Raw genomic sequence first — 72089 nt, forward strand, 5'->3', positions numbered from 1 at the left:
TGATTTCTCATGGTTCATTGATGGTTCTCATTTAAAAGGTGAGAATGGCAAATAGTGTGCTGGGTATGCTATTACAGGTCCTTTGGATAATGCTAAGGTAGAATCTTTACTACAGCTACTTCAACCCGATAGGCTGAATTATACGCTCTTACACAGGCTTGTAATTTTAGCCAAGGGCAAAACTGCCAATATTTATACTGATAAGTAGATATGTATGCTTTCGGATTAGCTCATGATTTTGGAATGTTGTAGAAGCAACATGGTTTCCTTACTTCCAGGGGAAATAAAATTTAAAATGACCCCTATGTTTAGGAATTATCAAGTGCAATAATTTTATCTACCACTTTAGCTATAATTAATATTCCACGTCATTCAAAACTTGACTCTCTGGAAGCTAAGGGAAATCACTTTGCTGAGATTTCTGTCCTTAAAGGGACCAACAGCAGCCAAACCTCTGACATGGTCCAAAGGGAGATTTCCCCAAATGATAGTTTAGAAAAACTGGCTAGAGAGGCCCAAAAATTGGTCTCAGAAAAGGAAAACAGGTTGGCAATTCAATAATTGTTGATTTGATAAAAAGAGAAGGCTCTGGTTTGGACCAAATCATTACCCAGTCCTACCAGAGATTCTAAAATTCCCTCTCCTGGGCTTCCCTGGTGGCGCAGTGGTTGAGAGTCCGCCTGCCAATGCAGGGGACACGGGTTCGTGCCCTGGTCCGGGAGGGTACCACGCGCCGCGGAGCGGCTGGGCCCGTGAGCCATGGCCGCTGAGCCTGCGCGTCCGGAGCCTGTGCTCCGCAACGGGAGAGGCCACAACAGCGAGAGGCCAGCGTACCGAAAAAAAAAAAAAAAAAAAAAAAAAGAAGAAATATTCCAATATTGCAAAAGCCTAATTGCTTCTATTAAAAATAACCATGTGTTGGTAAAGCAATCTTTTCGCAGTGTGCCCCTGGGGGGCAAAGACCTCAAGCATCACACCTTGCAACATGGAGATTTTGTCTATTGGAAAAGACGTCTCCAGGAGAACTCTCTTCAATCTCATGGAAAGGCCCCTATCAAGTACTGCTAACCAGCTCTTGTGCCACCATCTCCAAGGAATAAACTCTTGGATTCATGTGACACAACTAAAGAAAGAGCCAAACCCTGACTGAACCTGCCCATCATCTGGTCACCTGAAAGTAAAGATTTCCCAGAACTGAAGCAGATGACAGCGGATGAGACAGCTCTTCCAAGATATCCAGACAAGGCCTGTTGGAAGTTTGTCACCAAATCTTTGATGATAACATAACACTTCAGATGATCTCCAATGTCTAGGATCTTGATAAAATATGGACTTTAGATAAAAAGGGCCTGAGAGCCTCCCTCCTCCCTCTCCTTGTTACTCAGATGTGACCTTAATAGGTTTCTAGTCTGTGCACTTTCCTTCCACAAGACACTACACCCAGGAAATGTTCTTCCTGACATTGAGGGACAAAAAAGCCATTGAAACTAGAAAATCTGATTCTTGCTCAGCAATGCTTTCAGAGAAAGATCTTGATCAAAAGGGGAAAACGTAAAAAAATAATAAACAGAAACCTCAATTAAAGAGTTGGGAGATGAGAATGGGGAGCTCGCACATCCTGAGATGATAGCAGAGTCCAACAGAAAGAGGAAAGACTCCTCTTCTTTCCTGGCAAGGACTCAGCCAATGAAAAGCCATGGACTGTTTGTTTACTCCAGCCCTCCCAGCTTCCTTTTACTCTCTATAAAAGTATCCTCCTTCCCTTGCTAGGTGAGGACTTGTATGTGGCTCACCTTAATTGCAGACTTCAAATTGCAATTCTCTGCTGACCCCAAATAAACCCATCTTTGCTGGAGAAATATCTGGCAGTCATTGGTTTCAGGTGAACAGTACTAAACATTAAAAGGGGGGAAGGCAAACCAAACTCAGAGCCTTCTATGAAATAAACACAGGTGTCTCCAGAGCTGGCCTGCGATGTACCATCTGGCAGGGTGTAAATACAGCAGAAAGCCTCAGATTTCTTGGTCTTGTGCTGCTGGAGCTCTGAAAGTCAAGACTCACGGTACTTGGTGTGACCCGCACCAGCACTAGGGTGACCAACTCATCCCTGTTAGTTTCTGGTTTTAGCACTGGAAGTTTCATATTCCAGAAACCACTTAGTCTCAGTCAGGCCAGGATGCTTGGTCACCCTAAGGTCCAGCATTGAAGGGGCAGTTTGCATGGAAGTTGCATGTCATTCGTAACTGCCAGGGGCAAATGCAGAGCTATGGCTCAAGGGACTGGAGGGGCAGAGCCAAGCTGAGTCCTGAAATGTTCCATGAAGGAAGAATCTATGAGAATGTGCACGGAAACCTAGAGGAGCAGGGCCAAGTTACTGGCCGAGTGTGTGCAGTGACAGACCAGACCCTGGTGGGTCCTCCCTGGACTGGTTCACGGACTGGCATACATTGAAAACAACGTTCCACTTTGGACATTTATATAGGGGGACAGGGAGGAAATGATTTTCTTTGGTGAAAGTTGTATATGCACCTCGTCCTGTATATTGAAGCTATAGAAATTATTACATGTACTGACAATATGGTTAAAATGTAAACAATTAAAATTGTCTTTCCTTTCACAGTTTTCCATTTATTTTAATGAATAACTTTATCCAGTCATGCTTCCTAAGAATATATTCTACTTATATTGTTATGGGCTTAAAGTCCCCTAAAAATATCTTTCAAATTATTTTTCTGACTGTATATTGGCAAAATTCTTTCACTTTGTTTGTTTTATTGTCTTTTTATTTGTTTGCCTTTTTTCGTGTTTTGTGTGGTTATTTGTTTTGTGAGTCTTGAGCCAAGCATTTTTGTAAGACACATATTAAGGGTTTTCATTTTATACAGTAAAATGCATTAGTTGTTTCTGTGACTGGTGGTATTATTCCATTTCAGAATTCCAGCCTGCCCTGGCTACTGATAGCAGGCGATGGCCAGCTGGCTTATCTCAGAGTCGCTGTCACAGCCTGAGCTTGCAGGCACGGAAGGCAAAAACCCTCCGGAGGGAAAGCCCAGACCCACAAGGAACATTTTTAGAAGGTTTCTTTATTTCCACGAGAGGGCGCTGTCTACCGTGGAGGGGATGGGCTGATGTACATCCTGCAGACTAAGGAGTCAGGTGTGGAAACTTTAACTGACAGTTGCCAGGTTTCCAGTTTGTTCTAGAGTCATTTTAGCTCCCCCTACTGATTGGCCATGAATGCCGGCCCCTTCCCCTCTAACTCAGGTAGGGACTCCGTGTCCTCTCTTAAGCCAGGGAAAAACCCAGGGTCTCTGGTGCAGAGAGGGAGTGGGCAGAGTTACATCAAGCGGCGGGAGAGAGCTCAACTGTGGAAGACTTTACAGGCTTAATCTGGTATAAAAACAATTAGGAATAATTGCAAACTTTTTCAAAGGGAAACGTAAGAGGAAAACAATACACTCTATTGATTTATTACACACTTATTAAGCAGCCTCAATGTACGTGAACTTTGGAGGCCCTGGGGAACCAATGATGCCCAGAGGCCAGCTCCTGCACGGGGGAGCCAGCCAGCGCAGGTCGGGGTGCAGGCTTGCTCCTCCCCACCCCACCCTGCCCCGCAACTGGCCCTGCGCTCAGACTCCTTATCAGCGCAGAACTCTGGGGGTGCTTTCTGATCTACTGGGATGGGTAGGGAGGTGCACACCAGGAGACAGCTTGGGCCATCCCTGGTCCAGCGTTTGCTGAAGATGGTTCTGGTTCATGGAAAGACCATTCCTAATGACACGCTGGGTCCAGTTGTTGAGCCCTCCCCTCCCCTCGTGGAGCATGGCCCCCATCATCTTCTCCCTCCTCGTTCACACACCTTCCTCTTTGAAAATCTTATCACGTGCCTCTCCTGTGTACGCCACAGAACAACAGCGCTAGACCCTGCCACTGCCTTTCGCGCACAAAAAGCAGGGGGAGCAGAAAAGCTGCAGCAAAGCAGCCCCCGTGTTGTCAGGGACACCAGGTGAAGTCGCAGCTGCTGCAAAGTCACCACACGTGCTCTAAAAAAATGACTTTTCCCTTGTGTGTAAATTTATCTCAATGGAAAGTGTTAGAACAGTTTGAAATTTAAATCAGACTTATTTAAATAGGTATCAAATTTCTAAATTCCTTTACTGAGGAAACCATTAAGCAATTGAGATAGCTGCAAAGAATCAAGGTTGTACGAGAGAGAGAGAGAGAGACAGAGAGAGAGAGAGAGAGAGAGAGAGAGAGAGCGCGAGAGAGCGCGAGGGAGCGCAATGATCTCCCTGAGGGTTATGGTTGTTCTCCCGACCGTGGTGGGAAAACTGGGCTCAGCGTGTTCGTGACACCATCAGAGTGGCAGAGCGAAGGCAGAACTGAGGCTTGTAGGCACTGGTGGGTTAGATTTCTACTTAGCGGCAGGGCTCAGGGTATCCTGTCTGGGGTTGGGTCAGAGCAGCTGACATGTCATAAATTGGCACTCCTATGGCATTTTATGTTAACTTGAGGAAACATCAATCATTCATAAAAAAGGAAAGGCAGTGCTGATGGAAATTAGGGCATAAGCCCCACCTCCACCCACTCCATTGTATGCCCTCCCGTCCCCCTGCCTCAGGTTCTCTGGTCAATAACTTTTCCTTGGACTTATCTTTGCGCTCATGGACAGAGGACATATGAATAACAAACTGAATTTGGACTTATATTACATCAGAAAGTAAATCAACCTTGAACTGTTAGTTTTGGATTTTTCACAAAGAGATAATGCTGCCACCCCCCTCCCTCTATAATATGGTCTCTGTTGGTTTAAACTTTCCTGGGTAACCATTTCCTATTCCTTCTTAAACACAATGCTTCCAAGTTTCTTTTGGAAGAATTTAATTTAAATGTTCACTTCTCAAGATATACTGTGTATTAGCTACGTACAGTGAGTGGACATTGTTTTCTAACAGCAATCGAATGTCGTGAGAGCACCCTTCTCTGCTGCAGGGCACACTGCCTGCCCCCCGCACCGCTCATCCTTGTCCTGGCACCACTCCAAGTGCTAGACACTGCCCTCTCCTGCCCCAGCTGAGGCCGTGGAGCGCCCAGGGCCATGCCGATGTCTGTGCAGACTGTGGGAGAAGGTCCCTTTGTTCTTCTGTGTTATAGGCGGTCAACAGGCATCAAAACATAAATGCTGGAACTTCCTGAGGTCCTCTGGGGACAGCCCCTCTTCAGTTCTTTCTCAGAATTCAGATAATGAGTTCAAAGCAGGGCCAGGCCAGGAGACAAATCTGAGTGACAGACACTATTTTGTTATTTGCTTTGACCATGGAGGAGGCCTCAGTACCAGGCAGGCCTGTCAGTGCTGGCTCTGTTCCATGGAGGTGGGTTCTGCCCCAGAAGGTTCCCCAGCCCTCCTGCAAATGGTGCCCTGGTGATCTGTCCTACCAGTCCCCAGACACACAGCAACACAGCCCAGGAGGAGGCTGAGGCTCTGGGACTACATAAAACCTACTAGCTATCTACGTAACTCTGTCTCACTTACTTTAGGAATGGGAGCTCCAACTTTTAGGTGCCATGGCACATTTAACTCGGAAAAGAAAACTCAAGCCATGTTGATTGAGTGGCAAAGTTTAACATTTATGCAAATCAAATGGAAAGACCACAAAATGTATTTTGGCATGCCATTCATGATGCATGCTGTTCACAGAAATAAAACTGTAACTGCAAATTTTAGGGTAGTGAGGTTGGGGACAGAGATTGTGAGATGTTTAAAAGAAAAACGCCTTTTTCCTTTTATGTTGTCTCTCCTCTGTATGGCCAGGGTATGACTATAGCTGAAGGTTGGCACTTATAAAAGTGCCAACACTGGCACTGTTTTCTGGACCACTCCACGCTTCTGTCTGGGGAAACCCACCATGATGGGGTGAAATGAGGGCCATGGCAGTGTGGGGTAGTGGGCAGAGGACAGGATGTGGGCCCTGGTCAGAATTCCACCTTTACCATGTGCGTGCTGTGCAAATCCCCACACAGAACTTGTGTTCTAAAGACCGAGAGAGAGCGAATTAGACGATGGGGATTCCGGATTGAATCTTTTCTTGGTCTGCATTTGATCTATTATTTGACCTATTGAAGTATTTTTCATTTTTATTTCAATAACCATACTTCTCAATGAAAACTTTCTATTTGAGTCTTTGTTACATCTGCCTCTCCTGCCCCCTGCCTTGCTTTGTGTTTTCTATGAATAACATGGCTACATTTAATGTATCAGTTGAACAGGCATCTAGCAGAATGGCACCTGGAGGAAAGGTCTAAGAAAGGCCTTGGGAAAAAGGCTGCCCCAAAAGCCAGCTGAGCACAGCGCTGTCCTGAGAGAGTCTGTGTGAGCAGCTCAGGAGCAGGGACTCCACATTCACAAGGGTTTCTACCATTCCCTAAACACAGCCCACCCTTCTCCACCTCTTGACTTCTCAAACATATTTCTTCCAACCAGACAGCCATACTCTGATTTCTACCTGTCCAAATCCTGCCCACCCTTCAGGGTCAAATTCAAAATGCATCCTCGGGCTTCCCTGGTGGTGCAGTGGTTGAGAGTCCGCCTGCCGATGCCAGGGACACGGGTTCGTGCCCCGGTCTGGGAAGATCCCACATGCCGCGGAGCGGCTGGGCCCGTGAGCCATGGCCGCTGAGCCTGCGCATCCGGAGCCTGTGCTCTGCAACGGGAGAGGCCACAACAGGGAGAGGCCAGCGTACCGCAAAAAAAAAAAAAAAAGCATCCTCATCCATGACACCTTCTTTCCTCTCTCCTGCCCACCCTCAGCGGGGAACGATTCTCCCCTTCTCCCATGAATGCCCGTAGGCTTGGTTCCTCTCGATGAACAAGACCAGCTACATGATTTCGTGGCTCAAGACAAAATGAAAACACAAGGCCCCTTGTTCAAAATTAAAATTTCGAGATGGCAACAGCAGAGCGTTACACCAAGTGCAGGGCCCTTCTAAGTGCAGGGCCTGTACCACTGCCCGGAACACACGCCCAGTCAGCAGCCAGGTGATCACACTGGGACACTCCAGGGGACACTGAGAGGCCCACTGGGCAGATGCAATTGTTTAAATGCCCATTCAAATCCCCTCCCAGGGAAACTTCTGAGTTGCCCACCTTCCTGAGCCGTTTTAGCACTCCAGCAATTCCCTGCCTGACTCCCCACCTCGCCAGCACTTAGCTGAGGGCTCTGCTCCCCCAGCCCTGCCAGCCACTCTGACCTATGCCTACTGCCCCTTAACCCTGAGTCCTGCCTTGTTGATTTCCTCAGGTTGGCCCCTAGCACAAGGATCTGGGAAGAATCTGTAGGTGGTTTTCCACAATGCCACTATCTCCCTTTCTCCTTCTGTTCCTTCCTGTTGCTAGAAGTTGCCAGCACATGACCCTCTCTTTGCCAGCAGGTTGGTGCCAAAAATGCAGTCACAATCTTGCACACGTTCTTCTCTCTAAGTGGTAATAGAGATACTTACTTGATGCTCGGAATATTACGTGAACTATCTCATGTAATGCTCTCCACAATCCTTTGACGTATGCACTGCTATTGTTAGACCTTTCACAGATGAGTAAACCAGCTCCGAGGGCTTAGGGAACTTGCCAAAGGTGATAAAGCTAAGGATCCCTTACTCTTAGCCACTGGACTACATTGCGTCTGTGTAGGCTAACTGAAGGCAAAGACCATATCTCAGTCACATTGTATTCCCCATGATACCTTATTTTTGCTTTCGATACCTGTGTGCTATTGGGGTTATTAAGAGGGCCCCTTTATCGATAGCTCACCATGTGCTATGCTGAGCATTTGCAAATGTTATCTCATTAAATCCTCGGCGCCTCTTTACTAGCCAGGTAAAGGCTAGTAAAGTTAAAGTTTATTGCCCTATTTAACAGATGAAGAAACTAAGGCTTAGCATGATTAAATCTCTAGTTAGGTCACATAGCTAGCAAAAGAGCGGCACCAGGGTCTGTCCTGACTCTAAATGCAGGGCTCCTAATCAAGCTAATCTGCTCCCATGCCCTTGCCCCACCCCGCTGTCCCTCTTGGGACATCTTGTCCCTCTCCATCTTACTCACCCTGCCTTCCTGCTAGTATTCATCCTCCCACTGACTCAGTCTCCATTAGAATCTGAGTCCTGGAGGCTCAACTGTTACTTAACCCACCAAATGATTTGGCCGCCTATTGCACAATCCCATCACAGAAAGGGAAAATTGCCCACGTTCCCTGCCCTGGGCTGTAATCAGCTCCTTCAATTTCAAGTTGTCACCTTCTAAAGTTCTAACAAGAACTCCAGAGGACTTCCCTGGTGGCGCAGTGGTTAAGAATCCTCCTGCCGGGCTTCCCTGGTGGCACAGTGGTTGAGAGTCCGCCTGCCAATGCAGGGGACACGGGTTCGTGCCCCGGTCTGGGAAGATCCCACGTGCCGCGGAGTGGTTGGGCCCATGAGCCATGGTCGCTGAGCCTGCGCGTCCGGAGCCTGTGCTCTGCAACTGGAGAGGCCACAACAGTTAGAGGCCCGCATACCGCAAAAAAAAAAAAAAAAAGAATTCTCCTGCCAATGCAGGGGACACGGGTTCGAGCCCTGTTCTGGGAAGATCCCACATGCTACGGAGCAACTAAGCCCGCATGCCACAACTACTGAGCCTGCGCTCTAGGGCCCGCGAGCCACAACTACTGAAGCCCGAGCGCCTAGAGCCCGTGCTCCGCAGCAAGAGAAGCCACCGCAGTGAGAAGCCCGCGCACCGCAACGAAGAGTAGTCCCTGCTCGCAGCAACTAGAGAAAGCCCACACACAGCAACGAAGACCCAACACAGCCAAAAATAAATAAATAAAATAAATAAATTTATTAAAAAAAAAAAAAGAACTCCAGAAGCAAAGACTTTTCACATCCCTGAGTGTTTTCTAGAGACCAGACAACAAGCAGTGAAGAGACGCCACCAACTGAGAACCTTGCCGGATTCAAGACAACTGGAGGCTTGGTCCTGTCTTACAGGTCTTCCACTAGTCTCATGCATTTTCCCTCTCAACAGTCAAGAAGTCTAATCAAGGCAATGCATGGAGAAGAATGGCCTCCCTGTTTGTTAGCTTTATTGTTAATCCTTCTGAGAATCCAGGTAAGTCTCTGGAAACTAGGAGAAACTCTCCTGTCTGGCGAGTGGCAAGCGGTCTGCCGCCTCCTCTCCTAGTAATTGCTGACCCGTCCTTCACTCATGCCCACGTGTGCAGGCACAAGTCCTCACCCTTCGGCTATACTGTTTGACTCCCAATCACAAGATGATTCATCTTATTTTTTAACCATTGGTGCCAGTTTTGTCTAGTCAGTTAATGATGAGGTGACCTCAAAACTAAGTCACCTGAGAAGAAATGATGGAGGCCAGAGAAGGGTAGCAGGATAGAACATGGATGTCTCTAAATGCCTAAAGCTCAACATATAGATCAAGGAATTGATTTAGTTTATGTAGTTCCTGAAGGGAGAAATCTGCATCCATTAGTGAGGTTACAAGGTAGGCAGGTGTTGGCGCAATATGAAGGAAACTAGTAACTTCCTAGTTACTAGAATGATTCAATAATAAATGGGCTGCCGTAGTGGTGGAGAGATGCCTGTATCTGAATGTCCTCAGGCAGACTCTAGACACCGGAAGGAGGCTCTGAGTTGAGTAGGAGGCTGGCCAAGACCCCCTCAGCAATCATGTACAGGGCTTACTCTGAGCTGGGCAGGAGGCAGGTGCTGGGCATATAAGATTGGAAATGACATAGATACTTCTATCCTTCAAGAACCCTCCCAACTCAGGATTGTGTTTCCCCAGACCTGATGCAGGCTGAGGGCAGGAACCACAGCCTACACTTCTCTAGTAGGTCCACGATAGCTAGCAGCGTGCTGTGGAGCCAGACTCAACAGTGAGCATCTGAAGACAGGAATGCCACCTTCAATCTGTGCATCGTCAGCACCTAGCACAATGTAAGTGTCCGAGAAACAGTTTTGAGTTAATGAATGTGTGTCCAGAGAATACTGAACACAAGTCAATAAATAGATCCACAGAACCTCCAATATTGACTCACTGTCAAAAGGACCCATTCCAACCCCAGTAATTTACATAATGGATAAAGAAGTGCCCAAATTTATTAAGGTGCAATGAATTGCTTGATTCCAGTGGCCTCAGTATAACCATATGACCCGTGGATGCAAGGTCACGGCTCTTCTGAACATCTCCATGTCCAAGGGCCTCAGATGGCACACCAAGGGGATCATTAGAAGATGATGGTTTCACCTCTCATCTTCCTTCTGGTCTGAAGAGAGCCATTCACTCATTTTGAAGACAGCAAAAGTTGATGACAGGGATTCCCTGGTGGCGCAGTGATTAAGAATCCGCCTGCCAATGCAGGGGACATGAGTTCCAGCCCTGGCCCGGGAAGATCCCACATGCTGCAGAGCAACTAAGCCTGTGCGCCACAACTACTGAGCCTGCACTCTAGAGCCCTCGAGCCACAGCTACTGAGCCCACATGCCACAACTACTGAAGCCCACTCGCCTAGAGCCTGTGCCCCACAACAAGAGAAGCCACCGCAATGAGAAGTCTGCTCACAGCAACTAGAGAAATCCCGCGCACAGCAACAAAGACCCAACTCAGCCAAAAATAAATTAATTAATTTAAAAAAAAAGTTGATGACAAACCAGCAGGAGAGACGAATGTGATTCTCTGCATTGACTAGCATTCCCCTGGAAAATATTTAACCAGAAATAATGTAATCATTTACCTTTTATTTACCTCCAAAACCTGAGGTAGAGATAGTTTCAACATCAATTGAAGTCAACAGGTGAAAGTCTCTTCTGCAGAATTGATTTTTAGGTATTTTCCACTGACTGAAATTAGGTGGGTAAATGAATTTTTTTATTCTTTTAATTGGTAACCAAACAATACATTTTTCTATTTCTTTTGCTTTTCTTCAAATACAGCATACAGCCATGTTTCCTACTGTTAAGAATAATGATTTGCTCACTTTTAGGCAGTGCCTGGGAGCCAAACTCCTCAGCTTTTTTGGGGGCCCTATATTCTTTTGGTTTGAGGTTAATAGAGATAAAGTGATGGGGCTAAAGCCAGGCTCCACTACTGTGTGATAAGGGCAAGTTCCAGAACCTCTCTGAGCCTCTGTTACTCTATAAAGGAGGGAAGATGAGAATAGTACAACTCTCATGGAGTTATGAGGATTACGCACAATGCCTTTTACAGAATAAGGAATCAATATCATTTGCTCTGATGATGATGTTTTTCAGAGAGTCCAAATTTCCCCATCTTTTCTTTAACCCTAAGATTCTCTCTTTTGTGAGACAGAATGTTTGACTGGGTGTCAAGGCCACACTAAGCAGTATATAATAGGAAGTCTTCTTCCAAACAAGAAAATGGAAGGTTCCCCCTAGTTTCTTATATGATAATGAAAGCCTAGAGCAAGTGTCACTGTGTTCTTGAGGCTGATTTGACACAGAGGATCAACAGCTAAATGATTTAAAAAAATTCTTTTTTCCTTTAAAGAGTGGAAAGATTTGATGAAATACAAACTTTTTTTTCTGTTCTGGGTTTCGATTATGCCTCTTTCCCAGGGCCAGGACTAGGATCCAGCACGGGATGGGTCTAAGGCACATAATTTAATGAGGTGCGACCCTGAAAACAAGCATTTCTTTTCAGGGTTTGGATCTTCCGAGCCAGGACATGGTTATTAGGGCAGGATTGGGGGAAAGCTTGCCGAGCCCTTTCTCCACCCAAAGAAGGAAGTAATCCCTTGTGCTCACTGTGGTTTAATAATTTTTGCCATGCTACGCTCAGGCTAATGTCTCCCAACTTTGGTGCATCTGCACTGAGCAAAACAGGCTCTTCCAAATGACCTCCACGCAACTGGGGCTCCGTAACCTTCACCTGATGGGTCCTTCACCCGAGAAGGGTAATTTGCATTCCATTGACCGAGGTTCTCACATTGGAGGTACAGATCCCAGCCTGTCCCCACAGGACACACGCCATGATCATCTCGTATAACTTATAGTTCTTGGCTGATCAGATGTCGCTGGACCAGGTGCGTCAAGTTACTCCATTAGCGCAGATTGTGTTTTCTCATCTCTCCGCATCCAGGCACCTAACATCACAGATGGTAGGTGTTCAATAAATACCCACAGGAATGAAGAAACACCAGGCTTACCAGAAGTCATTACTCAGCTTCTTAGGGTCTAGGCCCTTTAAGTACCAGAAAGGGCAGAGCCAGGGATCTGGCGCAACGATTTAAACACCAACCACTGCCACTTCCTCCCTGCGAAAACCAATGGTTCCTCTGGCTTTTGCTGATGTGCACTGGTTCGTGTCCTGTTTTTCGAGAGGCTGGGTTTCTAGCTCCCACCCGAGCTCTCGCTGCCCGACTTGTTATTTCTCCCTCTTCTAGCTCTATCCTTCCCCTCCTGTCCGCTGGCAGGGCCCCGACAGAACCAACCCCCAGCAACTCTGACCCTGCACTTGCCACGATCCTTCTTGTCCTGGCTCCTGACTGGCAGCTCTCAACGCCGAGCTCTGCTTTCGAGTAATTTGAATGCATCACCGCCCTAGTGGAGAGCCCTACTCACAACCGCAGGGGAGCTGGTGCCCTCCTCAGCTGCCATCTTGGAACTCCGCCATCAGCCGCTTGGGGCTCCACACAGCAAGCACTGCCCAGCGTCCTGCTGCCATCTTCTGGAGGTTGTTGGTCCTCTTCTGCTCCTTAGATCTTTGGGACTGCTCTTCCCGACAGCTCTAACAAGCCCCTGATATCCTCAATACGCTCTCAGACATTGTTTTAATGCAGTGACCTGGGCCTCAAAGAAAAACGCACAGATAAGTCATTAAAGTAATGAGACAAATGACCAGAAGACGGAGTAAACACTTATCTCCTGTTGGTATGCTGGAGCCAGGTGGATGAAAGTGACCCAAGATCACTCATGGGAATATACATGCGGTGTACTAAAATCTTTCAAAGTTTGAAAATGGTGTCGTCAGGCACGATGAAATACCTATAGCCTCCCCTGGGCATCCTTTGCCACAGTTTTCTTGGAAAACATCCCAAAAGATCACCTAGTTTCTTCTTCATTGTCAGTAAGTAAATGGCAACCTTTCTTTTTCCAACTGAAAAAACTTTAAATAAGAGACCATTTTATTCAGCTTGACACCAAAGCTATTTTAGTTTATAAGAATTAGACATGTGGAATAGTTGAGCTAAAACCAAAGATATTCATAAAATACATTAAAAAAGAGTTCTGATAATTTTTCCATATCTAAGTTCCCACAAAAGTCAACGTGGAAGCAGTGGCAGAGGAAAAGAGAAAACAATTGACCTGGCATGACACACCAGTTAAATGGTAGGGGTAGAAACGGGCATAGCCTTTCTGAAAGGCAATTTGGCCAGAGAAATTAAGAGTTTTTAAAGTGTCCACATCATATGAATCAATGATTTCACTGAGACTCTATCCTGAAAAAAATAACGAGAAAGCCAAAGATTCCTGAATTTAAAAGTTTATTACAACTTTGTATGTGAGAGTGCTCAACTGAGAACAAACTAAATGCCCAACAATAAGAGAATAGTAAAATAAATGATACTGTGCACCACGGAATCCTAGGGAGTCATTATAAGCATGTTTTTAAGTCTATTTAATAACATGGGAAAATGTTCAAGTTATAATGTTAAGTGAAAAAAGAATACAAAGTTGTACATGAGTATGATTATATTATACTGAATTATATTAAAGTAAGTCTTTGTGTAGAAAAAAAGATGGAACTGCACCAAAACACGAACACTGTTTAACTCTGGGGGATGAGATTGTGGATGAGTTTTGTTTCCCTGTTTATACGTGGTAGGATGACAGGTGAGATCTTAACTGCTCTTTACTACATGCTTTGTTTCTCTAGCATCAGCAAAACAGGACAATATCTAGTGCTTTAAAAATTGTGGACCACGAAAGATCCAAAAACAATGATACCAAAAGAAATGCTCCGAGTATAAGACAGAAATGATCAGAAAGGATGATCAGACAGAACTTTTTTATCCTCCCCCCACCCTCACGTTGGGATGGCAATACAACCAGCCCCATAACATGTGGGACTCCTACAGCAGAGGAGACCGGAACCTCCCTGCAAGGGTAGAAGGAGAGGAAGGGGCACATGGGTAGCACAGAGAGAGGTCACGTGGCAGGGAGAAGCCCCCTGAGTAGCAGGGTGGCCCTAGAGCAGTGGAGGGGCTATGAGAGCAGTATCTAAACAGATGAGCTTGAAGGCAGCCTCAGAAAGCCTCCACAGCCTGGGAGGGCACAGCAGCGAAATTTTCCCAAGCTTAAAGACGGGGGTAGCTCGGGCTTCCCTGGTGGCGCAGTGGTTGAGAGTCCGCCTGCCGATGCAGGGGACGCGGGTTCGTGCCCCGGTCCAGGAGGATCCCACGTGCCGCGGAGCGGCTGGGCCCGTGGGCCATGGTCGCTGAGCCTGCGCGCCCGGAGCCTGTGCTCCGCAACGGGAGAGGCCACAACAGTGAGAGGCCCGCGTACCGCAAAAAAAAAAAAAAAAAAGAGATGGGGGTAGCTCTTAGCTGAGAAAGGGCCTGTGGTCTAGAAAGTGTCCCACAGCTTCGATAAGGTGACCCCTGATCACAGGATGCAGGGGGACTGTCTTGCTATGGATCAGATGGAGGAAAGCAGGACATTAGCTAGAGGGTAGATTTGCCTGAGGACCATATGAGACAGGTTACCTGGCAGAAGATGCCAAGGCAAAGGTGGACACCCCTCTCTGACCCTGACCAAAGCAGTACTTGCAGAAGTCTCCCCCTCCACACTTTCTCCTAACCCCAGCGGGGAGAAGAAGCGCAAGCGCAAACCTAAATTGGACCAGGTTTCAACCCAAGCACGTGGGGGAAGTCAGGTTACCCGGAAGTGACTAGATTACATTTTCACAAAAGAGAGCTCAGAGTCAGAAATCCAATTGTGTTATGGAAAATAAAGTTATAGTGTAGACACCTGAGCTTATGACATATGAAATATGTACTCACTGCATATATTTTTTGTGATTTTCAAATTTTCAGTAATGACCATATTTTGTATTTTAAAAGGTTATTTAAAAGAAGAGCAGAGCATCCACAAAAATTCGCTCATGAGCTCATAAGTCAAGGTCCTGAAGGAAGTGGGGCACAAGGCCGATGGAAAGACCCCCAGTTCTGAGCCTCATCCTGCTGGATAACCAGAGAGCCGGAGGTCCTGACCACACCTCCTGAGCCTCCGGCATTAAGGGTCTGTGTGTGAGCAGCTGGGACCAAACGGGAAAACAGTGCTTATACTATCTCCTCTGCCCATCACAGGCCTCCGCGCTTACCTCCCTCCCCACAGGAAGTCAATATTATTAAGCTTCCCTGTAGAAAGCTCCCCCCTGCCCGCCGCCACTTTTAAACCAAGTTTTGTTCTCTGAAGCAATAGCAAACTACAGAACAAATCCACCCCCGCACAATGATGACCTCTAAATATTTGGAGAGCATGTTGGTCTCCATGTTAAGGGCTTCTCTGCTCCAGGCTGAACCAAGCTAGGTCCTCGGATGATATTTTCCAAGCCTCTCGCCATCCTGGCCACCCCTCCTTGGAGGTCACACCTGGGGTTGTCAAGGCCACAACTGAAAGGCAGTGCCTGAGCCAATACTGTGACCTTGTGCTCTGGCTACCAAGACTCACTCTAATTCTGCTAAGGCTCTGAAGGGCCTTAAGGAGGCATTTATGTTCTGAGTGCCCCCCGCCAGAGTCTCAACCTGCAGTGCAGGACTCAAACCCAGAGCTTTGCCAAGTGACTGTCTGTCAGACCCGGGCTCTCCTCTGCTGCACCCGTCTACTGGCTGGGGGCACAGGCCACAGGCACACGGGGTCACTGGGGACACACGGCCACTGGTGCCAGCCACACTCAGCCACCCAAGAGACCCAGGTCAGGGTGAATCTGTGCAAGGTGTTGGCAGTGAGGTCTGGAGAGAAGGGGACAGGGAGGGGAGAAGCTCTGCTAGCCATATAGCTCTCCCGGCCCTGCCACATGAAGGCAGGAAGGTCTCTCTCCCTATTCCCCACTCCAGGCAAAAGTCTCTCCCTTCCTTTCTTCTTTTCTCCAAGGACCTTACCCAAGACTTGGCATCTCCCATAGCTCTCCCTCCTCACTGGTAAATCATTGGTACCTTTGCTACGTCTGTGGGCCTTGTTCTCCCTCCAGGAGGAGATAATTGTCCCTGGCATTCAAAGATTTTATTAAACTTAAAAGCTTTTGCACAGCAAAAGAAACCATAAACAAGAAGAAAAGACAACCTTCAGAATGGGAGAAAATATTTGCAAATGCAGCAACTGACAAAGGATTAATCTCCAAAATATACAAACAGCTCATGGAGGTCAATATCAAAAAAGCAAACAACCCAATCAAAAAACGGGCAGAAGACCTAAATAGACATTTCTCCAAAGAAGACATACAGATGGCCAACAAACACATGAAAGGATGCTCCACATCACTATTAGAAAAATACAAATCAAAACTACAATGAGGTATCACCTCACATGGGTCAGAATGGCCATCATCAAAAAATCTACAAACAACAAATGCTGGAGAGGGTATGGAGAAAAGGGAACCCTCTTGCACTGTTGGTGGGAATGTAAATTGATACAGCCACTATGGAGAACACTATGAAGGTTCCTTAAAAAACTAAAAATAGAATTACCATATGACCCAGCAATCCCACTACTGGGCATATACCCAGAGAAAACCATAAATCAAAAAGACACATGCACCCCAATGTTCATTGCAGCACTATTTACAATAGCCAGGTCATGGAAGCAACCTAAATGCCCATCGACAGACGAATGGATAAAGAAGATGTGGTACATATACACAATGGAATATTACTCAGCCATAAAAAGGAATGAAATTGGGTCATTTGTTGAGACATGGATGGATCTAGAGACTGTCATACAGAGTGAAGTAAGTCAGAAAGAGAAAAACAAATATCGTATATTAACACATATATGTGGAACCTAGAAAAATGGTACAGATGAAACGGTTTGCAGGGCAGAAATTGAGACACAGATGTAGAGAGCAAACGTATGGACACCACGGTGGGAAAGCAGCAGGGGTGGTGGTGGTGGTGTGACGAACTGGGCTATTGGGATCGACATGTATACACTGATGTGTATAAAATTGATGACTAATAAGCTGCTGTATAAAAAATATATAAAATAAAATTCAAAAATTAAAAAAAAAATCTACAAACAACAAATGTTGGAGAGGGTGTGGAGAAAAGGGAACCCTCTGCACTGTTGGTGGGAATGTAAGTTGATACAGCCACTATGGAGAACAGTATGGAGATTCCTTAAAAAACTAAAAATAGAACTACCATGTGACCCAGCAATCCCACTACTAGGCATATACCCTGAGAAAACCATAATTCAAAAAGACACATGCACCCCAATGTTCATTGCAGCTCTATTTACAGTAGCCAGGACATGGAAGCAACCTAAATGCCCATCAACAGATGAATGGATAAAGACGATGTGGCACATATATACAATGGAATATTACTCAGCCATAAAAAGGAAAAAAATTGGGTCCTTTGTAGAGACGTGGATGGACCTAGAGACTGTCATACAGAGTGAAGTAAGTCAGGAAGAGAAAAACAAATATCATATATTAACGCATATATGTGGAATCTGAAAAATTTGGTAGAGACGATCTTATTTACAAAGCAGAAATAGAGACACAGACGTAGAGAACAAACATATGGATACCAAGGGGGAAAGGGGGTGGTGGTGGGATGAATTGGGAGATTGGGATTGACATATATACACTATTGATACTATGTATAAAATAGATAACTAATGAGAACCTACTGTATAGCATAGGGAACTCTACTCAGTGCTCTGTGGTGACCTAAATGGGAAGGAAATCCTAAAAAGAGGAGATGTATGTATATGTATAGCTGATTCACTTTGCTGTACAGTATAAACTGACACAACATTGTAAAGCAACTATGCTCCAATTAAAAAAAAAAAATTGCTGAACATCCTTACTTCTCCCCACATGGACCCCGCGGCGTGCTCAGCTTACAGTAGAGGGCACTCCCTCTGCTGCCAAATCCACAGCACTCCAGGGCCAGCTGTGCCAGCCCCTCCTCTCCTTGGTGCTCACCTCATCCTCTCAGCTGCCTCGTTTCTTTGCTGCTGTTACCATGTTCCAAGCTGACTCTGGAGCATCTCCCCAGCCCACCCCCCAATCTGCCCCCACCCACCCCCAAGCAAGCATTGACTCTGGCAGATTTCTGCTAAAGGGGGACCAGTGATGTCCTAACCTGTTTGCTTTTCCAGGACTGATGTTTGCAGGGGTCTTTTTTTTGGAACCAGAACAGAAATCATCCCACATCCTTACGCAATTCTTCCACAGGCTCCAGCAAATAAAGGGCCTTTGGACCCTCCACCAGTCTGCCTTTTCCAGCAGAGCACCTGGGTTGGGCCTGAAGCCTCCAGCTACCTGCCTGCCGACCTGCCAGGACCTCTCCGGAGCAACCATGAAGTGCCTCGTCCTGCTCCTTTGCCTTGCTCAGCTCTGTGCCTGCCGCTCTGTCCCGCATGGCCCTATTCCGGGTTATAGGGAACCAGCCTGTGATGACCCAGAAACAGAGCAGGCAGCCCTGGCGGCCGTGGACTACATCAATAAGCACCTTCCTCATGGCTACAAGCACATCTTAAACCAGATTGAGAGTGTGAAGGTGTGGCCGCGGGTAAGTGAACCTGCTGTGTAGGAGGGGGTGGGGCTCAGCTGGGTGTCTCTAAGAGCCCACCTCCCAGCACAAATGAAGTCGCAGAATGGAAACACCCTGATTCCTCCCAGGAGGGAGGGAGAGACGGAGGGAAGAGAGGAGACATTCTGTACTGTGGTCAGTGGTCTCCAGGAGGGTGCTGGTTGGGGGCAGGAGGAGAGGGAAAGGCTTTGAATGATATTTTGAGGATCACAGGTAGAAAGTGTGGTTTTCTAGAAAAACTAGGACCGGAGACTGGATTCTAGTTTCCCAACTACCACTGACTGGAAATCACCTCTTTTCCTTTGATTCTGTTTCTCTAGATAAAGACTGAGAGTGAATGAAATGTGCATTTGATAAGTGCCTACTATGTGCCAGGCCCTTTCACATATATCATCTCCTTAACCCCTCTCTCACCCCACCCCCAGTCCTGTGGGGTATTGTCCTTGTCTTACATGAGGAAACCAAGGCTCTGACATATTAGGGCATTATTTTACCCAAGGTCATAAAATAGTAAGCAACAGGCTAGGATTCAATTCCAGAACTGTGTTCCTTCCTCTACACAAGCTGCCTCCCCAAGAAAGGTATCCACATCCCAATGAGAAATCTTGGCATGAAAGGATTCACCCACTCACATGCTACATAAGAAACCAATGCAGCCTGAAGCTGGTGACAATGATGGTCAAGCTGGGAAACGTGTGCCTTGGGGGTCAGCCGAGTGATTTGGAGAGGTGGGGAGAAGACATCCATCTATTGCCTATTTTGAAATTAGATTTTATAGCTGAGGAAGGATAATTCTTTCAGTCAATACTGATTACAAGCCTTCCATGGGCAAGAACCAGTGTCAGGCGCTATGGGAGATGCTAAGTTGACTCATATGAAATAGCCAGTTTTGTATAATAAAAGCAGTCAAATATTGGCATTTTAATGATGCAACCTAATACAAAGGTGAGAAAGACATAGTGTCCACAAGAGATTCACAGTCTAGGAAGGAAAATAAGGCAAACCTCAGGATGTCTGGACTGACTCATGGACATCTGATCTCACAATGGGACAAAATATTTGAAATCAGGTTTGTACCAGATGGATTTTAGGAGTTCTGCAACCATAGTGAAGTACAGTGGTGATTCAGAGGAAGCACTGATCAATTCAGGGGAAATGACACACAATGTATATATTTGAGGGAAAGAAGGAACAACACTGCAGTTTTCACTAACAGCAGGGTTGGAGAAAACCAGGAGCCCCAGGTTCCTATTCACTAGCTCTGAGTGTTTTCAGGAAGCTAATTGGGGCATATCTGCACATCATAAAACACAGCTTCCTCCAGGAAAGGAAACTTTGAGGCTTCAGGTACTAGTGAATCACGCAGAACAGACATGAGAGACAAGCAGAGCTGGGCTGAAAGAAAAAACAGCCATACTCGTACCTTCTGGATTTTTCCGGGCTTTGAAGAAAGGATACACAAACAGGTGAACTGGCAGGAACAACTCCAAGGAGTCATACAAGCTCCCCTATCACCTCCTTACCCGCTGCTCCTTCCCTCTGTGCTAGTGACTGACTGACGCACTGCTTCCTCCATCAGAGGGAGGCTCACGCTTCCCTCTCATTACCAGCAGGGGGCAGTAGGGAACAGCAACTTTTCATCCAGGCATCTACAAGCCAAAAGACAAAAAAGCCACAGACAACAACTTTTCCTTTAGGAAGGAAAAGAAAATGGGGAAGGAAGGAAAGTAGATGTTGAGAAGGAAGGAAGGAAGAAGTACAGGGAGGGATGAAGAAGATAAAAGAGAGACAGTAAGTTATTATCCTACACCAACTTACTTCGCTGCTTGACTGAGAAAAATCCAAAGCTGACTTTTTCAAAGTACTGCTTGAAGGGTGAAAATTTTAAAATTAAATACGTATCAACATTCACTTTTAGCTTCCAGATACAGCTCAGCGTGATGGCTGTGCTTCCATCAACCAGTCCAAGGCCACGCCCCCTTCTTTCTTACCTCTCCAACAGGGAGTGGGTTCAAACCCAGTAGGGGCTCACCCTTGGACCCGCTCAGCAGGATTAGGCTGCTCACCTCTTCATTCTCTGTCTCCACAGCGGCCCACGGGAGAGGTGTTTGACCTTGAAATAGACACACTGGAAACCACCTGCCATGTACTGGACCCCACTCCCCTGGCAAACTGCAGCGTGAGGCAGCTGAAAGAGCACGTGAGTGCCCCTCTTAGGGCGACTGCCGCGGGGGCAGCTAAAATTGCCAATTGATGGCGCCTTCCCTGGGGCTGATTTTTACAATTCACCTTTTTATCGTACTCCCACCCCCTGCGAAACCAGTGTCATGTTTCAACATCACCCAGTGAAGGAGATTTTGTGAGGCTCACCTTTGACATCCACGTCCCCCCTGCCACCATCCCCCCACCGTGAGAAGTGAGAGGTCAGCCCTCCTCCTGGGCCCTCACTGTGGGTTTATTTCTCCAGGCGGTGGAAGGAGACTGCGATTTCAATGTGCTGAAACAAGACGGAGAGTTTTCCGTGTTGTCTGCAAAATGTGATTCCAGTCCAGGTAGAGATGATTATTATTCTTATTATAGTTACCTGGTAGAGAGAGTGAGGAGGGAACCTGAACTGTTTTCAACAGAAGTAGTTCTAGCCACTTTGTTGGTGATGAAAAGAAGCCAGGTTTCCTGGGTTTGGGGACTTTAAAACTGTGTTTTAAGGAGCTGTTCTCATTGGAGGTGAAAATCGCCCCTTGGTGAGAGGGGCTTCTGCAACAATGCCAGCATGGCAGGAGCCACCCGAAGGTTTAGTAAGAAGCAGAGGATCCTCCTGCAGCCATTTGGAGCATGTTTTAGCACTTTCAAATAAGCAGAGCGGGGGCAAATGCCGCAGAGAATTACAGCCCCGAGCCAAGTTGATTTCTTCGCTCTGTGCGCAGACTCGGCCGAGGACGTGCACAAGGTGTGTCCAGACTGCCCCCTGCTGGCCCCGCTCAACGACAGCCGGGTGGTGCACGCAGTAGAGGCCGCGCTGGCTGCCTTCAACGCCCAGAAAAACGGCTCCTACTTTCAGCTTGTGGAAATTTCTCGGGCTCAATTTGTGGTAAGACTGAGACCCTGCTGACGGTTTGGGCAGTTTGGTGGCACTTTGGGAGTGGACGTGGTGAAGCAGGGGTGAGGGACAGAGCAGGTGCAGGGGCAGCCACGGGAAGTCAACGAGGGTGGTGGGAGAAAGCGGGAAAGAAAGGGTCCTGAGTGTCCTAAGGACCCCGAGGACCCTCAGCGCATCCCCCACCTAAGCCACTTCAACACAAAACAGCCAGATGCTGTGTGTCCCCAGTTCCTCCGTTCCAGTTAACACCAGGGTGGAAGTTCCCACTTTATCCAGAAGCACCCACTGTAAATTCATGGGTCTCCACATCGCCATCACCCATCACCACGGAACATCTACAGCACTCTTGTAATTGCTACTTACAAAGGCATGGGCATACTTACATATAAGGGCAAGGATCCTAAAATGCCTTTGAATCACTGAGAAAAAAAAAAAACTAATTGTACCGTGGCTGGGTTAGCACATTTGAATGCAATGGAATTCTAATATTTTTAAAAACTAGTATTCTGGATGCCAGCCATGGCATACTTGGAAATACACTATAGATAGTAATTCTATTAACCAGAATATGCGATTCACAGAACACCCCCGCCCCAGACTATAACAAATAACAGATATTTTATTATTGTAAGTGTCCATGTGCTCTAAGAACTATAAGATAGAAAAGCATAAGTATCTTCTGTACTTTCATTTATATTTTTCATTTGATCCTGCTGTCTAAAATACGTGGGAGAGGCATTAATTTCTTTACTTTCCCACCCCATCTTGGAGTAGCCTGGGCCTTGGGTCTCAAAGTGCAACCCCAATAGGGAAGTTGGCAGGAGGCAGGGTTCCCACTCAGGTCAGTGTAAGGTCAGCCCTCTGGGTTCCTGCTTTCTACCTGAAAACTCACCTCTGCTCTGAATGATGGGCAGTGGATACCTGCACCTCCTTCAGGGAAGACCCAACCCCAGCTTCTGTATGCAAACCCTTCAAAAACCCAGTGTCTCACTGTAAGCCGTATGTAAGCCACCGGGGGCATGTTTCCTGGCCACACAGTGTGGTCTCCGTGAAACGTGCTCCCTGGACTGTGCAATTCCATGGCCCTCGCTACTTCCCTCTGGCCTCTCCTTACCAGTCTTTTTCATGCTAAGTCATGTTGCTTCATGAAAATTTTCCTTTTATCCTCATCAGCCTCTTTCAGCTTCTGTCACTGTGGAGTTTGCAGTGGCTGCCACTGACTGTGTTGCTAAAGAGGTCGTAGACCCAGCCAAGTGCAACCTGCTGGCAGAAAAGGTGAGCGGGCTAGGCATTGGGTTGGTAAAGCCAAGTCATGGAATAGAGCATCCTTAGAGCAAATTCGTATCTTGTGGCTGCAGAAAGGAGAAATGCAAAATACCCACTGCCTGTGAGGCTGGGTCGTGCCAGGTCATCCTCTGGGGTGTCATCTCCCCTGCTTAAGAGCTATCACCAGATCTTCTCACCCAATGGAGGCCCCTGGAGTTAGAGAGGCTGTTTCCTAACTAAGATGAGTCATGTCAGGCCATTGGGAGTATAAAGTGTAGATTTTCTAGATAGACCTCTGATATGAAATCTTTCAAGTCCTTAAGCCAGCAATGTCCACGTCTAGGAATTTAGCCTAAAGAGATCATCGTGTTTCACAGAATATATCTATAAAGATGATTTACGACAGGTACAAAATGACCCCAGAAGATCTGAATGTCCAAAAGGAGGGAATCATTGAATAAAATACGGCGCATTAGTAAATAGAAAATTATACAGACACGAAAATTAACACTTTCAAAGAATAAGGAATGATATAAGAGAATGCTATCATTATAGCACGTGAAAAACATAGTATACAAAATGGTGTAGTTAGTGATGCCAATTTCTAAATGATATTTAATTGTAGTTAAAAATAAGAAAGAAATACATAGATGTGAACAGAAGTTCTCCTGGGTCACCACCATTTCTGAGATTCTGGGTGATCTCTCTCATTCCCAAAGCTTTTCTGTATTTTCTACATTCTATAATAAAATATAAGCAGAAATCATACACTTTAGGAAAAAGATTTTTTTAAAAAAAGGAATTAGGAATTTAAGGTTTTTTCCCTTGATGTGTTGGAGTATAAGTGAAACTGGGAGAGAAGTCCACTTTCTGAACTGGTTCAAATAACTCCTCTCTTTCTGTGGGCAGCAATATGGCTTCTGTAAGGGGACAGTCACTGAGAAGGTTGCTGGCGGGGAAGATGTTGCAGTGACCTGCACGGTGTTCCAAACACAGGTAAGGGCGTCATGGATGCACTTGCCCTTATCTTCAGAATACAATGACCCCTTCACCTTTCTGCGGTGCCTTAGTAATTTCAGGGCATTTGCTGCCTGTCCTTTTGAGCCCCGCCATATAGATAGCGCCAGGGAATGTGAAATCATCAAAAAACAAAAGGTTGTTTCAGCCATGCCCTCCCCTCCCACGAACTGGTGGTTACAGGGCAGAACCTCCCTAGTGTGCAATTGGCGAGGCCACGTGTTTTATTTGCTAGCTTGGGAGCGGGGGCGGGGAGAGGCGGGGTGGGGGGGGGGGCGGGGGGAGTGGGCGTGGTTTTCTGAGTTGCAGAGTCCAGGTGGCCAGATCTGTCTCACAGCTCCCTGTGGCTGCAGGTGTAGATGAAAAAGAGGGTGACGCTACTGGTGAAGGTTAGCCATAAGGTGTGGTTCTTTTGCTCGTGGAACAGTGTAAGTCTACCATCCCCAACACAACTGGTGAGAAAGGGGCTACCGCAGGCCAGTTACCCCTCCCCTGGAGCCCTGATGGCCATCCCTTGTACCTAGGTAGTTCTTTTTTGCCAGATTCCTTGCAAATAAAAATTAGTACTGTGAGTGAATTGGGTGGGGTTCCACCTGGAAGGAAGAGAAAGGCAGCTAACCTAAGGAAACAATCCTCTCTCCAGCCTGTGCTCCCGCAGCCCCAACCAGACGGCGCCGAAGCAGGGCCCCTCACCGCTGCACCGGGCTCGGCTGGGCCAGCACTTTCTCCAGCTGGCCAGCCCGCGGCCTCCCTGGTGGTGGGACCCAGGGCCGTGGCAGCTCCCCCGATGCCCCCACCGGAGTACCCGGCGCACTACGACCTGCGCCACGCCTTCTCGGGTGTGGCCTCAGTGGAGTCAGCCTCAGGAGAAGCGTTTCACGTGGGGAAGACACCCAAGGTGGCGCAGCCTAGCATTCCTGCTCCTGAAGGTCCAGTTCCAGTGGTCCGCCCTTGCCCGGGGAGAATCAGACACTTCAAGGTCTAGAAGACGGTCAGAGATGAGAAGGTTTGGCACAGAACGTGGCCGCCATTTTGTCCAAGTATGGGTTTGGGTGGGAGCTGTGTCTGCTATCAAAGCAAGTGCTACCTGTGGTCTAGATTAACGTCAAGTCTTGAATGCCAGCTTCTCGTCATCCTTCGGAGGTCGGGGAACAGAGCAGGTGATAGTTACGTTTGATGGAAGGCATAAGGTCAGCAACTTGACTGTTATTGTTTTGATGCTAAGCCACCACCATTGTGTTCTCTACTTTCTCTTGACCTCACAAAAATAATTGGAACTGTGATTTTTGAAAGGTGCTCTTGCCAAGTTTATATCTGCTTGTTAATAAAAATGCCTGAAGGACCTTCCTTAAAAAAGAAGGTTCTAAGCTGAAATGTGGTCATGATTATTTCCAACTTCATCCAAGCTCACGTGTGTGTGGTCTGTCTTTCCAGCAACCACACCACAAGTGTTCCTAATCAAAATCAAAGTGAAAATAGGAACAAAATAGAACAAAAATCTGCTATATTACTGCACACAGGAAAAAGTGAGACTAGGATCTGCTCATAACTCATAAGATCTGATCATTTCCTTATAAGAAAATAATTCTTTTCATTTCATAACGTTCAGAAAATATTGCTAAATTGGGGTCAAGTGCCTGAACTTTGTACAGACAGACCAACCATTGGTTTCCCCCAATACCCAGGTAAGGAAGGATCAGCAATTAACACAGGAGCCTCACTTTAATTATATCTGTTCATTATTTATGCTTAAAATAACTGTTAGTTGTACTATATATACTGCATTTTATGATGCAGGATTGGTCTTTCTACCCAATCCATTTTAAGACCTCAAGTTAAAGTTCTGGTGTATAGTATGAATAGAGGAGGGATACCTGGACAGGTAAATCCAGTGGACATTTGTAGATACTATCCAAGTGTTCAGAGAGCATAAAGAATGGTGAATGGTGCCTAGACCATTTCAATTTTTATCTACTAGCATTAGGTTGTTCTGAGCAACCTAAGTGATGGGCCCTTTCAGGTGAAATTTTAAAGGAGTAGGACTCATAACCAGTGGAGTGGCTTCACTTGAACCAAGGAGATTGAATCAAGCATTGGCACTCACCTTATCACTCTTGCCTAGAGGTTTTGCCCCAGTAACCAGAAAGAATGGCCAGGAAGTTAGGAAAACCTTTAGGTATCTCAGAAGCCAGGGGACATGAGGAAGGCATGGTCAGCTAGGCTAAATGCTGCAGAAAGAGCAATAAGAGTGAGGACCAAGAAAAGGCCATGGGTTAGTTGACCAACTAGGAGGGGATGGTGACCATTGGCAGATGCAGTTTCACTAGAAGGGTGAGTATAAAAGCCTGGCGGCAGGGTTAACTGGTGGAGATGATGAGAAAATGGAGGGGAGTGTGTAATCTCTTTTAAGCAGTTTGATGGTGAAGGGTGGGAGAGAGAGGATGTAATCTAAAAAGATTGATTTTTGGACAGACACAGCAGAGAGGGGCAGCTTGCAGTGAGGCTTTCGTTCCCTGACCAGGGATGGAAAGCTGGTTGCAGCGGTGAGAGCATCAAGTCCTAACCACTAGACCACGAGAAGCTGTGGCTATAGTCTGGGCCCCAGTTCTTGTCTGCCTTGAAAAAAAAAATTTGACAAGGAGACAGAAGGTAGAAAGGAGAGTAAGGCGTTCATTAGAAAAGCAGAATACATGCAGAGAGACTCACAGGCAAGCTCAGAGAGAGTGACGCCTTCGGGAAGTTTAAATCATTTGTAAGGGGGCAGTCTTCCTGGTCTTTGTTTTCCTCTGGCCAGTCATCTTGTTTTGCCCCCATAGCTGATTAGTCTCAGGGTCCTTCCCTATGTGTGTGTGCATCCTTTAGCCAAGATGGATTTCAGTGCGAGGGTCCCTGGGAAGTTAGCAAAACGTATAGTCTGGCGTCCCCCGCCACTCTTTTTGACCCTTGAGGAGCCTTTCTGTGCATGTGCAGTTGAGGTCTCCCTGACTCCAAGGATGAGAAATATGTGATCTCTTGATTTTTCACCTGAGCAGGGCTTAGCCCCTCTCTGCCCCCGCCATTACTGTTATCTTAAAGTGTCCACAGGAGACAAAGTCCAGCTGTTTACCCAGTTCCTCTTGTCATTTCTATCTTGCGGTATAAACAGGCCGGTTGCAAAAATATCTAGCCTGTAGCCCATCTATCTCCTGCCTCAATAAATATGAACAGGAGGGTAGCTGTAAATGTCTAGCCTGGAGCCCATCTATTCTCCTGCCTCAGGATAACTGGGTAGAGGGAAGATTTCTTTTCCAGGAAAGAGGAGTTTTGAGCGTCCTTAGGGCAAAAGATGGGAAGAGATGGAAGAAGAAGAAAGAGAAAAAGGATATGATGGGGTGGGGGGCATGGGAGATATTTAGTGGAGAGCTGGAAATGGTTTGGGCAACTCTGCCAAAGAGTCTAGACCTTCTTTAAGGGAGCTTGCAACGGAATCCTGAAAACACACCTTTCACCCAGTACTAGAAGAGACTCGTCCACTTTCCAGCCTTGCTACACACAGGTGTAGTCAGTGTTTTCCATGGCAGGTGGTACATACCCAACCCAAAGCAGCTTAAGTAGAAAGGGAAATGTCACTGCCTGGGTACTGGGAATTCAAATGGATGAGTCTTACCTAGGGCACAGCGGAATCCAGGGGGTCAAAAGATATCATTTCCATTCTCTCTCTCTCTGTCTCTGTCTCCCTCTCTCCCTCCCTCCCTCCCTTCTTCCTTCCTTCCCTTTTTCTGTCTGTCATCAGTGCTTGCCTTCAGTCTTAGCCAGGATGGCCACTGGCAGCCTCACACCTACGTTATCATTGGTGCCTAGTCCTGAAGAAAAAGAGAAGGGCTAGTCAAGAAGAGCCAAGGGAGAAGCTATTCCAGGGGAATAGCAGGCACAAAGGCCTAGAGGCAGGAAACAGGTTGATGTGGCTAAGGATGAGAAAGGAAGCTGGATTGAAGCAGCTACGAGGAGAAAGAGGACGGCTATAGAAAATGAGGTTGAAGAAGCAAATGGGGGCAGGTCATGAACAGCCTTGAGAGCCTCAGGAGTTAGGGCGTTTTTCTCAATGCAGTGGGAAGCCACTAAAGGTTTAAGCAGAGCAGTGGCATAATCTGATTTACCTTAAGAGATCACTCAGGCTCGGTGGTTCTCGACCTGGGGATGGCGGGAGGTGGGGTGGAACAGTATTATCCTCTTCCCGACCCCGCACCCAGGGACATTTGGAAGTAAGGGGAGGCATTTACTTGGGATGCTACTGGACAGAGGCCAGGGATGCTAAATATTCTGAAATGGACAGGACATCCCCAACAATGAAGTCCCAACAATGAACAATGATTAATTAATACCCCAAATGCCAATAGCATTCATGTTACGTTGTTAGTTGCTGTAGGGAAAATGGGTTGCATCTCGGAAAGAGTAGCCACAGGATAGGAAGTGACTGGAGCTTTCTAGGGGAGAGATAAGTGTACCTTAGTCTAAGGTTGTGGACAGCAGATGTGGTTTAAAGATAAGGATATAACTTCAGGTAGAAGTCCTAGGACCTGCTGATGGATTTGATGAGAGGGTAAGAAAAGGACAGGACAGGTGAAAGGTAACTCCTGGATTTGTGGCTTTGCAAACTGGGTAGATGCTGGTGTCATTTACTGAGACAGAGGGCACTGGTTCATTTCATCTGAGTTACCTCAGTTTCTCTCCTCTCTGTTTTGAAGTTGTGCAGTTGATTTTTCTATGTAAGGCTAACCCATGCCTTAATCTGACAGACCTGCACTGTCTGGGCTAAGGTGATTCACCTTTCATTTCTTATGGCCCTCGTTATACAACCAGGTGTATGCAACAGTCTGGCAGGGGTGTAGGGAGGATTAAATGCGATGCTAGAAGTATATGCTTGGAACCTTCTTGACACATTCTAGGCTCTCGGTAAGGGTCCTCCCTATCTACTTCCTCTTTCTGTCCTCTGAATTTGGTGGCTTCAGAAGATTATGTCCTTGACCTTCTCTTAAATGTGTACTCTCTGCTTGGCAAGTCCATCCTTTCTCATGATTGAAACTCTTGATCTTACACGGATAACTTCCAACTTTACAGCTCCAGCTTGGGCCTTTTTCGTGTTTCAACATTGCATTTCCAAAGGTCTCCAGGATTTCCTCACTTGAATTTACCTAGAACAGTTTCCTACATGATTTATTTGATCTAAGAGATGCATACCTGAAGACAGCAGTCTTCAAAATGTGCATATTCTAGAAACATTTCTTCCTAAGAGTAAACATAAATTAGAAAGGATGAGTTATGGAGCTGTTAAATCTACTGCGCTTACGCTCATTTTTGCATTAATGCTGCCCTATATTTTCTCAGCATCATCTTTAATATTTGGCAGAATGCTTGCTCCTAAATTAATAGCATCGCATGTGTCTCATTTACTTGCCTTCTTAGTGGCTTTTTAATTAAATCTGCCTCATCTTCCAAAGTTACTGAATTTCAGGTGTATTTTTCAGTACAGTACCACCACCACCAATTAACAATATTTGCTGGGTGTTAAGATAATAGAAATATTTACAACTAAAATAACAGTGAACGTTAGAGTAATAGAATAGTGGTCATCAAAATCACTCATGGAAATTTTGCTGCACATGAAAAAAAAGTGGTTCCAACGATATTGACAAAGGGTGATGCGTATTTCTCTTACATGGGACAGTCATACGGCAATGTTGTAAACAAGGTTTACAATGTACTTGCTTAAAGGTTCTCTGTACATCCCCTGCTTGACCAGTCCCCACTTCACCTACACCCTACTCACTCGACTGACCTTCCCCCCATAATTGTAGACCCTAATCAGAAAATACCTACATACTTCCCACCCTCCCCGACCAGAGATGGTGATTATTCTAATATTTAGCTCGGAATGGCTACCCCTTGATAGTTTAGCAAAGGGAAAACCTCTGCCCCAGGAAAGTACTTAGCCTGGGGGCCTAACAGGAGTTTAGAGGGCCAGCTCCTCTGCTGCTTTCCCTGAGCCAAGCTGACATCAAGTTCCCCGTAACTGAGAGCCTCCCTAGTCCTCCCCAGAGTGAAGCCTGCAGCTACTTCCTGCCCTGCCGTCCACCCCATACAGTGGGGTGTTGCTCCAAGACCTTGCTTCCCGCATGTAAGCTCCCCCATCCATCAGACCATTGATGTCTCTGTCGCTGACTCTGGGCTCTTTCTTCAGTCTTGAAGCTGGGCAAGCGCAGGGCTTGCAGGCCTCTGGGGTGCAGCCGACAACCATCAAAGAAATAAAAGATCTGTGACAGGCTAGTTAATCTTCACTGCAGTATGCAAATAGGATTTCTAAATTTGGCATGCAGATACCTTTGAGAGACATATGAAGTCCCTTGCAGAGCTGCCAGTGGCATAACTATGAAAGAGAAAAGAGTCCCTTAGTGTTCCTAAAAACATGGACTGTTCCTTTTGGGATAGAGTAGCCAAGCTGAACCCAGAGCCTGCCCAGCCCATTCCAACCCCAGTTTTGAGACAGTTGATGGAAGAAGCTCTCTGGATTGTCCCTGAGGAACCGATGTGGCAGAAGTGTCCAGGCTTACAGGCATACCTTGTTTTGTTGTGCTTTGCTTTATCGCTCTTCACAGATAATTGTGTGTTTTACAAGTTGAAGGTTTGTGGAAACCCTGCCTAGAGCAAGTCTATCAGCGCCATTTCCCCAGCAGCATTATGTTTTTCTTAAGGCTCCTGGATTTTGAAGAACTAACCTTAGAAGAATTCCTTTGCTCTTCTGGTACTTTTTAACTGCCTATTCATCCTCCTATAATATGTATTTCAGAGTGGATGAGACAAAATTTTGGTTACAGGATAAATGTGCAAAAAGGCCAGAAAAAACATAGGCCTTTACATGAATGATATTTGCGTCCTAAATTCATATTTGTTTGGATGTCTTTTATATTTGTCTTCAGAGATCATAGAATTATTTTAAAAGTTAATAATTTTAGTGTACATTGAGTTGTTCAGAAGTTCAAGTACTTGGTGTTATGAAAGCTGCTTATAAGACAGCTTTTACTGTGCGTTAATCTCCAAATGACAATTACAGTAGATGTTTCTATAAAGGTCAACTGCTTTCTGGTTTAGATCCACTCCAATGGATCCACTATAGCACCAATAATAGCTCCTAATTGACATTTTACTTTTCTGCTTCAAGCTAAAGACAGATGGGTGTGTGTATGTGTGATATGAAAAGTAAGCATTTGCCGGTGTTCTTTTTTAAATCAAATCATTGTCAGATTTCACTGGACTTTTTGAAAAGGTGTGTATCTATTCTTTATTTGTAATGGGTTTTTTCTGTCTCTAATTGCAACCTGACTCAAGGGTTTTGCATCCTAGAGTCACTAGTTACGGCAGCAGGCAACTGGAAATTAGAATTTCAGTATAACAGTTGTCTCTTTTGGAGGCCTATTGGGATTGGTTGTATAAACAATAATAAAGTGACTAGATTAGACAACACTGCAAACTGACATCTGTCTTGGGAATTCTAAATGTGAATACTAAAGCTAGGGTGGGCTTCCCTGGTGGCACAGTAGTTAAGACTCCGCCTGCCAATGCAGGAGACGCCAGTTTGAGCCCTGGTCTGGGAAGATCCCACATGCTGCGGAGCAACTGAGCCCAAGTGCCACGACTACTGAAGTCCGCGTGCCTAGAGCCTGTGCATTGCAAGGAAGAGTAGCCTCCGCTCACGGCAGCTAGAGAAAGCCCACGCGCAGCAACGAAGACCCAACGCAGCCAAAATTAAATTAAATTTAATTTAAAAAAGGATGGAGCTTGTATGTTAAAAAATACAAAAAGCTAGGGTCAAATATAAGATTGTATTTTATTTTTAAAATGCATTTTATTGAAGTATAGTTGATTTACAATGTTGTGTTAATTTCTGCTGTACAGCAAAGTGATTCAGTTTTATTTATATATATATATATACACATTATTTTTCGTATTCTTTTCCATTATGGTTTGTGACAGGATATTGAATAGAGTTCCCTGTGCTATACAGTAGAACCTCATTGTTTATCAATTCCGTATATAATAGTTTGCATCTTCTAATCCCAAACTCCCAATCTACTCCCCCTTGGCAACCACAAGTCTGTTTTCTATGTTTGTGAGTCTGCTTCTGTTTCGTAGATAAGTTCATTTGTGTCATATATTAGATTCCAATTATAAGTGATAAAAGACTGTATTTTAATTTACTATACTACTTGAAATCATGAAACCATAATCAACTATGAGTCTGATGCCTGTTGAAATTAAGATAAAAAGATGCTTATAAAAATGTCATTTAATATTCATTTCTCTCACTAATCATTGCCTAACATATTTTTAAAGATGGAGGAAGGTATTTGATCTCATGAAGTAACTAAAAATTAAGTCTTTTCTTAAATAAGACACCGTGGCAATATATTTGGATAAGGGTGATTCTATAAATAAGATCATTAAAATACCTTTTGTTAATAGTAATCTTCTTTAGCATTTGCAAAATATGCTTCCTTCAAGAGGCTTGAAGTGCTTTTTTAATATCTTTGTACTGATTCACAGTAACTGTGAAAACTGCAACAGATCTCCTCTCTAAAAATGTCATTGCAAAAAGAATTTTCTCAATGGAAATAGCCCCCCAAAATCTATTGCTTCCCTTATCTCAAAGTGTACAGTCAGATCAATGTCCCATTGAACTTTGCACTTGTGTGAAATCATCTGACGCATTTGGTCAATTTGGGGTGTAACATTTTAAAAATAAGTAGTCAGTCATGTCTAATTTATCAGTTCATGTATCCCCAGCACTTCTTATACGTTCACGATATATAATAGTTGTTCAATAAATATTTAATACCTGAATTTTTAAAAATGTACTTGCTTAAAAAATACTCAGTCTTTGGCTAATTTTTAAAAGTTTGGGAAATTGTTTCAAATTTTGTTTTCAAAAATTTTTATAAATTGTTTCAAATTTTGTGTATAAAGTGAGACTTTATTGCAATTTTAATATCTTGCTATTTAACATTTGCATGATTCAAAATCATATTGTTGAATTGGGCCCCGCTGCTTGCCGCTTACAAAATCAAATTCACAAATGTTGATAGAAAGGAAAGTTGTCTTTAATCACAGTGCCAGCAATCTGGGGAGATGATAGACTCAGTGTCCCCCAAAAAACTACCTCCAAAGATTCTGCTTGGCCATGAAAGCTTTAAAGGTAAGGAGGGAAGTAATCTCAGTTAATCATTGAGATAGGGGGTCGGAGTCATCGCCATCACCCCAGTGCATGCAGACTTGTTGACTTCTTGTGATCTTCCTCTAAACGTTATCTTGTTCACACAGTTTGGTCACACAGTTTGAGAGATTACTGAAGGGGAAGCTAGGGAAGAGATCTGGTCATCTGTTAATTACTTATTCTTCATTTCTGTTTATTTCATCTACAGAAAGAACCGGCAAGTTAGGCAAGGTATTGCCTGATTAAAAGACTTGAAAGGTGTGCTTGGGCTGGACATGAGTAGAGCATGGGGGTGCCTGGTTTAAAAGTTAGTTACAATATAGCTTGGCTAAAGTGATAAGGAAAGGGGCTTCCTGCTGAGGGCGGTTTCCTGCAAAGAGCTGCTTACAATCATGCAATGTAACTGTCATAAAATATAACTATCTTGGGACTTCCCTGGTGGTCCAATGGTTAAGACTCTGCACTCCCAATGCAGGGGGCCCGGGTTCGATCCCTGGTTGGGGAAGTAGATCCCGCATGCCACAACAAAGGTCCTGTGGGCTACAACTAAGACCCGGCACAGCCCAATAAATAAATAAATGTCAAAAAATAAATAAATAAAATGTAACTATCTTGTATGTTCAACTGTTGCATTTCTCTTCCAAATTGACTCTCATCCCTGCATCTTTCCAATTTTGGTTCATAACACCCAGCCAGTCACCCAGCAATTAGAATTTCATTCATCACGAGGTAAATCCTATTTTTTCAAGTCTTTAAGATTTAAAGCAAGAATATGTAACCCACACGATAAGTACCCTTAACATTAGTTTCCCAAATAATCATTTTCATAAAATATTACTGGTGCTCCCATATATTACTCATTCCACCTCTAGCCCTTCCCCACCTCTCCACCCAAACCCCAAAACAACCAAGGACCATTAGGAACATATGAAGTACAATGCTGACTTACTAGCATTTATATATGTGTGTGTATATATATATAGATGTATATATATATAGATGTATATATGTATATATATACATATATATACATATATATACATATATACATATATACATGTATACATATATATATGTATATATATATAGATGTATATAACAATATAAGTATATGTACTATCCATTCAGTAGGTGGTGACTCCAACCCTCTTCTCATTATAGCCAGTAAAGAGTTAAAAATGTTCATGATTCATTATTTGAAAGAGCAAAAGTTATAAACAATGTAAATTTTCTATAATGATGCCTGGCTAACTAAATTATGTTATATTCATTCCATAGGCTACTATACAGAAAGTAAATATTCTAAATTAAGTCTCACTTCTAAGCCACATGGCTTCTGTCTTGGCGACTTTACCTTTAGAAGCTGGCTCGAGACAGGAGCCCTGAGACTTTAGGCAAAAGGAAGATGGGGGGAATGTAATATATGGGTCTCGTCACCTCTAACCATCCGTGTAGGGTTTTTTCTTTCCTTGATGGCAGTAGAAAGACCTCACTTCCATAACATACTACTCTTGATACTTTCTTTAAAGCTACTTTTCATTAAAGATTCTCTCATGAGGTATTTATCTGGGAGTTGGGAGGCTAAGGCGCTCAGGTCCTGGCTCTTCAGTGAATTTAACTGTGTGACCTTGGGCAAGTCACTTAACTTCTCTGTGCTTCAGTCTCCCTATCTTGTAAAATGGGAGTAATACCTACCTCACAGGGTTGTTGTGGGGATTAATTAGATATAATGTCTGTAAAGCATCTAAGGTTCTTGAAGAAGTTGCTATATAAATACAAAATAATATCTATTAAAGTTGGTTTATGGGCTTCCCTGGTGGCGCAGTGGTTGGGAGTCCGCCTGCCGATGCAGGGGACACAGGTTCGTGCCCCGGTCCGGGAAGATCCCACATGGCGCGGAGCGGCTGGGCCTGTGAGCCATGGCCGCTGAGCCGGCGCGTCCGGAGCCTGTGCTCCGCAACGGGAGAGGCCACAACAGTGAGAGGCCCGCATACCGCAAAAAAAAAAAAAAAAAAAAAAGTTGGTTTATTTGTGAAAAATCAAATCAAATCATATTACAAGAAAGTAGCAATTCATATAGGAAAATATTCAAAATATATTTGGAAATCAAAAGGCAGATTTTAAAATGATATGGTCCTAATTTTGTATAAATAATTTATGTATATATAGGTATATTCATTTATATATACATTCACACAGACATGAAAGCTGCAAAATAATAGGAAGGAAAACACCAAAAGATTATTGATAATAGTGATTTTATCTGAGTTACAGAATATTGGGAACTGTTTTTCTTTTTCTTTCTTTTTTTGACTAGCAATCGAGCCTGTGTCCCCTGCATTGGGAGTGCGGAGTCTTAACCACTGGACTGCCAGGGAAGTCCCTGGGAGTTGTTTTTCTTTATTGTATCAGTACTTTATATTTCCTGCATGTTCTTATAATGCTCATGTATTACTTTTGTAGAAAAAGACTTTTTCTTTTATTTTGTTTGCTTAGAGCAGACGTCAGCAAACTTCTATAAAGAGGCAGAGAACAAATACTTTTGGCGTTGTGGGCCTTATGGCCTCTGTCTCAACTACTCAACTCTGCTGTTGTAACAAGAATCGGCCATAGACAGTACATAAATGCATGGGCATGGCTGTGTCCCAATTAAATTTTATTTACAGAATTAACAGTGAGCTGCCTCTGGCCCTCAGGATGTAGTTTGCCAAAGTGTCCTAGAACAGTAGAAGTAAGGAGAAATAGAATTGGGAGAAAACATGGTGGTCAAAGAGTGGGGCAGTTCTGCGTGGAGTTAGGTGCTGGTCTCTGGAGTCAGAGTGGTCAAACAAGAAGGAAGCTAGAGTGTTGTCCCTGGGGAAGATGAATTTGTCTGGATAATAGCAGGGTGAGGGTGGAGGGCAGGAATGTAAACCAGGAGCTAAGACTTTCCAGCTCAGAGGGAGTGACAGGTCAGAAGATGGCAGGGACAGGAGAGGGAGGCTGATGCAGCCGTGCATGTGACATGACCCTCAAAAAAGCAAGTTTTTATGCAAGCACAGAGGACTAAGGTCCTGGAAATAGCACTGGGAAATGGGGAGGATGCCAATGTTACTAAACGTTAAGTATCCACTTCAAAGTTCTTATGGAGAAGTTGTGTCTTGGAGAAAAGCCAGGCTTGAGTTGAGTCTAGGAAATGCCTAGGTTAATAAGATAAGTGGGTAAGTTTATTTACTAAGGAATGGGAATTTCAGAAGACACAATGGAAAGAAAGATTTGGACATAGGAGGGATCCTTGATGGTTTGAGAGAGAAGAGGCAGAGAGTGCAAAGAATACGATACTGCCAGGAGAGGACAGTTGGGGCCTGTTGGGTTTACAGGGATCAGTGTCTGGAATGAGCAGGCAGTAGCTTACATTAATTATAGTTTGGTGAGTCAAGAGTAGGCAATGGGATTAATTAATTCCCAGGCCCTCAGTACGGTAAAAAATAGCAATCTCTGGAGGATGGGAGGTCTTTTCCTAACCAGGTAGCTGCTACCCGCTCTTTCCCCCATCCCATCTCACCCAAAGCCCATACTTGGCTAAGTTTCCTTAGGTCCCCATTGAGACAAGCCATGGATATGACTTGATTGGGCAATAATATTTTTATCATCTTTATTGCATTCTCCACCGCATTCCTTTTTATTCACTTCACCTCTTGGTGCATTGCCTGAAGGAAAAACTCAACAAGTAAGGAAGGAAAGAATGACCTCCTAACCAAATCTTGCCAGCTCCAGCCCTTCCTTCTTCCAACTGTCCCATACTGGGCTGCCAGATGTACGTACACAAAGTCCAGATTGTGGCACTCTCCTAATCAAGAAGGATTCATGTGATCACAGATCTCCAAAGTAGGGGGTGCAAACCCCAGGGAATGCACAAGATAAATCACTGGCTTATGGGGGAAAGTATTGGAAATCTATTTTTCTAGTTTTTAATATTTTACTAAATTTATTAGTTGCATACACTTTGATCACATGATAATGATTTTTCCTTTTAAACGACTATTTTTTGAAGTTGCAACAAAATTAAACAGAAAAGACAGAGATTCCTCATATACCCCTGTGCCCACACACACACAGCCTCCCCCATTCTCAGCATCCCCCACCAGAGTGGTACGTTTATCGGTGAACCTACATTGACACGTTATTATCACCCAAATTCCATAGTTCATATTAGAGTTCATTCGTGGTGTTTTACATTCTAGGGCTTGGACAGATGTATAATAACATGTATCTACCATTATAGTATCATACAGAATAGTTTCACTGCCTTAAAAATCCTCTGTTCTCCATCTATTCATCCCTCTCTCCCCACCCCATTCCTTGGCAACCATTCGTCTTTTTACTGTCTCCACAGTTTTGCTTTTTCCGGAATGTCATATAGTTGGAATCGTACCATATGCTGCCTTTTCAGATTGACTTCTTTCACTTAGTAATATGTATTTAAGTTTACTCCATGTCTTTTTATGGCTTGATGGCTCATTTGTTTTTAGAGCTGCATAATATTGCATAGCCTGGATGTACCACGGTTTATTTATCCATTTACTTACCAAAGGACATCTTGGTTGCTTCCAAGTTTGGACAGCTGTGAATAAAGCTGCTATAAACATCCAAGTGCAGGATTTTTTCATGTGCAGGTTTTTGTGTGGACATAAATTTTCAGTTCATTTGGGTAAATACCAAGGAACGTGACTGCTGGATCATGTGGTAAGACTATGTTTAGTTTTGTAAGAAATGCGTCAGTATTTTGGATTTTGGCCATTCCAAAAGGTGTGTAGTGGTATCCCACTGTTGTTTTAATTTGCATTTCCCTGATGACATATTATGTGAAACATCTTTTTATATGCTTATTTGCTATCTGTATATCTTCTTTGGTGAGATTCAGGTCTTTTGCCAATTTTTTAATTGGGTTGTTCATTTCCTTCTTGTTGAGTTTTAAGAGTTCATTAACTATTTTGGATTAAAGTCCTTCTTCAGATATGTCTTTTGCAAATAATTTTTCCCAGTCTGTGACTTGCCTTCTCATTCTCTGAAAGGGCTCTATCTTTATTTTTACCTGCAAAGAAAGAAGTTAAGCTTTGCTAATATTTAGCATATCAATTATTGATATAAACATATATAATAACTAGTCATACATATATTGGGGATGCATATTCAAATATTTTGTTACTAGTAGGGTATATGATCAAAAAATTTAGAAACCCCTAATGCAAGGAATAAAGTCTAGATGCCTTATCTCGGCGTTTAAGTCCTTACAAAACCTGCTACACCCCTTCTCTATCTATCTTCATACGTCAGATGGTCTGATCCATTTTAATCTATCCCTTTGGTTTCCAGCCTACGCAGGACATCACCTTGTGCTTAGAAAGCCTCAAATAAAGTCTCTGTTGAGATGAGACATGGTACAATGACACTACGTCCTTCTGTGCACTCTCCAGTGGAAGTGTGGAATGCAGTCGAGGGCTCCCTGTCTCTAAGGGCCAGCAGTCGGTGTTGACATATTCCTGTCTCTGTGTTGGCTTGTAGGGTATTTTACCACTCTCCCTGAAACGTTCATTCTCCTCTGCCACTGGGCTGCCCATTCCCATCCTTGTCACTATGACCCTGCCACCCTCTGGGACTCCCCCACATTCACGAGTGGCTTTAGTGTCTCTCCTTTCCTGCCCTATCTGACTTCAACACCCCTGCTGAAGGGCCACCCACCTGACATCCGAATCTTTCCCCATCTTGCCTCCTCTGCCACTCCTCTGTTTCTGCCACCCTCTTGTTCCTACAGTCACACCCTCGTGGAGCAGTTGTCTTCATCCCACCCAGCAAACCTTGCTGTGCCCTTGCTCTGCCCTTAGCTGCCTTTTCTTCCACCTCTCACACACCCTTGGTTAGGTTGAACTGGCTTTTCAGCTTCACTGAGAGCTTCAGTCCCTCTGTCTCTATGAGTCCAATCTACCGGACTCCTCCTGGTTTCACTTCCTTGTCTGTGAGCCCCAATCCCGAAGTCAGTCATTTCAGTGATACCCACACAGCACCCTCTGCAAGTCTTGACCTTCTTCCTCTGGACCACATGTCTTTCCAGGACCCAACTCCAGTTGGACTTGCCCGTTCACAACCTGCTGAGTCCAGCTGAAGGGCCTCCCATCGCTTGGCCCTTGGTGCCCTGACAAGTGTTCCTCTCCATCCCCGGGTGGGACCACAAGGCTCCCCAGGGTCACGCTCCTCATTTTTCCTTTATTTCCCACTCCGCCCAATGGTGACTCCACATATCTGCCTCCTCAAGTCCCTGATCACACTCCCATATCTCAACCCTCAACAGATTGAAACTCCCAGTTTCCAAATAAAAGAAATGATCCCAGGTCAAAATTCCCTCCACTTCCCTCCAGTTCATTTCCAAAGTCGCCCATTCTTACCTCCTTCTCTCTTGCTCAGAGGAGGTGTCCTTCTCCTCTCAACTATCCTCCCACCTCATCTCACTCCCTCACTTTCCCTAATTACATTGCCCTCCCCCAGTAGCCGTTCTACCCTAAATCAGCCTCACTCTCTCCACTGACCGTAAACACTAATCCCCATCCTAAAAATTCACTCTTCCCTTGATCCTGCATCCCTCTCAAGCCACTTTCTATCCCTCCCCTTCCCCTTCCCATCAAACCTCCTTTTTAAAAATGTTTACTTAGGGCTTTCCTGGTGGCGCAGTGGTTAAGAATCTGCCTGCCAATGCAGGGGACACGGGTTCGAGCCCTGGTCTGGGAAGATCCCACATGCCACGGAGCAACTAGGCCCGTGAGCCACAACTACTGAGCCTGCGTGTCTGGAGCCTGTGCTCTGCAACAAGAGAGACCGCGACAGTAAGAGGCCCGCGCACCGCGATGAAGAGTAGCCCCCGCTCGCCGCAACTAGAGAAAGCCCTCGCACAGAAACGAAGACCCAACACACCCCAAAATAAATAAATAAATAAATTTATTAAAAAAAAAAAGTTTACTTAAATTTTTTTTAAATGTTAACATTCTCACTAAAGAAAATTTGGAAGATACTGAGAAACTAAAAGAATTAAAAACAAGTGCCTCCTTTAGTCCCATATCTCAGATACAAACACTATTGACATTTTTTCTGTATTGTATTCATCTTCCTCTGCTCCATAGAGGTGCTTTGTAAAACAGAGTCAAATTACCCTGTAGTTTCAGTGGTCTATCCGGCTCTTAAGCTTGTAACTTAACATTGTAACATAAACAGTTTCTGTTACTACACAGGCCTCACAAACGTAATTTGTAATGACTGGTCAGTATTCTAGCAAATGGTCACACAATAGTTTACTTAACCTCTTCTATTGTTGGATATTTGGTGGCTCCTGCCTTCTCACAGTTGTAAGTGGCATGACAATTATTAAAAACAAGACAACAGGTCCCAAATGGAGCAGCTAAACCCCACATCACCAAACCAAGACTTGACTTAAATACAGTTCTGGCTCTCCCAGAAACGGAATCTTAAACCAGTCAACTAGGAACTGTCTGGTCAGCACTAGTTAGGTAACCTGCCACCATCCCCTAAAGGAAAGTAGCTTTGCAATAACCAACCCACTTTTTTGCCTAGTATAACTTCCTTGTTCCTGCCCCTTTCTACCTGTAGGTCTTTCACTTTGTACAGCTCCTTGGAGCTTCTTGCTCTCTGCTCGATTGGATGCTGCAATTTGAATCGGTTTTTGCTCAAACATACTAAAATTTTTTAGTATATGCCTCAGTTTATCTTTTAACACAATATTATTATGCATAACATTTTCCAATATTTATGAATACTTTCTAAGGGTAGAGTCTCAGAAATAGAACTAATATTCCAAAGTAAGAGGAATATGTAAAGATTTTTGGCATTTATTGTCAAATTGCTCTCCAAACAAATTTTACTGATCTACACTGCCAAAATACGAGACTACCCATTTTACTGAACTTTTGCCATCACTCCACATTATCATTAATTCCCCCCCAAAGTGTTAACTTATAATTGCTTTAGTAATTAAGAGATAATTTAGTATACCCCTATCACATCTCAATCCAATATACTTTGACTCATATTCACAACAATATAATGAAATCACTCTGGAGAAAGGTCACCTTTGACGTCCTCATCTACTTAAGCCATTGATCCACTTATTAGTTTTTTCTTCTGTTAACTATTTAATCCCTCTGCAGTGTTGTTGTTTACCCCCCCCCCCCTTTTTTTTTTTTTTTTTGCGGGTCTCTCATTGTCGTGGCCTTTCCCGTTGCGGAGAACAGGCTCCGGGCGCGCAGGCTCAGCGGCCATGGCTTACGGGCCCAGCCGCTCCGCGGCATGTGGGATCTTTCCGGACCGGGGCACGAACCTGTGTCCCCTGCATCGACAGGCAGACTCTCAACCACTGCGCCACCAGCGAAGCCCTGTTTACCCCCTTTTTAAGCTCTTTGTCTCCATCTCCTCCAGCCACCTCTAAAATGGTAGAGTCCCTGGGATTTTCATCTGGACTCTTCTCAGTTTATATGCTCTGCATTGCACAACTTCAATTGATTGAGTGGTCTTATTCCATAAAATTTCCTCCTTCTGGTGTGTTTTAACCCCTCCCCCCTGCATAATGGCCGTACACCCTCAGCATAGAAATGTACTCAGATCTCTCCCACTCGTTTTAAAGGCCCTTCCTCAATGCTCAGCATAGAAATGTACTCAGATCTCTCCCACTTGTTTTAAAGGCCCTTCCTCGATGCTGTATTCCTCTCTATCATGTGTTGCTTTCTTCTGTTTACAGCCAAGCTTTTAAGAACAGTGGTCTCAACTTCCTGAACTCCCGTTTCTTTTTTTAATGTTTTTGCTGTTTTTTTTTTCTTATATTGTTCACAGCTAGGATTACAGAGGTTGGGATGAGTTTAGCAACAAACTACATCAATGGGCTTAAAACAAATTTTTTTGTAATGGAATGGGCTCATTGGCAGCCCTAATCATGTTCATAAATGAGGATCGAAAATGCTAGTAGGCTTATTTCATACTAGAATTTCATACCAGGATTCAGTACGTCATGTCATCTCGTGAAGTATTATGTCCGTTTCCCTCTCGTTTCATAGTTATACATTTTGCACTCTTTCAACCTGGGCTTAACAGAAACTCCTATTTTTACTGCAGTTTGGCTCCCCCGCACAACCTCACCATTCCACTGAAACTAATGTCAAGAAAGGTCACCGGAAACCTCCTGGTGCGGATCCAGTGGATATCGGTTTAGCTCTTTTTTTGTTCAAACTCTCAGTGGCATCTGACCCTCTGACAACCTATTTCCTTTTTGAATTCAATCCCTTGTCTGTGGAGCCTGGCTTTCTCCTTTGCAGACTTTTTTTTTTTTTTTTTTTAGCTCATCTTCCTCCGCTTGTCCCTTAAATATTAGTTTTCCCAGAGTTCCACGCCGATTCTCATCTTATGACCTTACCTCCTCCCTCCATTCTTACCTGGATGAGAGGGAGCTCATCCACTCCCACAGTTTTACCTCCTGTGGAACTGATGATGATCCTACTCAACCCCTTTCAGCTTTGGGTCCCTATATCAAACATCTATTATAAATCTCCACTTAGAGGTCCATCAGGCTCTTCAGATTGAATAGTCCCAACTCAGTTCTCCATCTCCTTCTCTCCCAAACCTGCTCCACTCCCCTGATGGCTGTGCAACTCCTCAGCCCAGTCACCTGGCCTGAAACCTCTGGGGTCATTCTTGACCCCTCCCCACTCCTCACTGCCATATTTGCTGGGTGTTGATTTTCTACATCCTTAATATATCTCAGATTCATCCCTTTCTCTCTGTTTGCACTGTCACTTCTGTCTCTGCAGCAGCATCACCTCTGACAGGTCTCCCTGGTTCATGACTGTATCAATCAGGGTTCAACCAGAGGATTGGAACCCTTGGGAGTTATTCCAAGGAGCTGGCTTATGCAATTGTGCACCCCTCCCTGTTGTGGAGGCTGAATAAACAGTCCCTCTAAGGCTGTCTCTGTATCTGACGCTAGAGCCTGAAGTCCACAGGGCAGGTGTTCTGGAAGAAAAGGTTGATGTGAAGTGGGGGGATGGAGAGCAGGCTGGAACCCACAAGCATGAGTTAGAACCCCATGTCCATTCTTTTGCCTCTGACCTCGTTGAGGAGGGTGTCCTGCAGAAGCTGGGTCTTTTATCGTTGTTACCGGGAATGACCTTTATGAGAACCAAGTCTTTAAAACCCTACTGTGACTCCAATGCTTTGAGAAGGCTGTGCAAATCATACAGCACAGGGGGGCCCTGAGGTCCCTGCCTGCCTACCTCTCTGGCTTGGTAACTTGTCCTCCCCCTTCTCCCCTCCTCCCCTTCCCCTTTTAATTCACACACAGACGCACACGCACATGCACATGAACACACGTGTGCATGCGCACACATGTGCATGTACACATACTCAAGTCATATAAAACTGCAGCAGAAAAGAAATTACCCATAATCTTTGGGGCCCAGTTTGTTCAAAATTAATGGTATTTTTGAAGTTTAGCTATCTTAACTCCAAAAAAATTAGGTGAACGCTTGAAAAACTATGTTGTTACCTGTTAAAACACAGAAGAGGCTGGGAACTGTCACAAATTATGCATCACAAGCCAGGTATCCTCCATCACACAGGGATTTCATTATAAAGAGCGTGACCCAATCCACAAACAATGAATGCTGGAGAGGTATGGAGAAGAGGGAACCCTCCTACACTGTTGGTGGGAACGTAAATTGGTACAGCCGCTCTGGAGAACAGTATGGAGGTTCCTTAAAAAACTAAAAATAGAACTACCATATGATCCAGCAATCCCACTCCTGGGCATATATCTGGAGAAAACCATAATTCAAAAAGATACATGTTCATTGCAGCACTATTTACGATAGTCAAGACATGGAAGCAACTTAATGCTCATCAACAGAGGAATGGATAAAGAAGTGGTACATGTATACAATGGAATATTACTCAGCCATAAAAAAGAATGAAATAATGCCATTTGCAGCAACATGGATGGACCTAGAGATTGTCAGACTGAATGAAGTAAGTCAGACAGAGAAAGACAAATATCATATGATACCACTTATATGTGGAATCTAAAAAAAGGATATAAATGAATTTATCTACAAAACAGAAATCGAATAAATTGTCAATGAACTACTATACAGTAATTGAAAATTAAATTCTACACGTAGGCTTATTTATATGTTAAGATGTTCATGATCTATTGTTGGATTTTAAAAGCAACTTATAATACAGTAAGCACAGTATTTTATTATTTTTATATAAAAATATGTGTAACATATGCATAGAAGAAAGTATAGTGGAATATTCTTGTCTTTTTTATTGTCTGTTTCTTAAATTTTTCTAAAATGCATATAAATTGCTTCTAAAATATTATTTTAGCAAGAAAAACATTTAAGTTACTTGTAGTGAGTTCTCCAATCCCTCTACCTAAGCTCTATTAATAGGCATAAATGCTTTGGGACCGAAAGAAAAAGAAAAAAATTACCAAGCATGGGACTGGCTGGGCATGCATCACATACATGATCTCATTTGGTCCTGTAAAATGTATATGTTGCCTCCATTTATATTGATGAGAAAACTGAGTGCCAGAGAAAATAATTGTCTTATGCCTGAAATCACACAGCTAGTGACAAATTCCATCCAACAGGTTCACTCAACCATAGACTCCAGGCTTTCCTTCACACCACACAGCAGAGGCCCCACTTGGGAACACCCACCCCTGAGGCCAGTGCCAGCACTGAGAAGGGTGAAAACAAATTCATTCCCAAGGTCAGTGTTCTCTAATGTAAACCCACCAGAGGTCAGGGACCCTTGCATTAGCAGAAGGTGGATCGAAGCTGTGGGGCTTATTGGTTTTGCCCTGTAGTTAATGATTATCTATCTGAGTATTGACCCAACAAGTTCCACGAAGAAGAACAGCAAACACCACGCACTCGCCTGGAAGAGCGCCAGGTTGGGGTGTCTTGCATTCAACCCCTGCTGGATGTGTGGTTTCAGGAGGGTCATCTAATTTCTCCAAACTTCGGTTATCCCATTTACAGAATGTGAGGGTTGGTGGCCCAAACTCCAAGGACGCTTCCATCTCTGATGCTCTACCATCCTGTGATAAAACACATGTCACACATGCAGGAAGGGCATCTTCACAGGAAAGGGAGCAGGAACAAACATTTCCAGTGTCTCAAAGACCCCAGTTTTCACCAACCCTCAGAGAGAGGTTTTCCTATCCTTGTTTTCAAGGTGAGGAAACTGGTTCTTAGAAAAGTTACAGGGACGATTTCTCAAACTTCTGAGCAGCTTCCTATCTGGAACTTCACACTCTTTCTCCCTCTCCTAACCCCTTTCTTATTCTTTTTAAGAATCTGTGATTAGGATAACTTCCAAGTTTTCTAGAAAATTAGTGAAGGACAAGTTAATGCTTTTCTCTAACAGAGTGGCAGAAGGTTGGCACATCTTGTTTCCTCTGATAGAAACACAGATTATCTTTGCCCAGCTCAGCTGCAAGTCCTTTAGCCTGGCTCAGGGAATGCAAGACCGATCTTTCTTAAAGGGACATTCCTCGAAGCTTACTTATTCTTCACTTATTTCCCAGAAATATGATACACTCTGATTGCTGTAGAACATACAGCCTCCGTGTTCTTTGTGTGCTTTGAGGACCTGGATCCTGAGCATTTGCACTCAGTACTGTCAAAGACACTGCTTAGAGTACCCCAGGACTCAACTGTGTTTTGAAAGTGAAGGAAATTTAATAAATTTTTTGAACACTGAAAAGCAAGGTAATGGCAAGGTAATGCTTGTAATTTAGAAACAAAGAAGACAACTTCAGAAATGTTGTTCTCTGTTCATTCCCTACTAGCTGGAAGATACTGCTGCAATGGGGAAGGGACAGGAAATGGAAAAAGTTCACCCACTCCCTCCAGATTCAGGGCAGGAGTTTTCAGTCTTCTCTCCTTCTCTGCTACCCACCCTTGTATCATTATCCCTCTTCTTCTCTTCTCCCCTCTCTCTCGCCATCCACCGTTCCCCTTAGAGCTTCAACAGGAGCTGCTCAGTTCAGCTGGCAATTAGGTGGTAATTATCAGCAAAGGGCATAATTGAGATGTTACCTCCTGGAGGACATAATCCTCATCCTTGCCTCCAGTGAAGTGCGGACAGGGTTAGTTCCCTCCCCTCCGTGCTCCTATAGCATCCAGATGTGTGCATGTGTGTGTGTGTTAGTTAATCTTCATTATTTGCAGATTCTGTATTTGCGAGTTCACCTACTTGCTGCAACTTACTTGTAACCCCAGAATCCCTGTCCACACTCCTATTACTTTGGCAGATATGCACAGAGTGGTGGGAAAGTTGAGTGCCCGGATGGAGCAGTTTGAGTTTTGAGCTGAAGTCAAATGCGTTTGTGCCCTGCTTTTTGTTTCCACTCTGATGCTATAAACAAGTGTAATTTTTGCCACATTTAGTGCCACATTTTTCACAATTTTGTGCTTTTTGTTGATGACTTCATTGTTTAAAATATCCCCCAAGCATAGAGCTGAAGTGAACGAGAAGGCTGAAAATGCACGTGTGTGGCAAGCTTCATTCAGGTATGAGTTACAGTGCCTGGTAAATTCAATGTTAATGAACTAACAGTAAGTACTAAATAAGATGTCTTTGAACAGACACACATATAAAACAGGGTTATGTATTATTATTGATTTGATGAAAATGTTGTGACCAGAGGATCAGTGGACGGACACACACACACACACACACACACACACACACACACACACCATATTGTATTTTCTCCTTACAAATATCCCTTCTCCTCTAGGCTATATGTTCCTTATGAGTCGGAACCCTGTCTAATTCACATCTCTGTCTCCCCTTCTATTTAGTACCTGGTACACATAGGTGCCCACCAGGAGTCTGCTGAATGAAGAATGAATGACAATCTTCTAAAGTTGTTTGAACCACACTGCAAAACCCCCCGTCCATTGGACACCCCCCGCACAGGCCTGAATCCCCATATGGGTTGTTTCCTTGGTTTCCCCAAAGCGATCAGTGTGGAGGTGTCAAGATAAAGTCATTTGTATTAGTATGTGTTTGAATAAAGCAAATGCCAGCTTCATAGCTATAATTTTATTCCCTGTCCGCTGCCATAATACATACTAATTATAACATGAGAAAGCCTTGGATCTCTTGGGCTCCCTGGCCCCAAGAGTAAACATTGAGTAAACTTATGTAAAAAAAGGTGAGATGGTGTTTTATAAAGGACGGGGTCCATCTTTTAAAAGAAAGAGTCTTTCTCTTTAGAAAATTTACAGAACTATAGTAGAACTCTGACAGTCAGTCTCTAAAATTCCAATAGAGTTACTATATAAATTCTGTCCTTGACTCTTTCCCTAAGCTCAGCCCTGGTGGCCTTATAGATCCTTGGGGCTTCTACTATCAAGGCCAAGAGGCTGTCTTCCAGACCTAGCCTCTCTCACTTGATTGGCAAACAATTATTGAGCAGGTGCTGTCTGGTAAACATCACATGGATATCCTGCAGGTATGTTGAATCCAGTATTTATTCCAAAATTTAGCTCCTCATCTCTTTCCTATCTTTCCCTCAAAACTACTCCTCTTCCTGGCATATCTCTTTCATGATACTCCTCCCTAACATTCTCCCCAAATCACATCTCTGCAGCCATTTCTGGCCCTTCTTCACCCATGTCCCCCATCAGCGCTTGCCAAGGCCCTTGCATGTTGAGTGAATGAACAAACTAAGCAGATCAATCAGTGATTCTGTCCTGGCTTCAAACTGTTGAAGCATTTCCTCCTCAAAGGTATCAGGGTCTAGAGAGTATGAGGTAGAAATTATCAAAAGTAACGGAAAGGAGGAAAGCTCAGGGATGAAGACTGGGCCAGAACAAGCACAGCATCAGGCCTCATTGACTCAGGGTTCCAGAAGTGGTACAGGGATCATCTGTGTGGTCAGTCGTTTCATAGAAAAATGAACATATGCACTCAGTCTAGTGGGAGTGTGAAGTGGTACTTCTGAAATCCATGTATAATGCTGTTGTTGGGAATGTCTCAAGCTATAAGCTTTTGGCCCCAAAACTTAAATCTTCTCACTGGGAGATCACTTTACATTTAGGGTTTCCTGTTACATGGAGCTTAGTCTGCTTGGACTGCTATAACAAATACCATAGACTGAGTGGCTTAAACAACAGAAATTTATTTCTCATAATTCTAGAAGCCAGAAGTCCTTGGCTAGAAGTTCAAGATCAGGGTGCCAGCCTGGTTGGGTTCTTGATGAGGACTCTTCTGGCTTGTAGACAGCCGCCTTCTTGCTATATCCTTACATGATGGAGAGGAAGAGCTTTGGTCTTTTTCCTCTCATAAGGGCACCAATTCCATCACAAGGGGTCCACCCCATGATGTCATCTAAACCCAATTACCTCCCAAAGACCTTACCTCCAATACCATCACACTAGGGATGGGGTCTTCAACATATGGATTTTGAGGGGACACATTCAGTGTGTCCACTGAATGAATTCTATAACATTTGGACATTTATGGTAAATAATGCTACTAATAATTTCCTGCTTCTTAATCATTATCTAGTATTTATATAACTAGCAACTTTATAGCATTTCTAACTTTTTATTTTGATTATCGTCAAAATTACAGAATTGTAGTCATACAAAGACCTCTCAGATACTCTTTGCCCTTATGAACCAATTGTTGATATTTTGTCAAACTGTCTCTCTTTCTCTCTCTCTCTCTACACACACACACATACACACTCAGATTAATGTTATTTTTTTCGTAACCATTTGAGAATAAGTCACAGATATCATCACTTTTCTCTTTATTCCTAAATACTTCAGGTCTATTTTCTAAGAACAAGCACATTTTCTTACATGATCACAGTATCGTTATCAAATTCAGAAAATTTAACATGCATATACAATTATATAATTTACATTCCATTTGCAAAATTTGTTAACTTTTCCAACGGTATTTTTTAAAGCAATCTTTCCTCCTTATCTCAAGATTCAATCCAGGATCGAACTGGAATCACATATTGCCTTTAGTTACAAAGTCTTTTTAATCTCCTTTAGTCTAGAATAGTTCTTAGGCTTTTCTTTGTCTTTCATGAGTTACCGTTTTGGAAGAGTACAAACTCGTTGTTCTGTAGAAAACCCTTCAATTTGGTGTGTCTAATCTTTCCTCGTGATTAGATTTAGGTTATGCTTTCCCCCTCCCCACAAGAATACTGTGGAAGTGCTGCTGTGTCCTCAGTGTATCACATCAGGAAACATGTGGTATGTTTGTCCCATTACTAGTGATGTTAAGTTTGATTGGTTAAGGTGGTGTCTTCCATGTTTCTCTGCTAATGTAATTATAATTTCTTCTTTTACAACTAATAAGTAATTAATAATTAATAAGTAGTTTGTAGGGAGATATTTTGAAACTATATAGATAACCTATTCCATATAAAATTTTCATTCAATCATTTTAATACACATTGATGATTCTTGCCTTAATTAATTATTACAATGATGGTTACAATATTGATTTTCTGTCATTTCGTCTATATTTAGTAATTGGCATTTTATTGTAATCAAAAGTTTTTCCTTTTTCCTTATTTAGTTAGTACCAGTAGAGACTCATGGATCACTATTTTATTAAATAAGTTTAATTCACGACTATCATTATTTGTTTTGACGCTCAGGCTGTCCTAGATTTGGCAGTTGATTTCCTTCAAGTGGTTCTTTTTACGTGAACTAATCATTCTTTCAGTACTTGCTTACTTTCTGGCACAAGGCCATCTTGTACTTTTTCTCTTCCTGGAATTAGTCACTTCTTCAAGGAGCTTTGCTTGCTTTTCATGGGGACCAGTGCGTAGAAACCAAGATCTGAGCACTCGATGGGCTCACTGCTACTGAGTGCCTTTGCTTCTAGGTCTGCACAGTGGACAAAACTGGAAAGAATAGTAATTTCATATGGTTCAACAGTCACTCGTGCTACCTATGTAAAATTATGAGTTTACATGGGATTTGGTGAGATCTCCCACTGAATACATCTCCTCCTTGCCCCACTCAACTTTGGCTGTCCCATATTCCTTTTTTCTTTCCAGCTTTACTGTGATGTAATTAATATCGAACATTGTATAAATTTTAAGGTGTACAACATGATGATTTGATATATGTATATATTGCAAAATAATTACCGTAATACGGTTAGTTAACACATCCATCACCTAATATATTTGCCATTTTTCTCTTTTTTGTGTGTGGTGAGAACATTTAAGATCTACTCTCTTAGCAACTTTCAAGTATACAACACAGCATTGTTAACTAATCTAGCTAATGTCACCATGCTTTATGTTAGATCCTCAGAACTTACTCATATTATACCTGGAAGTTTGTACACTTTGACCGCCATCACCCATTTCCCCAACCTTCTAACCTATATCCTTTTACTTCAGCGGAATCTCCTTAACCCCCAACATGCAGACCAAATCCAGAAAAGAAGCTACTGAATCATAGCAGAGCTTCCACTGAAAGAAAATATGTCAGAGCTGCAGCCCCTCCATGACAATGTGTCCTGAAACCAAGTTCTGGTTCTGTTAATTTGGCAGATCTTACACTTGGGGTATTAGAAAGGACATATGTTTTGGGGTGACACAGTCATCAATTGGGCATGAAGATAACTTCCAACAAGGCTTTATGAGGGTTGAGGGAGCAGCTCCTCAGAGAGAGTCTGTCCCTAATTAAATCTTAGCCTTCTGTCTGGACCATGCCTCTAATTCAGGAACCAGGGTGTATGCCCAGCACTGCATGCCAGCTATTGAAGGCCAAGTGTATTGTTGCCTGGCATTCTGAAGTGACAAGGCAGCCTATTTGCAGGATATAAAAGGGTGATCTGGGCTTCCCTGGTGGCGCAGTGGTTGAGAGTCCGCCTGCCGATGCAGGGGACGCAGGTTTGTGCCCCAGTCCGGGATGATCCCACATGCCGCGGAGCGGCTGGGCCCGTGAGCCATGGCCGCTGAGCCTGCGTGTCTGGAGCCTGTGCTCCGCAACGGGAGAGGCCACAACAGTGAGAGGTCCGCGTACCACCAAAAAAAAAAAAAAAAAGGGTGATCAGAGAGGAAGAACTTGGTGGTGTTTCTCCAGCCTGCTGGGGAGATGCCAGAGAGACATCCCTCTCCAGTGTAAATTAACCATCAGGCGTCTGGTTTATACATCAGTTGCTTGTGCACAGGGTTAGTGTGGGTTGGCCCCCAGGCCTGAGTGACCCTGGGTACCCTGCAAAGCTGAGACATCCTTGATATCTCTTCAGAAACCACCACTGCTGCCTCCAACCTCCTTCATTAAAGTGAGTGTGAGATGTGGTTTGGAGATCCTACCCGCCTTCCCTTAGGGTCCCTTGTTATCTTTTAGAATCTCTTTGGTGACATGCTGAGGGCCAGCTGTGTCCCAAGCACTTTATTTGTGTGCAGGACCCTGCCTGACCCTCACATCTTTCCTATGGGTTAAATGTGGCCTCAATCTATGTATTAATGCTCACAGGGCTGACGAGTGGTAGAGCTGGGATCACACCCAGGCTTGTTTGAGCCCAGTGTCTGTGCTCTTGGCCGCAACACCATAGGGATTCTTGTAGAAAATCCCACTTTCGATACTGCAAAGATTTGCCCCAAGAATATTTTGAGACTGAAAGATGAGCTCTAAACCTTCTGAATTTTTTCGTACATTGCCTACATATTATTGATAAAAGGGAGAGAGAGGTTCCAGTGTCCAGGAACTTTAGGAGACAGACTGTCAATGGGTGGCCTGAGGCTACTGGGTGGGTTGGCAGAAACAAATACCTTTCAGTTTATAGAGGAGGCAGTTGGAAGGGTTGGAAGGGCATAGAAGGTAAACTACATAATTCACATTTTTTGTTTTTACTGCTGCTCCAGCTCCCACTTCCTTGGATACCCTCCCTGCCTTGCCCATCAGGCATACTCCTATTCCTCCTTCAAGCCCCAGCCAGAATGTCACTTCCTCTGGGAAGCCTTTCCTGACTTCTCCAGCAGAGCTAGTTCCTCCCCCATTGCTTTCCTAGAAGCCACTCACTGAGGACAAGAACTCTGCCTTCTTCTCTGAAGCCATATAGGCTAGATGTATACCCTGCTGTAAGACCTTGGGCAAGCTGCTTAACCTCTCTGTTCCTCAGTTTTCCTCATTTGAACAATGGAAATGACAGTGGTACCTACAGTGCTGGGTTGGTTGAGGACCTTAAATGAGAGGAGGAACACAAAATCCTTAGCACAGGGCTGGCACACACTGAGAACTCAGCAGCGGTACTTATTATGCGTAATGCTGAGCCTCGGCAGCATACGGAATAAATGTTCATTCAATATTTATGGAAGGAAGAGAAGATAAAAGGAGGAAAGGAGGAGAGAAACACAGCAACCAGCTGCAGAGATGGTCTTTAACGAGGGCAGTGCCAGCCTGACATTCTGGAGCTGTGGCTGCTGAACATTCTTCCTGAGTACGCAACCCACCCTCTCAGGTCAAGACTTGGTGCCACTCTTTTACCTCCCCAGGGACCTAATCCTATGGGCCGTGCCTCTCCCAGCTGCAGCAAACAATGCCTCGCCTGGCCTACATCTCCCTGTTGTAAAATCAACAATCCGCTATCTCTGCCCTGAATCACTCCATTGTCAGGAGGCTGGAGGGAGGGGAGCCCAGGTACCGCCCCCTCCTGGCTCAAGGATAATCAGCCCGGTTTCTCCTAACCTGACCCCCTTCGCTGTGACTCCGTTCGGGTGGGCTGGGAAAAGTCGCCAGCAGAGTCGCCTGGGGTCTGTGCTATGTGAGACAAGGTGAGGACCACAAGGACAGTCACGGCTGTGACAGCAGATGTTGTCCCACGTGTCCTATGCACCAGGGCTGTACCAAGCACCTTGCACTTACCTCCCCTGTGACCAGTCTTCACTGAGGCCTCAGAACATGGCGGTTCCCGCTACGTTCCTTGGACCGGGAGAGCCTGTGCCATCTAGTCAGTGGCCACATCTGATTGTTAGCATCTTAAGTGAGGCGTGCCATAGTGTAAAACGAGTGGAAACGATCTCATTCATAAATCTTTCTATTAATGACAGATTGAAATGATGATATTTTGAATCTATTGGATTAAGTCAAATGTTAAAATTAATTTCACCTGCTCTTTTCTTTCTTTACTTTTTAAATGTGGCTACTAGGAAATTTAAAATAAAACATGTGACTTGCAGTGTGTTTTATGGAAAGCACTGGATTAGATGATCACCCTGAACCAGAGCCAAGGTTTAAACCTGGGTTGATGGCCCCACAGCCTTGCTCTCACGTTCCTATGCCGAACTAAACTGCTCTGCTGATTCTAAAGTCCTCCACATACGTGATGGGGACAAAACAGAAGTGTACCTGGGGTGGGGCTCCTGGGGAAAGACCAAATGTGTTCCCCTCTTTCTACAAGTAGGTGCAGGTATGTGTGTGTGTGAGCCTGTGCGTGCTGGTGTTTTATGGGCAAGGAAGCGAAATGTTACGGCACCCACAGTGTCTCAGGCCGTCTACAAAGCAAATGGCAGAAGCAGAATTGAAACCCAGGTCTATCTGACTCCAAAGACCGGCCTCCTCTCCCTGCTGCCTCTCACAGGGCTCCATACTCCACAACCTAGCAGGAGGCTGGGCCCAGGTTGTTTGAAACTGGCTTGAAACGCAGATTCCTTGGGCCCTGGTGAACAAGTTCCATCTTACCAGATCCTGGGAGGGATCTTTCCTGGAAAATGGAACCGTGTCAGGTAAAGAGAAGGGCAGGCATGCCTTCAAGGCAGGGCTGAGGGCTCTCGGCAGTCACCTGATTCTACACCCGATTTCACAGTTGAGGAAACTGATGCCTCTCACCTGTGGTCTACACAGCTAAGGGTTGAACCAGGACGTTCGAGTCAAAGTCCAGTTTCCTCTCCGGTCAGAGTTTAATCGCCCTTTAATCTATTTGCCTTTCTTCTTAGTTGCGGTGAAGGCCTTTACCCCTGCATGTCCAATGCATTTCCTCAGGCCCCAAACTCTCTCCTCCTCTTTTGGCTTCTCTTCAGTCCTGTCTCCTCCATCCTTCCCAACCTCTTTTTGTACATCATCTGAGCCCTGTGAATGTTTGTTCCCTCGCTGGCTGTAAATCTTTGTCGTACTCCAATAATTGAACGTCTGACGTCCATGCCCATTTCTGGTTTTCATACCCATTTTCCTACTGTTGCTTCTGGTTGAAAACAATGCCTCATGCCCATCTCTAAGGAGCTGGGATCATTAGATTTGAGTTTATAAAGCAAGCCTTGAAAACTGATTGTTTGCTTGCAGAAATTAGTTAGGGGCTGTATCATATTAAGCTAATTAGTCTTATTAACCCTTGATTACCGAGAGCCTAACACAGTCCCTGGCATAACCCTAACCCTCAATCAGTGTATGTGGGGTTTCAAGTAACTGCCATGATTATACCTATAACACTAGCTATCCTAGGTAACAAGTGTGTGTCTAGCCCTCCTCATATAGAATCTCCTATGAGGCAGGCTCTGTGATTAGCCCATTTTACAGATCTGCCTTTTGAGGTTTATGGTGGTTACCTGACTTTCCATGTTCATTCAGTTGGTAATTAAAAGAGTTACAATTAGGCTATTGCTGTAATATTTGCTCTGATGAAAAAGATTCTAAACTAGAAGTTTTCTATAACTGGTTCTGTCACTAATTCATTTATGGTTTTTGTTAGGCACTTCTTTCCTATACCTCAGTTTTCTCACCTCAGAAATCTGCTGGTTAGAGTCACTAAATTATCATTAAGGGTACAGTACTTTTCTGTGAGTCTGTATGCTACCACCAAGTGATCTACAGTGACCCCCAAGAACATGGTGATCGATGAAGAAAAAAATATTTTCCACTCAACTTTTTAATAAAAATTTAAATTTTATCACATTAGCTAATTACAGCAATCCTTATTAGCAACACAAATCATTATATTTAAGTTTAGTGTGAAATTAAAGTTTTAAATAAACAGATAATATTAAATGACTTGCTTAGGTTTAGTTCACGGTTATCAGCCGTGACTATCATACTGCACATTTCAGTTCAGGGAGGGACATTTCTTTCAAACCACTCGGAATATCTCCACTTTCAGTAAAGAATCTTCATACATCTGAGCAGTTTCCTATCAAAAAATCTCACAGATAGCTATCCTTATTTACCAGTGCAGCAATTCCAAAACTGGATTTTGCAGGTTAATAATAAGTATCACAAAAATCTCTCTTACAGTCAAGTTAGTATAGGAAATTGTGATATAAATAGATTTCTGCACCTCAAAGCTTCAGAGAGCCTTTAACATGCTCATGTGTGTTCAGACTCTATAAGACTGTGCATCTATGGACGCAGCAGTTCCTAAACTTCTTTGAGCACAGAACACTGAGGTCGGGGGGTGGGAAGGGTGGAGAGAGGGGTGAGTAATGAGCATATCTCACGGAACAGGGTTCTATAGAATACCTTCTATGGTAGCCTAGTCTAGAAGCTTCCCTTCTCTTGTGACAAGCTATTTCTGATGTGTGTATGTGTTTTCAAATAGAAAGTTTTAAAAGATGTTTGTGCTTTGTACAGTTCCAGTCAGTAGTAACTTCCAAGTGGAACCCCAAGCAGAAGCTAAAAGAGAAAAGCCAGGGTCCGAACCAGTGTATTCCTGTATTTCAGCCCACCCTCCAATCATTATCTATCTCTTAACAATAGTATTAGGTTTTAGCCTCTGAACAAGTTTGCTCCCACACAGATCCATAGAAAAAAGTGCAGAATTGGAGTGTGATGCAAGAACTATTGACACGCCATTCACTTTTCTTTTTAAATTAATTAATTAATTTATTTTTGGCTGCACTGGGTCTTTGTTGCTGCTCACTGGCTTTCTCTAGTTGCCTAGAGTGGAGGCTACTCTTCGTTGCAGTGCGTGGGCTTCTCATCGAGGTGGCTTCTCTTGTTGTGGCACATGGGCTCAGTAGCTGTGGCTCGCGGGTTCTAGAGCGCAGGCTCAGTAGTTGTGGCGCATGGGCTTAGTTGCTCCGCGGCATGTGGGATCTTCCCGGCCCAGGGATAGAACCCATGTCCCCTACATTGGTAGGTGGACTCTAACCACTGCTCCACCAGGGAAGTCCCTCACTTCTTTAAAATGTAAATGAAGTCCTTGTTTTAAAAAAACTAAATGAGGCTAAATAGAACACCTTTTTTTAAAAGTTTAAAAATTTTATTTTTTATTGAAATATAGTTGATTTAAAACTATATTAGTTGTGTTGGTTTCTGGATGTACAGTCAAGTGATTCAGTTATACATATGTATGCATATTCTTTTTCATATTCTTTTCCATTATGGTTTATTACAGGATACTGAATATAGTTCCCTGTGCTGTACAGTAGGACCTTGTTGTTTATCTATTTTATATATAGTAGTTTGTATCTGCTAATCCAAAACTCCTAATTTATCCCTCCCTCACCCCTTTCTCCTTTGTTAACCATAAGCTTGTTTTCTATGTCTGTGAGTCTGTTTCTGTTTTATAAATAAGTTCATTTGTGTCATATTTTAGATTTCACATATAAGCAATATCACATATTTGTCTTTGTCCTACTTCACTTAGTATGATAATCTTTAGGTCCATCCATGTTGCCACAAATGGCATTATTTCATTCTTTTTTATGGCTGAGTAACATTCCATGATATATATATATATATATATATATATATATATATATATATATATATATATATAATCTCACATCTTCTTTATCCATTCATCTGTCAATGGACACTTAGATTGCTTCCATGACTTGGCTATTGTAAATAGTGCTGTTAAGAACATTGGGGTGCATGTATCTTTTTGAATTAAGAGTTTCCTCTGGATATATGCCCAGGAGTGAAATTGCTGGATCATATGACAACTCTGTTTTTAGTATTTTAAGGAAGCTACATACTGTTCTCCATAGTGGCTGCCCCAATTTACATTCCCACCAACAGTGCAACACACCCTCTCCAGCATTTATTATTTGTAGACTTTTTAATGATGGCCATTCTGACTGGTGTGACGTATACCTCATTGTAGTTTTGATTTGCATTTCTCTAATAATTAGCAATGTTGAGCATTTTTTCATGTGCCTATTGGCCATCTGTATGTATGCTAAACAAAACTGTTTCTAGCCAGATCCCAAAGTGCTTTAGGAATCTCATGGGGGCCTTTATGTAGATGATATGGGGTTAAAGCCCTTTTTCAGATATAACAAGAATGGTGATCCTGGGAGGTGGAGCATGAAGTCACTGAGCCCCGTTAACACCCTGATTCTGGGCTCCAAGATGGAGATAAAGATCAGTGTGGCCAGGACATCAGCTAGAGGCAAGGTGCTAGGGGCATATTCTGACTCAGCTGGAGCGCTGGACACAAACCAGAACTCAATCATGACCTCTTGGGACCCTTGACCCAAGGGTTTATTTTGATTTCTTGGGAAATGGTTAGGAAACTGACATCTGTTTACATGTATACATGAATGTGAGATTACTCAGGGGTCTAAGGTTACAGATAGTGGCAAATCCCATCCAAAGTACTGACTCAGGGAAATCCACATTTAGAATTCAAAGAGATAAAATAGGACATTGTGCTTCAAAACCTGATCACTGGTTTAGCTTGTAATCACAAAGCTGCTCAAGTTGGCCTCAGAGTCCTATATACAGCCCGGTGCCTGCAGCTCTGCATACTGACCCCTCCTGGGCCTTGCCCCCAACAGGATGAGTCTGTTCCTACCTCTGGCGCTCTGCACCCTGGCCGCCTGCTGTGGGGCTCGATCTCCACCCCATCCAGTCCTCGGCCCCCCGCCTCTCTTCCCCCTTGGCTGCAACAGCTCAGATGTGCTGGATATCGCGAACTTCATCGTGCAGGACATCAACAGGGACCAAAAGGACGGCTACGTGCTGAGCCTCAACCGAGTGAGCGATGCCCGTGAACACCCACAAGAGGTAAGTGGCAGTACCCTCTGGGGCAGGTGTTTGCACAATTTGAGGAGGCTGGCCAGGGCACGGGAACCCAGAGACACCTGTTGGCAGGTGTTTTCCAAATCAGAAACCCTGTTGAGTACATGTTGCTCTCCTCTGCCAGGGTGCTACAGGTTCTTACTGTTATTAGAAACAAGTGCTAACGGTATCTGCTCAGAAACGTGTGTCCCACCGTTTATAAGAAATCTTCACAAACGTCATAGCCTTTGGCTTTGCCATAAAACAGGGACCTTTTTTGCTGGTCTTTAGGGGTTTCTGCTTCATGTGGGTTGTGCATTTCTCCTCCCATTCCCACAGGCTGGTCTGGGGTCTCTGTTCTATTTCACGCTGGACGTGTTAGAGACTGGCTGCCCTGTGCTCAGTAGGAAGTCGTGGAAGAATTGTGGGGTGAGGCACTTACATGAATCGGTGAGTACTTGTGTCCAGGAGCTCGAGGGGGAAAACTAGGTGTTCTCTGTCTACAGCATGAAGATGGTTCAATGTGTACCATCTTTAAATGTCCCTCTTTAAAATCTCTTTGGCGGGGTGCCTATGTGGTTATTCCAATTCTACAGACAAAATAGAGTTTAATCAGAGGCGTGTCTGAGGCTCCCACTGGGGTCATAACACCAGAATTGAAAAGTTGCCCCCAAATTATTTCCTACCTCCAAGACCTTTCTGTAGGCTCTGAGCTAGTGTTTAAATTGAGAAAAAAAGATCTGAAGCGTAGTGCTCTAGAAGCGTGTCTAAGGAAAACTGTAGAAGTAATGGAGGGGGAACTTTTTAATTTGTTTTATTTTGCTTTAGTTTGTTTCACTGAACACTGATATGAGATTTGAGGCTGGACACAGGGAGGGCTATGGTATGGGAGCTCTCAGAGGTTCCATGGAAGGATTTCCTGGAATCATAGAACCTAAAGGGAGTCAGAATTGATCCTATTAAAGATGACCATAGAAGAGGCTTGAAAATAACATAGTGAGTTTTCATTTGGTTCTCAATTATCCTGAGATTATTTTCATTAATTTATATGAAATTTTATGAGTACAGGAGTGTGATATAAGTGTTTAGAAGTGAACTATTTGACCAAGATATCTTTTTCTAATCATTTAACCAAATTCGTCAAACTGCACCTACCTGGTTTTGAAAAGCAAATAGTCTATTTACCGTATTGTGAATTACATTTGTTAAGGTGACACTAGCTGCTATAACACATACACTAAAAAGCGTATACTGATTGCAAAATGATAGAAGTTGATCCCCATTCACATGAAGTTCAAAATAGAAATTCTTGATCAGGAAGGGGCCTTCCTCCAGGAGTGATTTGGAGACCCAGGTACCTTCCATGTGGCCCTAGACTCTGCTGCCTTCAGCGCGTGGCTTCTGTGGTCACCATGCTCATCTGCATCAAGCTATGGAAAGGGAAAGAGCACGGAGGACAGATAGCACGTGGGAGAGCTTTATGGGCTAGACCTGGAAGTGGTTACACATCACTTCTGCTCACCATGCTGTGGTTAGAACTCAGTTACACACAGTCTCACCTAAGCAGGAAGGAGGCTGGGAAGAAGTCAAGCTGTGTCTCAGGAGAAGGTTAAACTGTTTAATGATCAGCTGGCCGTTTCCCCACCCCAAACTACTAAAATTGACCTTAAGTTTCTTGTTCTTTAAAAATGAAATGTCCAGGGCTTCCCTGGTAGCGCAGTGGTTGAGAGTCCGCCTGCCGATGCAGGGGACACGGGTTCGTGCCCCGGTCCGGGAAGATCCCACATGCCGCGGAGCGGCTGGGGCCGTGGGCCGTGGCCGCTGAGCCTGCGCGTCCGGAGCCTGCGCGTCTGGAGCCTGTGCTCCGCAACGGGAGAGGCCACAGCAGTGAGAGGCCCGCGTACCGCAAAAAAATAAAAAAAAAAAAAAAAAAAAAGAAATGTCCAATTTCATTCTGGGGGTATTTAAAAGTCTTAGTTCATTGCACTGCGTCATAAAATGTATTTGTTGGTTCCAGGTTTATGGTCAATGCAAAGCAATATTTTACATTAATAAGGCAAGAAGAATTTTCTTTTTACCTGCTTATAATTGTACTCTTCGCCCAGGTAAGAGATCACTTTGATTTTGTGCATTTTAATAATAGATGGAAAAAGAGTATTTAACTATACTATGCTATAGTGTATAGGGTTTCTCCCATCCTTACTTCCTATTCATTCCAAAGCCAAGTTCTTCATATATCCAACACTTGCACTGCTCCTCTTCCCACAATTAATCTACATTGTGTCCTACATCAAATCCTAAATTTTCAGTCGGACATAAATGGCATAACCTCTTTGACTGGTCCCCAGGCTTCCTTTCTAGCTATTTCTGCCTTATTACCTTGACTATACCAACTCTGCCCTCCATTCAACTGGATCGCTCACTATTTTCTGAATACACATCACACCTTCCAATCTCTGCATCTTGTTTGTTCTTCTCCCTCTGCTGAGGATGCCCTCCACTGATAACCTCTGCCCTTGGAACTCATAAGCATTCTTTAAAGATCATTGTCAATGCTGCTTCCTCCCCCACCGTTCTCTATTCAAGAAACTCCCCCTCCCCTCAAAAAACAAACAAAAAGTGGTGCTTTCCTATTCTACAGCCCTACACAACTTTAACCTAACCATTCATGGAGTACAGACCATGCACTGCCTTGATTTGGGGTCTTCTGTCTTATATTATGTAGAACGTTTTATCCCTTCTTCCTGTCTGCTACAACTCTCCCCCAGTTCCTATCAAGTGTAAGGAGTCTGTAATATCATTGAATAAATTAATAAATACATACATTCATTCTGGGTCTCTCTTTGAACAGCAAGCATCCATGGCATGGGAAAATAGGATATGGCTACTCATCAAACTATTATGTGTGTGTGTGTGACTCCCCTGGGAGATCTTGTTCAAGTGCAGATTCTGATTCCATAGGTATGGGGCAGGGCCTGAGGTTCTGCATTTCTAACAAGCTCTCGGTGATAATAATGCCGTTGGTTCCTTTGAGAGGGCAACAGACCTAAACCTTCCTGGTTGTGAAGATGAGACTCGCCTAAATTAGAGGACAACAGCCAATAAAATGGATCAGGTCTTAAATGGAAGTCCTAGGTACCTGAAGTATGGGAGGTCAGGAAATGACATGTGGGGATGGTGCCGGGAGTGACAGCTGTGGGTGTAACTTCCCCACAAAATGCCCGAATACATCCAAATAAACACACAGTTGATCAAAACAATGTGCTTGCTTTGTCAAAACAACTGCTAGACAAGTTTCCTAGCCTGACTTTTATACAAGTTTTGCCACCCCCCAGCTCCTCCAATCAGACATTCTAGCTGTACCATTAGTGTGATTATCCTATCCAGTCATACAGTGATTTGATCAACTTTTATTTTCCAGCTTACTTGCATTTTCTAACCAAAGAGGGTGTGCTTCCACCTTCTGTATGTCATTCACTCACTCATTCATTCAGCAGGTATTTACTAAGCACCAACCATGCATTAGACATTATGTTAGGTGTTGGCGACTAAAAGGGAAATAAAACATGACGGTAATGAAATCCCAACTCAGTCTGCTTTACAGAGGCAATAATGGTGGAAGATATTGAGCTAATTAGGAAAATGTTTTTATACCAATATACAGTTGACCCTTGAACAACATGGGTTTGAACTAACTATCATGGTCCACTCATGGATTTTTTTTCACTAAATACATACTGTAATATTACACTGTATGCAGTTGGTTGAATCCATGGTTGCAGAACTGTGGATACGGAGGGCTGAATGTAAAGTTAAACTGGGATTTTTGGCTGTCTGGAGGGTCAGCACCCCTAACCGCCGTGCTGTTCAAGGGTCAACTGTACTATATTATGTGTTTTTTAACTAAATTCCTAGGGTAAAAAAATTTGCGTAAGGTGAAAATATATTGCTTTGTTTCCTTTTAAATTATGAAAGTAATACACGCTCATTGCAGAAAACTCTGCAGTAAGCTAACTTTCTTTCTAAATAATGCTTTTCCACTCCATCCTTGACAAAGCTGAGCATTATCTTTTTTTCTTTCAATCTCTGCTTCTGTTGTGATCATATGATTTATAGGATTATGTATCATTAAGGAGTTTTATTTTTAAACTTGCTCCCTTTGGCATCAACAGTTTCTCAAAGCAAGATTACCACGACATGCCCTGACTGCCCCAGCTCCAGCCCCCATGATTTGTCAAACCCCAAGTTCCTGGAAACTGCTACTGAGTCTCTTGCAAGATACAACGATAAGAGCCCCTCGAAGCAGTATTCTCTCGTCAAAATCACCAAGACTTCTAAGCAGGTGAGGCTGAAAGGCCAGTTACAACAATATGTCTCATAACTGTTGCTATCGCTATCGAGGCCCTCTTTTTGATTAGAACCCTAAGAGCCTTTGCTTCATTCCCTACCTTTGGTAACCCTGATGCACATTCAATCATGTTTTAGTTTCTGAGTCATTCCATGGGATTTCTGTTAGAGTTGTGTGGTATGATTTTACTTCATTGCCCTGAAGGCAAGAAGGGAAATGGACTCATAGTCTCCTTGGTTTATTCTACTTAGGTTCACTATTTACTACCACATTCCCATATCTGGTTGACCTTGGACCACTTAGCAAGTCAAGTTCTACTCTGTGTTTTAAGTACAGGAGTGGATGTTGAGTTTTATGGGTTAGGGGAAATGTTCATTTGTACCTGAATTATGTTGATATCTATCATATAGAGAAAAGCTAATTTAAAAACAAATTTACATGAGGAAAAATAAGCTCCCCCAGGGGAAGGTTTTTAGAGCCCAGTTAAATCCTTAAGAAGGGAAGAAAGGTATGGTGAATATGTTTTCTAAACAACAAAATCATAATACATGGTTTGATCATGGTGGGGATTACAGGGACAAAAAGAGACCTGTGTTGACAATGACTCTGGGAATGTATGGTTTCTGTAAATATAATGTTGCCAAACCTGACTCATTTCTCCACTTGAGAAGGTTTGATTTTTATTTCTCACCTCTTGTCTCCTACCAGTGGGTGTTTGGCCCTGCCTACTTTGTAGAATATTTAATCCAAGAGTCATGTCCCAAGTCCCAGGCTAGCAGCTGTGCACTTCAGCCCCCTAACTCTGTGGTGAGTATTGTTGAATGTCTTCATAATTTAAGCTTTGTGCTCACAGATCATCTATATATGTTTATTGAGCATAAATTATACATGAAGTGTTGTAATGCATGAGACACTTTTCTTCCCCTTAAGGAGCAACTGACTATTTAGAGATGGCCCAGATGCAATAATATTTGATTGTAAATGCAGTTTTCATCAGCAATGTGATGGCTTTGCAAAAAATGATCATAGGAGGCTATAAAAATATAGACAACTCTCCTCAGTGGTTGGTGGTAGTCCTGCTTTTATCCAAACAGACCCAGTTACATTTGGAATACAGCATGGTGTTCCATTCCTTGGACCACTCTTTAAGAAGGACAAAGTGAAACAGGGCTTCTTTCAAAGAATGCAGCCAAGATGGGGAGGGTGCCCTGAAACTATCTCAAGCACACCTAGTAGGAACGTCAATTGGCAAAATGTATTGTAGCACAATTAGGAAAAATGCAAGCCTTTTTCCCCCCTTATTCACTTAGTTATAATAAAATTTTATTAAGATATAATTCACACACCATAAAATTCACCCTTTTCAGGTGTACAAGTCAGTGTTTTTTAGTCTATTCATAGAGTTGTGCTGTCATCACCACTATCTAATCTTAGAATATTTTCATCAGCCCAAAAAGAAACTCCATATCCATTAGCAGTCATTCCCCTTGCCCTCTCGCCTATGCCGCGGGAAGCCACTAGTCTACTTACTGACTCTATGACTACATTTTTTGAACATTTTATATAATGGAATCACACTGTATGTGGCCTTTTGTGTCTGGCTTCTTTCACTTAGCAAAATGTTTTCAAGGGTTATCCTTGTTCAGCATTGATATATCAGTGCTTCATTTCTTTTAATGGCCAAATAATATTTCATTGCATGGATATACCATGTATTGTTTATCCATTCCACAGTTGATTGATATTTGAGTTGTTTCCCCATTTGAGATGTTATGAATGGTACTACTATGAACATTTGTGTATAAGTTTTTTTTCTTTTGGCTTGCGGGATTTTAGTTCCCCAACCAAGGGTTGAACCTAGGCCCATGGCAGTGAAAGCACCGAGTCCTAACCACTGGACGGCCAGGGAATTCCCTGTGTATAAGTTTTTATGTATACATATGTTTTCATTTCTTTTGAGTACACACCTTGGAGTGGGACTGCTGGGTCATATGAGAATTCTGTGTTTAACCTTTTAACTAACTGCAAACTGTTTTCCAAAGTGATGGCAGCAGTTTCATAATCCCATCAGCAACATGTGAGGGTTTCAATTTCTTCATGTTTTTGCCAATGCTTGTTATTATTATCTGTCCTTTTTATTATAGTTATCTTACTGAGTATGAAGTAGTCTCTCATTTTGGTTATATTTGAATTTTCCTAATGGCTAATGATTGAGTATCTTTTAATGTGCTTTTGGCCATTTGTATGTATTCTTTGGAGGAAAGTCTATTCAAATCCTTTGTCATTTAAAACTTAGATTATTTATCTTTTTATTGTTGAATTGTAAGAATTCTTTACATATTCTGGATATAATCCCCTTATCAGATACATGATTTTCAAATATTTTCTCCCATTCTCTGATTTGTCTCTTCATTTTCTTGATGATGTTCTTCGAAGTACAAAAATTTTTTAATTTTAATGATATCTTCTTTATATTTTTTCTTTTGTTGAATGTGCTTTTTGTGTCATATCTAAGAATCCATTACCTAACCCAAGATCATTAAGATTTACTCCTCTGTATTCCTCTAAGAGTTTTATAGTTTTAGCTGTAGGTCTCTGACCCTTTCTTTCTTTTTTTTTTTTTTGGCCACACTGCATGGCATGTGGGATCTTAGTTGCATGCGGGATCTTAGTTCCCCGACCAGGGATCAAACCCCTGTCCCTGCATTGGAAGCACAGAGTCTCATCCACTGGACAGCCAGGGAAGTCCCCTCTGACCCATTTTTGAGTTAATTTTTGTATATGATATGAGGTAGGAGGTTCAACTTCATTCTTCTGCTTGTGGATCTCCAGTTGTCCCAGCACCATTGGTTGAAAAGGCTATGATTTCCCCCATTTAATTGTATTGACATATTTTTGAAGATCAACTGACTATAAATGTAAGAGGTTTTTTTTTTTTTGAATTTTTTTTTTTTGCGGTACGCGGGCCTCTCACTGTTGTGGCTTCTCCTGTTGCGGAGCACAGGCTCCGGACGCGCAGGCTCAGCGGCCATGGCTCACGGGCCCAGCCGCTCCGCGGCATGTGGGATCTTCCCGGACCGGGGCACGAACCCGTGTCCCCTGCATCGGCAGGCGGACTCTCAACCACTGCGCCACCAGGGAAGCCCTTTTTTCTGAATTTTATTTTATTTATTTTTTTATACAGCAGGTTCTTATTAGTCATCAATTTTATACACATCAGTGTATACATGTTGATCCCAATCTCCCAATTCATCACACCACTACCACACCCCCTGCCACGTTCCCCCCTTGGTGTCCATACGTTTGTTCTCTACATCTGTGTCTCAATTTCTGCCCTGCAAACCAGTTCATCTGTACCATTTTTCTAACTCCATATATATGCATTAATATACGATATTTGTTTTTCTCTTTCTGTTTTTCTCTTACTTCACTCTGTATGACAGTCTCTAGATCCATCCACGTCTCAACAAAAAACCCAATTTCGTTCCGTTTTATGGCTGAGTAATATTCCATTGTATATATGTATCACATCTTCTTTATCCATTTGTCTGTCGATGGGCATTTAGGTTGCTTCCATGACCTGGCTATTGTAAGTAGTGCTGCAATGAACATTGGGATGCATGTGTGTTTTTGAATTATGGTTTTCTCTGGGTATATGCCCAGTAGTGGGATTGCTGGGTCATATGGTAATTCTATTTTTAGTTTTTTAAGGAACCTCCATACTGTTCTCCATAGTGGCTGTATCAGTTTACATTCCCACCAACAGTGTAAGAGGATTCCCTTTTCTCCACACCCTCTCCAACATTTGTTGTTTGTACATTTTCTGATGATGCCCATGCTAACTGGTGTGAGGTGATACCTCACTGTAGTTTTGATTTGCATCTCTCTAATAATTAGTGATGTTGAGCAGCTTTTCATTTGCTTCTTGGCCATCTGTATGTCTTCTTTGGAGAGATGTCTATTTAGGCCCTCTGCCCATTTTTGGATTGGGTTGTTTGTTTTTTTAATATTGAGCTGCATGAGCTGTTTATATATTTTGGAGATTAATCCTTTGTCTGTTGATTCATTTGCAAATATTTTCTCCCATTCTGAGGGTTATCTTTTCATCTTTTTTATGGTTTCCTTTGCTGTGCAAAAGCTTTTAAGTTTCATTAGGTCCCATTTGTTTATTTTTGTTTTTATTTCCATTACTCTAGGATGTGGATCAAAAAAGACCTTGCTGTGATTTACGTCAAAGAGTGTTCTTCCTATGTTTTCCTCTAAGAGTTTTATAGTGTCTGGTCTTACATTTAGGTCTCTAATCCATTTTGAGTTTATTTTTGTGTATGGTGTTAGGGAGTGTTCTTATTTCATTCTTTTACATATAGCTATCCAGTTTTCCCAGCACCACTTATTGAAAAGACTGTCTTTTCTCCATTGTATATCCTTGTCTCCTTTGTCATAGATTAGCTGACCATAGGTGTATGGGTTTATCTCTGGGCTTTCTATCTTGTTCCATTGGTCTATATTTCTGTTTTTGTGCCAGTACCATATTGTCTTGATTACTGTAGCTTTGTAGTGTAGTCTGAAGTCAGGGGGTCTGATTCCTCCAGCTCCACTTTTTTCGCTCAAGACTGCTTTGGCTATTTGGGGTCTTTTTTGTCTCCATACAAATTTTAAGATTTTTTTGTTCTAATTCTTTAAAATATGCCATTGGTAATTTGATAGGGCTTGCATTGAATCTGTAGATTGCTTTGGGTAGTATAGTCAATTTCACAATATTGATTCTTCCAATCCAAGAACATGGTATATCTCTCCACCTGTTGGTATGATCTTTAATTTCTTTCATCAGTAGACATAGTTTTCTGCCTAGGTAGGAAACTTTTGCCTTTTGTCTCCGTAGGTAGGTTTATTCATAGGTATTTTATGCTTTTTGTTGCAATGGTAAATGGGAGTATTTCCTTAATTTCTCTTTCAGATTTTTCATCATTAGTGTATAGGAGTGCAAGAGATTTCTGTGCATTAATTTTGTTTCCTGCAACTTTACCAAATTCATTGATTAGCTCTAGTAGTTTTCTGGTGGCATCCTTAGGATTCTCTATGTACAGTATCATGTCATCTGCAAACAGTGACAGTTTTACTCCTTCTTTTCAATTTGTATTCCTTTTATTTCTTTTTCTTCTCGATTGCCATGGCTAGGACTTCCAAAACTATGTTGAATAATAGTGGTGAGAGTGGACATCCTTGTCTTGTTCCTGATTTTAGAGGAAATGCTTTCAGTTTTTCAGCATTGAGAATGATGTTTGCTGTGGGTTTGTCATATATGGACTTTATTATGTTGAGGTAGGTTCCCTCTATGCCCACTTTCTGGAGAGTTTTTATCATAAATCGGTGTTGAATTTTGTCAGAAGCTTTTTCTGCCTCTATTGAGATAATCATATGGTTTTTATTCTTCAGTTTGTTAATATGGTGCATCACATCGATTGATTTGCATATATTGAAGGATCCTTGCATCCCTGGGATGAATCCCACTTGATCCTGATGTATGATCCTTTTAATGTGTTGTTGGATTCTGTTTGCTAGTATTTTGTTGAGGATTTTTGCATCTATATTCATCAGTGATATTGGTCTGTAATTTTCTTTTTTTGTAGTATCTTTGTCTGGTTTTGGTGTCAGGGTGATGGTGGCCTCATAGAATGAGTTTGGGAGTGTTCCTTCCTCTGCAGTTTTTTGGAAGAGTTTGAGTAGGATGGGTATTAGCTCTTCTCTAAATGTTTGATAGAATTCACCTGTGAAGCCATCTGGTCCTGGACTTTTGTTTGTTGGAAGATTTTTAATCACAGTTTCAATTTCAGGGCTTATGATTGGTCTGTTCATATTTTCTATTTCTTCTTGGTTCAGTCTTGGAAGGTTATACCTTTCTAAGAATTTCTTCCAGGTTGTCCATTTTATTGGCATAGAGTTGCTTGTAGTAGTCTCTTAGGATGCTTTGTATTTCTGCGGTGTCTGTTGTAACTTCTCTTTTTTCATTTTTAATTTTATTGATTTGAGTCCTCTCCCTCTTTTTCTTGATGAGTCTGGCTAATAGTTTATCAATTTTATCTTCTCAAAGAACCAACTTTTAATGTTATTGATCTTTGCAATTGTTTTCTTTGTTTTTATTTCATTTATTTCTGCTCTTATCTTTATGATTTCTTTCCTTCTGCTAACTTTGGGTTTTGTTTGTTCTTTCTCTAGTTCCTTTAGGTGTAAGGTTAGATTGTTTATTTGAGATTTTTCTTGTTTCTTGAGGTAGGCTTGTATAGCTATAAACTTCCCTCTTGGAACTGCTTTTGCTGCATCCCAGAGGATCATCGTGTTTTCATTGTCATTTGTCTCTAGGTATTTTTTGATTTCCTCTTTGAGTTCTTCAGTGATCTTTTCGTTATTTAGTAACATATTGTTTAGCCTCCATGTGTTTGTGCTTTTTACGGTTTTTTCCCTGTAATTGATTTCTAATCTTATAGCATTGTGGTCAGAAAAGATGCTTGATATGATTTCAATTGTCTTAAATTTACTGAGGCTTGATTTGTGACCCAAGATGTGATGTATCCTGGAGAATATTCCATGCACACTTGAGAAGAAAGTGTAATCTGCGGTTTTTGGATGGAATGTCCTATAAATATCAATTAAATATATCTGGTCTATTGTGTCATTTAAAGCTTGTGTTTCCTTATTAATTCTCTGTTTGGATGATCTGTCCATTGGTGTAACTGAGGCATTAAAGTTCCCCAATATTATTGTGTTACTGTTGATTTCCTCTTTTACAGCTGTTAACAGTTGCCTTATGGATTGATGTGCTCCTATGTTGGGTGCATATATATTAATAATTGTTGTATCTTCCTCTTGGATTGATCCCTTGATCAGTATGTAGTGTCCTTCTTGTCTCTTGTAACGTTCTTTATCTTAAAGTCTATTTTATCTGATATGAGTATTGCTACTCCAGCTTTCTTTTGATTTCCATTTGCATGGAATATCTTTTTCCATCCCCTCACTTTCAGTCTGTATGTGTCCCTAGGTCTGAAGTGGGTCTCTTGTAGACAGCATATGTATAGGTCTTGTTTTTGTATCCATTCAGCAAGCCTGTGTCTTTTGGTTGGAGCATTTAATCTATTCACGTTTAAGGTAATTATCGATATGTATGTTCCTATGACCATTTTCTTAATTGTTTTGGGTTTGATTTTGTAGGTCCTTTTCTTCTCTCATGTTTCCCACTTAGAGAAGTTCCTTTAGCATTTGTTGTAGAGCTGGTTTGGTGGTGTTGAATTCTCTTAGCTTTTACTTGTCTGTAAAGCTTTTCATTTCTCCATCGAATCTGAATGAGATCCTTGCTGGGTAGAGTAATGTTGGTTGTAGCTTCTTCCGTTTTATCACTTTAAGTATATCATTCTACTCCCTTCTGGCTTGTAGAGTTTCTGCTGAGAAATCAGCTGTTATCCTTATGGGAGTTCCCTTGTATGTTATTTGTCATTTTTCCCTTGCTGCTTTCAAGAATTTTTCTTTGTCTTTAATTTTTGCCAATTTGATTATTATGTGTCTTGGTGTGTTTCTCCTTGGGTTTATCCTGTATGGGACTCTCTGCACTTCCTGGACTTGGGTGGCTATTTCCTTTCCCATGTTAGGGAAGTTTTCGACTACAACCTCTTCAAATATTTTCTCTGGTCCTTTCTCTCTCTCTTCTCCTTCTGGGACCCCTATAATGCAAATGTTGTTGCATTTAATGCTGTCCCAGAGGCCTCTTAGGCTGTCTTCATTTCTTTGCCTTTCTTTTTTCTTTATTCTATTCTGCAGCAGTGAATTCCATCATTCTGTCTTCCAGGTCACTTATCCGTTCTTCTGCCTCAGTTATTCTGCTATTGATTCCTTCTAGTGTAGTTTTCATTTCAGTTATTTTATTGTTCATCTCTATTTCTTTGTTCTTTAATTCTTCTAGGTCTTTGTTAAGCATTTCTTGCATATTCTCAATCTTTGCCTCCATTCTTTTTCTGAGGTCCTGGATCATCTTCACTATCATTATTCTGAATTCTTTTTCTGGAAGGTTGCCTATCTCCACTTCACTTAGTTGTTATTCTGGGGTTTTATCTTGTTCCTTCATCTGGTACATAGCCTTTTCATCTTATCTATCTTTCTGTGAATGTGGTTTTTGTTCCACAGGCTGCAAGATTGTAATTCTTCTTGCTTCTGCTATCTGCTCTCTCTGTAAGGGTTTATTTTTGTACCTTCAATTTTACTTCATTGATCTGCATATCTATTCTTATACCAGTACCACACTATCTCCAATATTATAGTTTTGTAGTAAATTTTGAATTGAGAAGTCTGAGCCCTCCTATTTTGTTTTTCCTATTTAAGATTATTTTGGGTATTTTGGATTCTTTGCATTTTCATAATAAATCAACTTTAGAATCAGCTTGTCAGTTTCTATTTTTAAAAAGCAGGAAATTTGATAGGGATTTCATTGACTCTGTAGACCAATGTATATAGTAAGTACTGTCATCTTAAAATTAGTAATTCTTCCAGCCCATGAATATGGGATGTCTTTCCATTTGTTTAGGACTTATTTAATTTCTTTCAACAATGTTTTGTAGTCGTCAGTGTCCAAAACTTTCACTTTTTTGTATAGCTAAGTATTTTTTCCTCTTTGATGCTAATATAATGTATTTGTCTTCTCAATTTTATTTTTGGATTGTTCATTGCAAATATGTAGAAGTATAATTGATCTTTCATATTTTGATCTTGTATCCTGTAACCTTGTTGAACTCATTTTTATAGTTCTAATAGTTTTCTGGTAGAGTCCTTAGGATTTTCTGTATACAAGATCATGTCTTCTACAAATAGTTTTAGTTCTTCCTTTCCAATCTAAATGACTTTTAATTCTTACCTCATTTTCTTGACTAGAACTTCCAGTACAATGCTGAATAGAGATGGGAGAGCAGACATCCTTATCTTATTCCTGATTTTAGGAGGAAAGCATTCAGTATTTCATCGTTTAATGTGATGGTAACTGTAGGCTTTTTATAGCTGCTTTTTTGTCAAGTTGAGAAAGTTCCCATCTAGTCCTACTAGTTTGTTGAATGCTTTTAACAAAAAACAGTGTTAGAGTTTGTCTCATGCCTTTTCTGTGTTAATGAGATAATCGTTTGGTTTTCTTTTTCTCCTTTAATCTATTAGTAGTTTACATAACAATGATTCTTTTATATTAAAACAGACTTGTGCTTTGCGGATGAATCACAGTTGA

General features: G+C 43.1%; 2 protein-coding genes across 2 annotated transcripts in view; both read left to right on the forward strand.

Moving 5' to 3' along the window:
• The first annotated feature begins 18590 nt into the window (after nt 1–18590).
• On the forward strand, nt 18591–25447 carry AHSG (alpha 2-HS glycoprotein). Its single transcript, XM_004318227.4, has 7 exons — nt 18591–18803; nt 20914–21024; nt 21292–21376; nt 21749–21912; nt 23095–23196; nt 24097–24183; nt 24848–25447. Exons 1-7 carry the CDS (start codon nt 18591–18593, stop codon nt 25187–25189), a joined length of 1104 nt encoding a protein of 367 aa, XP_004318275.1. The 3' UTR covers nt 25190–25447.
• A 32699-nt stretch (nt 25448–58146) lies between these two features.
• The window catches only part of FETUB (fetuin B), an 18995-nt gene continuing 5052 nt past the window's right edge, over nt 58147–72089 (forward strand). Inside the window, exons 1-5 of the mRNA XM_019946057.2 lie at nt 58147–58494; nt 58828–58938; nt 60506–60593; nt 62661–62830; nt 63545–63643. Coding sequence (XP_019801616.1) covers nt 58267–58494; nt 58828–58938; nt 60506–60593; nt 62661–62830; nt 63545–63643 — 696 coding nt within the window. The 5' untranslated portion in view covers nt 58147–58266. The remainder of the gene's footprint in view (nt 58495–58827; nt 58939–60505; nt 60594–62660; nt 62831–63544; nt 63644–72089) is intronic.

The sequence above is a fragment of the Tursiops truncatus genome, chromosome 4 (assembly GCF_011762595.2).
Source record: "Tursiops truncatus isolate mTurTru1 chromosome 4, mTurTru1.mat.Y, whole genome shotgun sequence".
Classification (NCBI taxonomy): domain Eukaryota; kingdom Metazoa; phylum Chordata; class Mammalia; order Artiodactyla; family Delphinidae; genus Tursiops; species Tursiops truncatus.

Coding starts and splice junctions, on each gene's coding strand:
- AHSG (XM_004318227.4), top strand. CDS start 18,591: ATGAAGTGCCTCGTCCTGCTCCTTTGCCTTGCTCAGCTCTGTGCCTGC. Junction 21,377..21,748: donor AAAATGTGATTCCAGTCCAG/GTAGAGATGATT, acceptor CTCTGTGCGCAG/ACTCGGCCGAGGACGTGCAC. Junction 24,184..24,847: donor GCACGGTGTTCCAAACACAG/GTAAGGGCGTCA, acceptor TCCTCTCTCCAG/CCTGTGCTCCCGCAGCCCCA.